The sequence below is a fragment of the Rhopalosiphum padi genome, chromosome 1 (assembly GCF_020882245.1).
Source record: "Rhopalosiphum padi isolate XX-2018 chromosome 1, ASM2088224v1, whole genome shotgun sequence".
NCBI classification, from domain to species: domain Eukaryota; kingdom Metazoa; phylum Arthropoda; class Insecta; order Hemiptera; family Aphididae; genus Rhopalosiphum; species Rhopalosiphum padi.
Window position 1 is genome coordinate 38,927,327 of NC_083597.1, and position 72,089 is coordinate 38,999,415.

At 29.8% G+C, this 72,089-nt stretch overlaps 4 protein-coding genes across 8 annotated transcripts; 2 read left to right on the top strand and 2 right to left on the bottom strand.

Annotated features, from left to right (window-relative positions):
- Positions 1-350: 350 nt before the first annotated feature.
- On the top strand, positions 351-44,028 carry LOC132919654 (FH1/FH2 domain-containing protein 3). Of its 5 annotated transcripts, XM_060981419.1 has the most exons (24): positions 351-622; positions 713-772; positions 841-1,447; positions 1,508-3,367; positions 3,442-3,527; positions 32,707-32,816; positions 36,422-36,480; positions 36,790-36,857; positions 37,138-37,243; positions 37,326-37,532; positions 37,652-37,832; positions 37,895-38,017; positions 38,109-38,275; positions 38,544-38,672; positions 38,776-38,973; positions 39,077-39,384; positions 39,451-39,588; positions 39,976-40,134; positions 40,251-40,688; positions 40,758-40,900; positions 41,837-42,216; positions 42,305-42,448; positions 42,531-42,609; positions 43,593-44,028. In XM_060981419.1, exons 1-23 carry the CDS (start codon positions 596-598, stop codon positions 42,602-42,604), a joined length of 5,772 nt encoding a protein of 1,923 aa, XP_060837402.1. In that variant the 5' UTR covers positions 351-595; the 3' UTR covers positions 42,605-42,609; positions 43,593-44,028. The 5 variants fall into 5 exon arrangements, with proteins under 5 accessions (XP_060837402.1, XP_060837410.1, XP_060837419.1 ...); XM_060981427.1 differs by lacking the exon at positions 42,531-42,609; XM_060981436.1 differs by lacking the exon at positions 38,544-38,672 and having other exon boundaries at positions 39,451-39,589; positions 39,974-40,134.
- Positions 44,029-50,322: 6,294 nt separating this feature from the next.
- Positions 50,323-52,128, bottom strand: LOC132931605 (myb-like protein P). Its single transcript, XM_060997483.1, has 2 exons — positions 51,950-52,128; positions 50,323-51,853 (listed from the first exon to the last, which is right to left on the bottom strand). Exons 1-2 carry the CDS (start codon positions 52,065-52,067, stop codon positions 50,442-50,444), a joined length of 1,530 nt encoding a protein of 509 aa, XP_060853466.1. The 5' UTR covers positions 52,068-52,128; the 3' UTR covers positions 50,323-50,441.
- A 5,804-nt stretch (positions 52,129-57,932) lies between these two features.
- Positions 57,933-65,875, top strand: LOC132916952 (cathepsin B-like cysteine proteinase 4). Its single transcript, XM_060977424.1, has 6 exons — positions 57,933-58,175; positions 59,584-59,808; positions 63,093-63,293; positions 63,823-63,964; positions 64,157-64,270; positions 65,362-65,875. The coding sequence occupies exons 1-6, from the start codon at positions 58,044-58,046 to the stop codon at positions 65,580-65,582; spliced, it is 1,035 nt and encodes a 344-aa protein (XP_060833407.1). The 5' UTR covers positions 57,933-58,043; the 3' UTR covers positions 65,583-65,875.
- Positions 65,876-67,126: 1,251 nt separating this feature from the next.
- On the bottom strand, positions 67,127-69,071 carry LOC132916951 (uncharacterized). The gene is made up of 2 exons (XM_060977423.1): positions 68,764-69,071; positions 67,127-68,641 (listed from the first exon to the last, which is right to left on the bottom strand). The coding sequence occupies exons 1-2, from the start codon at positions 68,864-68,866 to the stop codon at positions 67,308-67,310; spliced, it is 1,437 nt and encodes a 478-aa protein (XP_060833406.1). The 5' UTR covers positions 68,867-69,071; the 3' UTR covers positions 67,127-67,307.
- Positions 69,072-72,089: the final 3,018 nt, after the last annotated feature.

Consider the following 72,089-nt stretch of genomic DNA (forward strand, 5'->3'; position numbering starts at 1 on the left):
ACAAATGCAGCCTAAATGAACCATAATGTAATTTAATGTCTTACCAGACACACAGACTGTGTTCGCTTTTCCTAGTTCTCGGTTTATAGTCACTGAAGTCTGTAGTTATATAGGTATATCTAAACAGAACGTTTTGTTGTTTATCCTACTTCACGCTTAAAATTAATAATTTGCAAGTTCATTTTTATTTATTGAATTATTCTATAAAACAATAAATTATTTTTTTAATATTATTGATTTTTATTTTTTTACTAATAAAATATATATTATTAATATTTTATAAAGAACCATAAAATACTATTTTTACTTGAATTTAAATTAAAATTAAAATTTTATTTGTCTTTAGGTCTTAAAGCATTTCTTTCGCAATTACCCAATATTAGTCTATACATATGTCTCATTTTCGTGTTTTTAAATCGCATTTGGCTTCAAGTTCGCACTAGGCACTTTTAGTTGAATATAAAAATAACCATTACGGGATCAGTGGACGTGGAGTTGGCCCGCATTCAATACTCCGGTGCACATTGCGTTGTTGACATTTCATATCCAGCAGTCGTACTGTAGCTATACGTGTTGATAATATGCTAATGTAATCATGACTTCGTCGTATAGAAACTCACGGGTAAGTGATCTAATTAAATTATTATTGTATTTATATTATTTGCTATTGTTTTGTTGTAATCTAAAGCACGTTTTATTAATTTATTAATAGCCACCATGGAGATCTCCAAGTCAAAGTTACACATCGACTCCAGAACGTCCTACTACTTTAGTAATAATACAATATAAATTAAAATATTTCGAAATTTTAAAAAATATTTATTTTTTCATTAATTACAGGGAACAAGTTCAAACCGTTTTTTAAGTGGAAGTTCGTACAGAGCTTTAACTGGAAATTCGGCTCTGCCAACTCGTACGTACACCGATGCTAGCTCCGTGACTGCATTAAAAGACAAATTTTCTTCCATGGCGAGGGATAAAGCTGTATTAGCTGATAAAAGGATGAGAGTGGCGGCATCAGGATTTGGTAACAAACCTACTCTGAGAACTGGAAGTGCAAGTCGTTTCGGTGCTCCAATTGTTCGAAGTCCGATTAAGGAACAATCTGTAACAGTTTTTGGAGTATGCAATGTACCAGATATAGAAGCAGATACTCCAGTGGATATTATGGTATCAGTTGTCACTCGGAGTACATCACCAACACCTCCTGCTCACAGCACATTTCTTAGAAGTAAGCACGCTGGACAACAAGAATTTACTATGTTAATGGTACCACGAAAATATGAAAGAGGAGTGGATGTCAGCTTACAAACAGATGAAAAATTCCTTCGCCACATGCCTAGTTTAAAGGTAGTATCTTCAATTCCTATACCTAGGTATGTTGGCAGTAGGTCAGGCTATAATTATTCAAAATCTAAAGACTCTGGATCGACTAGTGATAATTCAGGTATATTATTATTTATTTATTTTCAAAAGACAAAAACATAATACTATCAATTTTTTTAAGGTCAAGAACAAGATTCGTATCTTTCTGACTCGTCTAGTCATAGTAAAAGTCGTTCAAATGGCGCAGAAACATCAAAATTACCTCAACCCAACTGGAATAGAAACAGAACTTCGGAAAAAAATCGAGAAGAATCTGGCATTAGTCGGTCTTCGTCATTTTCCAGTACTGCGGAAGAAAAACCACCAACGGGTCGTAAAATTGAAGAACCTAAATTAGTTACAATTAGAAGTATTGCACCAATCTCTGGCGTTGCAGTTATATCTGATGCACCTAAATTACAATATCCGTTAAGAAAAATGGATTCTTCCGATCAAGCCTGGTGGTTACAAGATTCGGAAAATAATAATGAAGAACTAAATGTATGTAAAAATACTGAAGATTTCGATCTAAATATGAATAATAAGTTGACAAAAATACCTTCATATAATATAAGAAAAATGGATTCTTCAGATAGAAATCGGTGGTTACAAGAAGCTTCGCAAGCTGATAATAATGATGGTCAATTATCAGGTACGGAAAGTATTTCCTATTCAGAATCGACAAAGAGTAATTCTACATCAAGTAAAGGTCATTCTTATGGAATCAGAAAAATGGATTCATCTGATAGAAATCTATGGTTAAAAGAATCAGTTCAAGAAGATTTAATAAATGAAAAACCGAAATCATGTGCTAATAGTATTTCAAATGACGATTTTATTAATAGTAATAGTCAATCAAGCGTAAGTCCTACGATCAATATTATAAGAACGGAATCAAATATTAACGGTCAATGTTTGAACGATATTGAAACTCAAGACCCTATATTATACATTGATAGTGTTTCAAATTCAGATACGCGTACCAGTGATTTTCTATCAACTAAAAGTCAAGCGTATAGTGTAAGAAAAATGGATTCATTTGATACGCCATGGTGGTTAACAGAAGAAAAAAATCCATGTACAAGTGATGAATCAAAATTAAGCTCAAATATAGTAGAACTTAGAAAAAGTGACCATTCTCAAACGAAAAGTCCAGAAATGACGGTATCATATGGAGTCAGAAAAATGGATTCATTTGATAGTCCATGGTGGCTATCTGGAGATGAGGCTAAACAAGTAAATTCATCAAGCGATACTTCAATTAAAAACCAAAGTATTGAAGACAATTCTAATGAATTATTTCCATTTAATTCTGAAAATGATGTAAATATTAATTCACGTGAAAATCAGTGGTGGTTGGAAAATGGTCTTGAATCTCAGTTAGAAACCGATTTGCCTAACTTAAATGACAATATAAGTGATAATCATTACTCTACGTCAATGAAGGAAACGGATTCAATTGATTGGTGGAAAGAAGATAAAAAAAATACAGATGAAAGAAGCACAAGTATTTCAACTGATTGGTCACGGGACGTTCCCGAACCATTTGATCAACATAAAAGTACTCTAACAGATGGTCCTATAAAAAACATAACTGGTGTTAGAAAAATGGATTCATTTGATAGTCCATCTTGGTTAGCAAGTGAAGAATCGGAATCTCAAAGTAATGAACCTAAACAAACAAGTAGTGGTGATGCAGCTAATTCAAGCTCAAAACAAATAGAGGAATTAGTTGATAGTAGCCCTGATTGGTGGGGAGAAAAAAATGAAAGTGACGATTTCGTTAGAACCAAGAGAACTTCTCTTCGAATAAAGAAAATTGAGAATGTTGTAAATGAAATTGCAGAAATACCTATAAATAAAATTAAAAAAGAACCAAATTTACAAGATGAGTTGGATCAGTTAATGTTATTTATTGGAGGTTGTCGAAATATTGATGAACTACTAGGAAATGAAGAACCTCCACCTGCTGCTCCAACAACACCACCAGATACTGATTCAGGTAATATTATTTCACTTTTCGTATACTCATAAATATGAACAAAAAATTATATTGATTTAATCATATTATTTTAGACGATTGTGTGGAAATCAGACCTGACCAAGTACATATTCACGATAGCACAGCTCAGATGTCGACAATACAAAAGAAACTTACGACGGTAAGTGCATATTTTTTGTACTTATTAATTATTTACACCAGCATATCTACACAACTATACATAATATGTAAACTACATTTATCTAGAGTAAATATGAAATAGGTCTGATGAGAAGTTTAGTCATTCGATTATTAATCGAGTTTCCAATAATTATTACTTAGATAAGGTATTATAATATTATTTTATAAAACGAAAATTATTAGGAATTATTATTATTAATATAATTATTTTTTTTAAGATAAAAATTGTAATTATTACCAAATTAATTTAAAATTCATAATCTTTTCTTTACACTACTTATTTTAGATCAATTATTATTGCATATTTTAGAACGATTTGATTAAAATATAAGATGTAATACGTATACATTAAAAAAAAAATAATGAGAAAAAGTAAAAGCTAAGAAAATATATTAACATTTAATTTTACTTTTTATAAATTATAGTATATTAATAAATAAACCATATAAATATTACCTACCTACAGTATGTTATAACTTATGAAGTATTATCGTAAAATGGGGCGAATAGGAATAGTTTTGCAGGTTTTTCTGCTATAAAACCTTCAGTTGTTAAATATTATTTTTTATGAAAGTTAGTACATTAAATTACTTTATTTAAGCTAGTAAATGTGTTTAAATTAAATAATAACTTTATTTTTTAAGTTTTATGTTATACATGTTTAACTATATTTAACACTAAGGTTATGTTATTTTGTTACTATTTAGTTTTTGGTATAAAATTTAAAACATTTACATTTTATATTACTTAAATATCTAAAAGAAATATATTTATGATAATATTTTTAGTTTTAAATCTTTAGATTTAAACTAAAAAACCTATATTAGTCTTATAATATTGATAATATTGATAGAACTCAAAAAATAAGTATATTTTAACGTTTTAAAGTTAATTATTTTAATCAATTTATTATCATTATATATTGCGAGATGCTTAAACAACAATTGATAAATATATTACAGATTTTAATTTCAATAAAATTATTTTAATTTTTATTTATTTGTTTGAAATATTTAATATATTTTTCATTTTAGATTAAATATTAAGAGTTTGAGCAAAAGGCTAATCGCAGCAAATTTTTTTTACGTTTTAATTATAATTTCTAAGTTTATTTTACAACATTTATTGTTTGGCGTTTAAATTATTATGAAATTAATCAGTTTTTCAATGATATTATTTATTTTGGCAACATTTATAGTTTCATGTATTAACTAAAATTTGAATTTAACGATACCCACACTTGATTAATTATTACTACTTACGAACGATATATATCTATTTAAATTTTAATCCAAAGAATTTTATTATGACTTCTGCAAGTACTTGTTATGTGAATTATGATAAGCAATTTAGTCAATGCCGAGTTCCGTCAGGGTCACTTTTCAATTGTGACATAATTTATTATACTTTTAAGATTTAAAATAATAATTTAAAGCTGTATAGTGGCTATGTATTATTATAAGTCTCAACTTGTAAAATTCGGTGATAGCCCTATAATATTAGTTTTAATATCTTATTCGTGGTTTGTTTAATTGTATTAAAAATTTTTATTGTTGCGTAGTAGAAATCGCTGCTCATTGAAGTTGTAAGCTTGTAATATAACGCAACAAAGTAAAAAAAAAAAAACATTTTTTATTAGTTAGTTAATTTTCTAATTAACTTGATAACTTAACTTGTTAAAGTATCCATTCACTATTGTAGCATCATGGCTTTTTGTAGATATTTTGAAAAAAATAACGCAGTTAGTTAAAATCATGTACCTATATAATGGTTTTAAATAAAAGTAAACAATAAATATTCTTTGACGTAAACGTGCTATATTGTCTATGTCTCACGGAATGTGACTATAGTTTGTAGTAAGAAGTGTATTTTTTATAAAATGATTGGTTATTATATTTAAAAAAAAGTTCATTATGTGTATGATTTAATTAGTAATTATAAAAATTAATTAACTCTTTTTCGCTGACTCAAGTTAATATTTTCTAATTATTATGTAAATTTATAATTTAATTTGATCTTGTTTAATAATTTTGATTATAATTATTTCTAATAACACACGAACAGTAGTTATAAAAGGTATTATAATATACTAAATAATAATGATAATTAATACTTTAGGAAATAATTAATTAGGAATTCTTAGTTTATCTAATATTTAATATGTATTGTGTAATTTTGTTGATCTCCTGCACAACCATAATTCTTCAATAACTGTTTTGAACATTATTAATTTAATTCTATAAATTTAATATATGAGTAATACAATTTTATTACTTCTAAATTAAATCTATTCAACACAGCACGGCATAGTATAGCGCGCGAAAACACGGCGTTTACAGTACAGACTGCGGTCACCTAGGCTGTGGTAAAATTCAGCAACCACTGTTTATAATAGTAATTATTAATTATTATAATATAAAAAAATCATTCTGTCACACTTGTCTTTATAAAAAGTATTGTTATGGGAACATTGAAGGTGAACGTTTAAGAAAGTTAGGTATATATTATGTATATATGCATGGTATCATTGATCTGGAGTTTAGTTTGGCGTATGTCATTTTTATCAGTGATATTATTAGTATATTATTATTTATTATTGTTATTTATCATTTATACCTACAGCTGCTGCATATTGTATACATGTATTAATTTTAATACTATAATACAATATATTATTACATTATTAATGCAATATTATATTTAACGAAAAACCATACAAGAATGATTGCGTAGATAATACAAGGTAATATGTATATCTTATCAATAACTTTTGAGTTGTTTTAAAATATTTGTGTTAGAAACACAAAGTTTAGTTAAGTCAATTAAAGTAAAAAGATTATTATTTATGTACTCAGTTTCAACACATAGGTCATAGTTTAATATGCCCGATAGTCATGATTAGGTCCTGCAGGGTCTATTCTAAGGATTTTTGTTATATATATTATAGTTATTATTTTGATTTTCAATTTTCAGTATAGGTACAATTTTTTAATATTGATAAATTGGTTGTTAAGTATCAGTAACAAATTAAAAAAAGTAAAGAGTCTCCTTATAGACGAAATTCAAACAAAATCTTAAAAATACAAAAATTTAGTTTTTTTTTTTTTTTAATATTTTAGCTTATTATTTTATGTATAATTTTAAACTTGTTCTGTGTTGATACATCTTAATATTGACTTTTTGTTTATAAGGTTTTCTTAAAAATATGTTTATTTACAATAAACATACAGAATATTCATAACTTCTGCCCTAAAGTCAACATATACAATAATAAATAATAATAAGGAAAACTATTTTATTATTAGTTAAAAAAAAACATTAGTCGTTGTGTAAACCAAGTAACTTTTACACGTAAAACATAGGCGGAAATGCACTCGTCAGCTGTATGGCGTCATATATTTACATGGCTTATTTAAAATAAGTTTTTCTTTGGGTATTAAATAATAAAAGTTGAGTAATATCTAAAATAATTTTTAAATAGAAGATTTTTTTTAGTAAATCAGGTCAGATAGTTTTTATATAAGAAATTGTCACCGTGTGCCCTCGCCTGGCTCGCCTATATGCAAAATAATAAATTAATAAAATAAATTATTACTTCGTTTTTAAGTACATAACCGATAACGCAAAAAAGTGTTTCCACCTGTGTACATTTCTGACGGCCCTTTATTACATTTTAGTAGCCTGTCCGATATTCTATCACATCGCGCGTAAATATAAAAACATATATTATTATTGACATACGAACGGGTATAATATACAATTGTAATTTTATCATAACGCGTGTGGCATTACGGTGAAAAAAAAGTAATTGCCTTGACATTAAAATCCTTGGATGTAATTGTCTCGAAAAAATAAAATAAAATAACCGTCCGACGTTAATAATAATTTAAATGCAATCGGCTCTGTGTGGTATGTTTACGCCACTCGCGTTCGAGACACAGTTGAATTTCCTAGCCGTGACGCGCGCGTATATACAATACTTTCACTTACTTATAATTCGTTTTCGAGATCTATATGTTATCGTCGCCGTGTTATAGTGTGTATGATATATCTATATTATGCATGACTTATATACATATTAATATCATTACCTATGCGCGTACAACGAAATATTGTTTTTCCCGTACGGTTTACCCGACAACACACTATTATAATATATTATACAATAATTATTGCGTGTGGCGTATCGTAGCCGACGACGTGAGCAATCAGCAAATATAGGTAGGTATCGTCGTCGTATCGTCCGCCTTTATCGGCGCATCGGAAATTAGGCATAACGTCGTGCGTATTCGTGTGGGTATCACGATTTCGGGTGAATATTCGTTTCGTCAACCCGATGACGCGTCGCGTTTATTGCGTGCAATATCGTGATGATGATATTATTAATACAATAATAATAATAACAACAACAACAACAACGGGAATACTGCCACGACATACACAGATTATTACACAAATGACTAAATGAGTTACGAAAAATAATGATAGTGTACGGTCTTCTTCTTTGTCTCCGCGGTCTTCTTCGACCGAAAACAGAAATGCCCAACGCTATATTATTACTGCTGTATATACACCTAGTCTTGGTCATTCGACACACAGCATTACACCGCCGGGGTATTATCAAATTAATTGAGCACTTTTTGAAGACGTTTATTATTATTTAATTTAATTTACTTGTCTTCTTCCATATTATACCTATACCTATAACATTATTAGTGGGCACCTATACTTAAAATATGTTTACGCGATATTTTAGAAAATTTAACCTTTGAATTACGACCGTTTTATTTCATACGCTTTGTACAGTTCTACGTGGTAAATTAATACAAACACAATATTATACTCATTAGTCATTTATCCACATTCGTGTTTTTTTTTTTTTATTCGTATTGAGCATAATTACAAGGTACCTATAACGGATATTTTTTTTTTTAGTGACACTTCACTATTGTGCATTGCGTATAAATCGTATAATGTATTTTTCGTTAAGTTACGATAAAACAAAAAAACTTTATCATAGAAAAATAAAAACTCGAGGGTAAAGTCACTGCCAAACGAATGGTTTGACGAAGGGTTTGACGAAGACCGCGTCCGCTCGCGCGCGCGCGCGCAGTGATCTCTTGCGGAGGGACGACCCTCGAGGGTAAGAATCGTCGTATGTATATATACGTAGTATAATAATACCATATAGCAAATAATACACAATTCTTTCTTTTCATATCGTTGTTAATATTGCGATAGGGTCGTTATTATCAGCTGATCAGCGCGGTAACGGGGTGGGGGGAGACTACTACTACACGGTCTTCCGCCTATCTGTCCGCACGGTGGCGGGGAGGTGGCGGTGGCGGCGGCGGCGTCCTCCGCGTACGCCAAACGCCAAACAGTCAGTCAGTCCGTGTCCGTCTCGTACGACCGATCTCGGTGTGTACGTTGTACCGTCTCGTCTGCTCCGCCGTATACGATCGCAATAAGAGCGATACATAAATCGCCGAGTATCGCACTCACTCGATCGGCAAAAATAATATCGTTTATCTCGTTACGCACGGCAGTTATATACCATGAAATAATGTCCGCGCGTCACTGTCCGAAAACTGTCGTGGACATTCACGTCGTCGCGCGGGTGTAGTCCGCTCAACAGCGATCGTCGGCCGTAGTCTATCGTTTCGATTCAGACGCCGTTTTTACGCTCGCCATGATGTCGCTCGCGTGTCGCGTACAGTACGTGGACGATACAGATCCGTTCGAGTACTCGGCCAACGTGCCAGAGCCGCAACGGTCGCCGCCGGTCCATTCGTTCAGCCTCACTTTACCCCTGATCAACCAGATCGCCGCCGTGTACCGGGTCCTCCGAGCTCCACACCGAGTAAGTCCTTTGCCATTGTCGTTATACGGTCCTGCGGCATCCTGGCGTACCGCGACGTACACATCGTGTGATGACAGGAATCGCGATGCGCGAATCTACGCTATGTGTTTTGAATAAAAATAGCTATTACTGTTTTTTAAAAAAACCGTTCACAAACATAATAATATATCCATATATCATACACAAGGATCTGTGCCGGCTAGGACGTAGGTAGTGAAAGGAGGGGGTGGTTGCATCCCTAAAAGCAACGGTTTTACTACAACTTGGAAAATGTATTATACAAACGAAGCATTCTTTTTATTCAATCTAGACCCTGTATAACTTCCAAATTGCACATGGCTCTTCGATGAAAGTTTTCGTTCTACAAGAAATTTGTAGATGGTGAGGCCTGTGAGGGGAAAGAATATAATGACGTCGGATGTCCTGTTCAATTGATTATAATAAATTTATACTGGTTTAAGAACCATATCATGTTTTATCAAAATTGAGTTTGTCGGTATAATATTACGTTGTATAACCTTAACAGTTTATGTAACTAGTAAAACTATAAAGCGATAAAAGCACAATAAAAATCGGGTAAAATTATTTCGTTCTCCTGCCATAAAAGATAGAAATAATGTGTCTCAATACTTATTACTATATCTGTGGTTCCTATATTATCTACTCGTTCGATTTTTGGGAAATGTGTATTTTTTTCATCCTATGGATGGAGGCGTGATTTTACTACTCGTATATTAGTACGGACGGTACGGCGTGATTTAGATGCAATAATCGCTCGTGTTTGCAGCAGTGCAGCATGTGAGTATTAGATGCCCATGAGATACAGTACGCGTGCATTAAATATATTTAGTATAATCCGTGTAGAGATGGTTTTTGAGCGAAACACGAGCTGAATACGAATTGGGGAGAAAAAAATCACAATGTTTGTATAGGACCACGACGAAACGATGACGAAATCCTGTGACAACGACGTAAATACGTTGAACCCGGTGGCGGTAGTCGATAAAGTCCTAGGTCCGGCGAGTGAAGTGTCGCCGAATAATAATATCTCCCGAACGCGTACAATAAAATATTATCATTAATATTATTACGTTATACGTACCTCTGTTGCGATAATATATACATATGTATAGCTTATAGAATACACCGTGTGCGTAATAATAATAATGATGATGATGACAATAACAATAATGGATGGCAGTGGCCGACCTTGAAAACGGATGCTCTCAAATTCGCGGTGTGCTATACTTATTATGTAACGCGGTTCGATCGCATTCATATAGCATTCGATCGGCCCGCTGTGTTTCATTGATCCGTACCCGAATCTGGCCCGATTATATCTGCTATAGGTATTATAAACGTATACTATTATGATATTATTATATATAGTTGGATAGGGAGAGAGAGAGAGAGAGAGAGAGGACATGTGCATAACATATTTTCGAAACGAGATCGAACGAATTTTGTATAATGTTCTGATAGAGTGATATTACATATTATTTCGGTATTTTTTTTTCTTTTTGTAACCCTGCGACGTGTAAATACTTTACAAATCACGGCAATTTTTTCGCATGAGTTTATATTAATGTACGCGGATCGACAGTCGTGCGGATAAATGACCCGGACTCACTTTCCTCGGTGGCCGCACGAAAACAACGCTATGCTATTATTATTATTATTATTATTATTATTATACCGTACTATTATATAGGCACATTCGTTTGTTTGATGGCGACCGGTATCTATAAAATATAAAACGTATACAAGATAGGCGCCTAAATATTGTCGCACCCGAATAGGTCGACTTATCGTGTTCACACCAAAAAAAGTAAAAATAAAAACCACTTTCTTAATACTATAAAATATGACGTCTCTTATATACCACATACATGAATTTTTTAACACTAAGAACATATAGGAGACCAAATGTATAGGTACCATCATTTTTTATTTTTTATTTTTACTGCGCGCGCGTGTGTGAAGAATTGTCAATTAGTTTCTGATATGTAATCGAATGACCACGACTATTATACGGATAAAAATGTAGAATTATCAATTTTTATTGCAATTTACTTTCATGGCCACACCTATCGTTAGATATAAATCTATTTGTTTCCTGAAATATTAATAGAAAACGATATTTTCGACAAAACTGACCATCATTCGAAGTTATTATATAATCCTTTTTTTTATGTAGATTGTAGTCGATAATAATATAGTGTTAAAATAGGCGGGCTTTAATTATTGTCATTATATATTTTTTCGTCTTATGTTTTCTTTATATTTTATTTCTGTTAGATATTCATTTTGATACAATAACTTTCATATTACACATCCGTTTTTCTATTATATTTTCTTTATTTTGACATTGTTTTTTTTTTAATCTAAATCATAAATCTTATTTTAGCGAAACGACTGTTATCATTTATTTATATCATTAAGAATCATTAATCAGTAGGTCTTAAATGTATATACTCATAATTTAAGAGGTTATTATAATATAATTTCAATAGGCACCCACTTTACTATTTACATTGTTATTAAAATTTCCATTATTATACAAGTTTTAATACAATTATAATGAAACGATAAGTATAAATACTTAATGTGGTATTTAAATTTTAAATGCAACTTCCTTAACATTGAAACGGTAATTTCTACATTCGTACAAAAACATATAATTTGTTATATAAATCATATTACTATACCTAAAAGGATATTATATTATGGTTAAAGTGTTACAAAAAAAAAAAAAAAAAACAAAAAATATTAATTAAAATATTGATATTAAAATGTATTACTTACTAGTTACTATTATAATTTTATTAAATAAAATATTTAATCGACAAAAAGAAGGAATGATATATAAAACACAAGTTTCTTTTATTCTAATTGCATGAGAATTTGTGGTAGTCCCTACATCATTAAATAACATTGCTGTTAAATATACATTTATTTAACTTTTTCTTTTAAATTGGATTGTTTTATCTCTTATATAATCGGTAATTGGATGTAGTTAATTACAAGTTCGAAGAAATCACATAAGTGTAAGTTAAGATTATCAGAAATTAACATTTAAAATGTGTAAATTCTATTTTAGTAATTTTAATTTATATTTTATGCACATAATTAGTATTCATAGTTCGTACATTCGATTGAGTAGATGTAATATTATACTCGTATGTTATGACAATTTTTACTTTATTCTACATAAATTACGTGTTTTGTTTTGCTGTACACATGGTAAAAGGGTGAAAGTTAAGTCGTAGATACGTTCCAATAGTTTGTTTGAAAACTTACAATACCATTATTCTAAATTTATCAAGTGTTAACCTATATATACATAATATACCCTAGAAAATGTTGGCTTTTAAACAATATTGTCAAATCATATGAAATTATTTGGTTTACGAAAATTTTTGGTTTGTGTAATTGCCAGAAAAAAAAAGCAAATAATAATAATATATGTAAGAATTATACGATACTGTGAAAGCAAAATTTGTTGTAAAAACTAACTGCGTGGATATGAATAATAATAAATAACGAATCTGTCACACACGTTTTCTTTTTAATTTCCATTAGTAAAATATAAATCCGATAAGCTACGATCAAAAGTCGCGTTGGATATGTTAATTATAATACAATATTATGTTTTCATCGCGGTGTGACTAATCGCGTTCGATTATAATAATATATTATTACCTATAGAACAATATTATAAATTATAGTATACCTACAGCTCGTTGGCCGTTGTTTTTTAAAAGAAAAACACGCGTGTAACGCGATTTATCTTTTTAATACTGTACTTCATTTTATTGTTATATTATTTTCAATAATTAATCTGCTCGGATCGAGTCATGTCGTTGTGTGAGATTTAACGACTATTGGTTGAAATTATCGAGGTTAAATATTTTCCGCAATAACATCCGATAATAAAATTTAAGCGACTGGCGTCTATGCAGGGTCTGTGATTATCGTTTTTTTTTCGCACATAGAAATCTATGCCACCGATGCATGGCCCAGGGAATTTTTCAACGCTATTATACTATACACGTGTTTAATGAAAAAGCCGTGTAGAATAAAACATTTCTATTATATTTCTATAAAATTATTGCATTATATGGGAATTATGTAGGTACTTACACTTATTTCATGTTTCAAATACGTATCAACTACCAATCGCCAACCGTTTGTACTCACAAAATGTATTTATTTTTTTTCTTAGTATTTTTAGGAAAAAGCGTCACCGTCATGTGTTATACGTAAATATGTCTTTTAAATCGCATACGAATCGCATCAATATGTTTACAACATCAGTTGTTTTCGTCTATAGTTTGTCTGTTTATCAAAAGTTTATTAGTTTATGCGTAAAATGCATAATAATAATGCGACGTTGGTCCAGTTATATTCTACGTATACTACAATTTATAACAAACATAATGTGACACGTTTAGCTTGGTCTTCAAAGTCTGAATGATGTAAGCATATTTATACTCGGTATACAATTAAATACTTATCTCTGACAACGATAAAAAAAACTGTTTTATTTACTTGTCTTATTGTCTTGTTTTTAATATATTTTTTTTAAATTTGTACATCAAAATAAATTATACGCATAATATCAATTACACATTATAATGTATTATTGTATTCGATTAAATGTTTTTTTAATTTTCAGTCATAAATGTATGACTACAAGATTGTTTGACTAAATTTAAGACACAGGTATGGCATGGGTTGTAGGTTAAAAACAATATATTACTCTTAATAATTATTTATAATCACATTTGACCTAATTATTTTAAATTAATATTAATAATTTTTCTTTGCGAAACCGTGACACACCTTGGAGGTAATAACAAATAATAGTAATAAAAATAATAACAATATCGGTTGCTTATCATGGTGTGGACATTTTCGTTTAATAATAAATTGTTAATTATACTTTCAAAACTTAAATAAAATATTTATTACTTAAAAAACGTGTAAATTTCTAACACTTAATTTCTTGTTCTCTGTTTACCGAATCGCAGAAAACTAGTATTTTGTAAAATAAAATATCGATAAAAAAATGTGTACAAGACCATTTACTTATACATTTATTCATGTATAGGTATACACGTGTAACATAAAAGAGATTTGTGGAGAATACCTTTTTATTTTGAGTTATAGCGGTACCTGCCGGCTGCACACGGTGGCACTCGATAGTCGATTTTACTATTTAATTGTAAATAATGTATAATACGTTGAATAAAATATACAAAGGTTAATTGTTAGAAATCGTTTTCGATAAATTTGTTGCTCTCGTTTATTCCACTACACATTAATTTTACAAACGCGTATATTTTATGACGTATCCAACAGAAATTCGGACTCGACTAATTTATACCTACTTTTCTTCGAGTGTAAATGAAATTTGTATTTATTTTTTTTTACACACACGCGCGGGATAATCGAATGATTAAAATGTTTATTGCACGTAGGTACCACAATGTTTGATAGATTAGGATAAACCCGTTCACAAGGTTATGACTTTCCCGTACCTATCTCTGTATTTTACGTATAGTCGTATTATATAGGAGGTAGGTAGACATTATTATTATTACATATGCGTATACGTATAACCGTATCGTTATTACTACTATTATTATCATTATTATTAAAACGTAATCTTCAATTAGGATGGGAGTATTTTTTTCAAGTTTTTTTTTTCCTAAAATAAACGCGTTTTAAATTCCTGCGATGGAATAGGTACCACCAAAAATTGAAAAACACGTCCAAAATTCAAATACGTAAACAATATTGTGGGAAGTCGCAGCAGCTACATAAATACACACGTATATAGTTCTGCTGCAATGTACCCATATTCACCGTACTCGAAAACTATTACACGTATGAACTAAAGCACAACAACAACAACAACAATAATAATAATATTATATAGGTACGCATTATTATTATAATACATTATCTAACCTAACCGACACAACTAGATCGTTGTCGACACCTGCGCGTGGATTTCGGACCGCTCATCGCCGTCATTGTTGTTGACGATTTACATAATGGTGGAATAACGCGCGTTTCCTTTCGGTTCACGACTTGCTGCGTTCGCCATCACAAGTCGTCAGTGTCGTTTCACTTGTAACAACAACGTACCAATTTCCGCTTTGGTCGTTGTTGTTATTGTTACAATAATAATCGTAATAATAATAATATAATATTATAATATTTTTACACCATAGTACCTATACGGGACACCGCTGCAACACTCCTAGATCCGCCGCCGTTTACACCGATGTGCGTACGTAAACACACGCATGTGAGTGTAAGTGCACAGCGTATGATGCGGTTTGTATACCAGGGGTGGCCAACTTGTGGTCTGCAGACACAATCCGCCGTGATTATAGGGAAATAAGGTGTTATACAACATAGTCGTTATAAATATTACAAAATATAAAAAATTATAAGACGAGTATAGGTATATTATATTAGTAAAAAAATTTAATTTTTTTTTCGTTTGGTTACCGTATCGGTATAAGGTGGCGGGTCGGATCTCCAAAAAGTTTCTGGTACCAATATATATACTTGCCCGCGCCACAGCAGTTGTGATCAATTTTCAAACGCAATCGCATTTTTATCCAAAATATATTTGCAAATGATCGCTTATAATTAAAATTCTAGGATGGCCATATTATGGCCGATCACACGATCACAACATCATTCGTTAACTGTCCTTCGATTTTTCGAGTACAAAATATTTTTACACCGACCCAATGCAAGATAAATTGATATCGGCGTCATATATTAGATGATGAGGCTCCTGTTACACGGGTAGTCTCATTTGAAAATAGTAACGTTTTACTATGTATTTTTTTTTTTTTAAACGAAACCGACGATGCATATCGTTGTACGCTATCGCGGTTGTCGTGGAAATATCGAAACTTAATCCCCCCCGGTACTATTATAATGTAATAACGATCGACAACTATCAACGAATACAGAGTGATACTTTTATATCGGACTTGAAAATTTAGTAGATTATATTAGGGTTTTTTTATAACTTTTATTGATTTTAAGAACATCCTAGCTATGTAAGTATTCATTTTTTTACAAGACTATTTTGGGCAAACCGATTTTAAAAAATAATATATTTCTCGTATTTCTTAAGATATTCACTGGTCGCGATAAACGACGGGGCCATTGTAATAGTCGTCACGACTAATATATTTTTTTGTTTTATTTTCTGTACCTATACGGTTCTCGCTCCCGTGGCGTTTTGCGGAAGGTCTCTCCGCTCGTTGGCCACCCCTGCATAATACATGTCGGTACACATAATAAGTCCGTGTACACACGACTTTACACGCACAATGGTATGTACTACAGTATATATATTACCGCAAACGGATTACGAATATATTTCTAGTGATTCGTATTTCGTTTTGCAGGAAGTACGGGGATGAGCAACGAGATCGTCCTCAGTATTCGTCTCGTATTGCATGGCCCCCCTCCTCTCACAATTGCCGCGACTTCGCTACTCTCCGGCATTGTGAGACGGTGGTGAACGAAAAGACAAAAATGTAAATAAATTATCATAAAATACGATCCCAGAATATGTTATTGGCTGTTTCTGCTTTTGCCGTGACCGGTGAGACATTTAACGACCCTGCCAGACTACGTGTCGGCATTCGTTAACTATACGTTTTAAGCAACAAAAAAAAAAAATGAAAAATTCATTTCGGCCTGCATCGTGTTATATTGTATCAATAGTATATATTTAAAAACTATTTTAGTTTTCAAATCTGTCGCGTTCGGTATCGTCGTCGATGATATTATTATTATCGTCATGACAATGACTGTTATATAGTCGGTGATTGAGCGATGTGCCGTGATAAAATACGGTGACATTTATATACCGTATTCAATCGTGCAGAAATTACTAATGAGACGATTTATTAATACGTCTCGTATAGAACGATTATTAATTTTTTTTTTTTTTAAACCATATATAATCTGAAAGCTATAAAGTATGTGTTGTATAATGTAATCTTTAGTTATAAAATATATGTAGGTAACTCGCGTTGTATTTCACCTTTGATTTACTTTTCAAGATAATACGAAACACAAAACACGTTATAGGTATTTTATGAACGTCGGGCAAGATGTTTTACATCAATTTTATATCATTCAAACTTGGTCGGAAACTCGGAAGAATGTTAATCAAATCGATTTTGCAATGAGGATTAGTTATCGGTTCGCATGTAAGACATGTATTAGTTTGGTCGATACTCGATAATTAGGTATACAGTAAATTAATCGCGAAATTAAATTTAAAAAAAGCAGTGATTTGTATATAATTTACATTTTATTTCATTTTTAATATTGGTACAAAATATAAAAATACTTAGTTTAAAATCAAAATACTATTAAGTATTAATATATGCTCGTAGTTGATAGTTTAAAATTAAATAAGTCTGTTAAAATAGTCACTAACCATAATAATATATGAAATATTTAACATGATGTAGCCGTAGTCAGAAATTGTTTAATATTAAAGTATTCAAATTAACAAAAAAAAAATGTACTCCATCTCATGACGAATTGGTTAGCGACGAATCTGACCGACCGCGATAATTGTTCGCGACGAATTGACCGGATACCGATAACTCACATTTTTTTTAATTTTTATTTTTTATACAATTTAATATTATATTAGGTATCGTATAGCATATTATTTGTAAAATAAGAAAAAAATAAAAATAAAGTAGTGTTTAGTTAATTTTTTCTAAAAATAAAAATAGTAATATGACGATAGAAAAAATTATTTTTTTAAAATAAGTAAAACACTAAAATATTTTAATATTTTTATATATTAATTATAATATATTTATATTTTTAAACATAAAATTATAAAACATTTACGTTTTATAATACATGTGACTATGCGAGTTAAGGTCTTTTATTATTCGAATGTACTTTAGTGTGCTTAATTCAGTGCTGCATATTATTGGACGACAGAGTTCCGTCGATGGTAATACGTAGGTTCAAAATATCATACTTGTATGTTCGATGTTTGTTGGTTTGCTCGTTTATGTTGACATGTTGACTATATAGTATAATATTATCTTGAAATTGGTAGGTGTATTAATGAATAAATTCGAAGAATATTTCTGCCTGCATGTCTCCAAAGTCCTAGCTGAGAGACTAGTTTTTTTTTGTTTTCTTCAAACATCGATGTTGGAATTCAAAATATACTTTCGTCGAAATTACACACTTACTACACCTATATGACAGTATAAAAGGTAGATCCACTTAACTCGATGTTACGTAGGGGGTTTAATTGTGTTGTTCCATAGGTACTCTCTATTACTTTATACATTTAATAATGTTATAAAGCAGAGAAGGTTTTGGTATTTATTCATTTTTATATTCATATAGTCTTAAATTTTGAGTTTTATAGTATTTTACACGTAAGTGTAATAATTGTGTTATATAATAAAATGAACTGTGTAGTGGTTTGCCATGTAAATATAATATAATAAAATGATATATATATAATTATATATTTAAAACTTTTGGTGCTTAATGTTTAGATTACATTTGCGTGGATCATTCTGAGTGCTCAACTATAGGCAGGTATCAATTATCATACTTGAATAAAAATAACTTTTGTGGTATAACGTACCTACGCGGAAAAAATTTAATTTAACTTTTTTTTATTCTTACCTACTTATCTTTGTAATTTATTTGGCAAAACCATAACTTCAATACGATTATGAATATGATATTAAAAATATATTACCTTCGTGTTATTAAAATAAGCGTCGATTTAATTTAGATGTTTAAATGTATTACTTATAGCTGTTATTGATGAATGATTATTATAGGGTATTTGAATAAAATCGATTTGTGTAATATTTAATAGTTAGTTTAAACCAGTTGTATTAAATATACGGCCAATCTTATTTATTTTTATAAATATTATATTATTATGTTATTTTTTCAGAATTTTTTTTTATTCTGTTATTTTTATTTAGTTATATTATTATTACATTTAATTTTATGTACAATGGTTAAAAAAAACACAAATAACTGGTATAAATACTAAATTATTATAATATTGGACGATATTTAAATTAAATTATAAATAAGTTTACTTAAATTGTCGATTATTATACAGATATAATAATATACAGGTAGCTTTTGGAGTAATAACTAATAAGATATAATTTTGCTTCACAAGAGTTAATGAAAGATGGTGTCGAATACGTGTTTGCCGTTTGGTCGTTTATGAGTAAATAAAAACAGGTTTCTATCTTTGCCATATTTTCAAATACATATTATACAAACTACAAAAGTGGAATAGTTTTGATCGATTGTTGAACTTATATAATATTCTCATCCATCAAACAACGGACGGGCGATAAATAGAGTTTCAATAAAAATAAATACGAAATTAAAACCGTGTAAAAAGTTTGGCTTGATAATGATTTTTTCCCGATAGAATTTTCCAGTCGATTAAGTTTTTTCATCACAGTGGCACGAATATGAGTATATGCGCGTGACAAAAATTGAGGTATTACTAATTTACCGGTGCATCTAATGTGATTATTTTTAGACGTAAGCGTACACCGTGTGTAGGCGGGCATCTTGTTTGATATTACTCATAGCTCTGAGGCTGACCCATTTTTACGCCAAAACTCTTTGATATAATTCAATTTAATATATTCCTGTTAGTATAACAATGTAAAAATATTTTCTATTTATTTTTGAATTATTGAAAACGCAATAAAAAATATTTTATTTTGATCAAGCATCAAGCATCAAACGATAAATTTATATTATTGGACTATTTAGTAGTTGAATAAAATTTTATAAAACTTTAAAATAAATAATACGTATACAACATACGCCAACACATCGGCTCGGAAAAAATTGTAATTCATCGCGTGATGACATAAATACATAATATGCTACTATAATGACCTATTAAATATATTGATTTATTTTTAAATAATATTATGAAGTATGAAATGTGATATTATAATGCTATAATTGACAAGTAATCCATTTACAGGACGTCAGCGCGTACCGCATTAACCATGTAAGTTTTTTTTTGAGTAAATGTTGGAAAGTGACTTATGTAAATTATAATACACGCATAAATAGTTTCACGGGCATAGATGTAATTGAAAACTTACCGCGAATGTTATTTTTATGGTGCATTCATAATGTGTTATTCGGGATAAATTTAAATTATACTAAGCACAGCGAAGCCTTATGACGAGAAACCTTTGAAGAGTTTTTAAGCATCATGTTCTATATTATTATACTGGTTGTCCGGCTGTACGATATTTTCGATGGCCGTAATTATTTTTTTTGACTATATAAGTATTATAAATCATAAAAACATCTATCGTTAAAGTGTTCAAATATTTACATATCACTTGATACGCACATAATCCGTACGGCTATAATATTATCGTAGAATTTAATTATATAGTCAATCGGTAAAAGTTTATGATTAAAAATAAAATGGTTTTAAACAACTATAATAGATTGTAATAACACTGCAAATATATTATAGTAACAGAATAATGGTAGTACGAGTTTTTAAATAATTGCATTTTTTTTTTCGAAAAGGAATATGTATAAGTATTTAATCAACAGTGTTTCAATTACGTCAAGTTCTGTATATCTTTGGTTTTAAATGCACGTATTGAAAGTTTAAGAGACTTTATTACATATAAATAGTCGTTCGTCGATGTATAAAACGCAACTCTATATAATACACTGGTTAAAACTGGTCTCCCGCAGGTCTACGGCCTTCTCCCTCTCCCCCGCTTAACCCTACACAAAATACTCGTTCGAAAAACACCTCTTGTGCTGCCTGTTCCTCCGTTGAACAACGGCGGCCTTAAACAGCACCACGAGATCGTCCAACAAAATCTATATATATAATATATATATATCATATATGTATATAATATATACTCGGTCGAATGCGAAAAAACATATAATAATGATGAATAAAAAACATCGGTTTTCTGCTTCCTATATATTATATACCGGTGGCGGCGGCGTCGTTGCCGTTGATTTTTTTTTTTGTATTATCGAACCGACGACGGTGGCGTAAAAGGAAGCGGAAAAAAACCGAACGATAACTGAAAATAATAATAACGAGCTGGTCGACCCGCGCGTGGTCATCTGCAGCAGTCAGTTTACAGGCAGTAGCCACCTCGCACTTACGTCGGGATTTCCGAGGGACCGAAAGAGAGAAATCGTCATTATTGTTCCGAGTTGGGAGAATATAATAATATAATATAATATAGTAAATATATAGTATAAGTAGGTGGTATAAGGTATAGGTTTTGTTTAGAGGAAATAATAATAATAATAATGCGACGATAAAAGTTGTGTAGTCCCGATTGTAGCGCACAACCGGTTTATACGTCTTCTTTTTTTCCGAGTCGACAATCCAGCTGGTCATCTGTAGCACGCTCACACATGCGAACGCGCGCACGCACACATTCAATACACACACACACACACACACACACACACACACACACATATACACACACACACGCACGCACGCACGTGTGGGTACTCAGAGTTTATACTCGACTTTTCAACTACCCGTTCGGTGTAACTTCCCCCACCCCGTCCGAGTACATATTTACATAATATTATTAATCCTATCGTTTCGCAATTATAGGTTTATCGAAAGGAGAAAAAAATCTTTAGTGTTATTATATACGACTATCGAGTACGTACCTATACAAACAAAAATTTAAATTTTCACGGGTGACTCGTTTTCCGAGTTGACTATTTAACTTCTACTTAGTATTAAAAATATTATATTACAAAATCTAGCAATAAATACGTTCACCACGCATAGGCAACACATGACACATGTGACATATGCCATATTATTGTACACTGTTGTGCATGTGTTTATCGTAGGTACCTGATATTTTTATTATGATATACAAATCACTAAAAAAAAATGTTACTTAAAATAATATAGGATTTTATTTTGACCATTAAATAAAAGCATAAGTCATGAGAATATTTGCTAAGACTTTTTTTTATGTTTTTTAATGAGTGACGTTTATTGAAAATTTACAATATATACATTATATACTATGTACAATATGTAAATATGGTAAAAGATTATAAATTGGCTGTGAATGACATAAAGTTTCCTTCATTCCTCGCAGTTGAGTCAACTTTTTACAATGATTTAACATGGATTAAACTAAAAATGTATATGATTTATTTAATTATTTGAAAAATAGATTATAATAATTGATTTTATAGAAGTATTAAAATATATGTATATTGGTATTTAATTATACCGATAAAAAGCTCAGGAAATCATTATATTTTTTTAATATTGAAAATTGTTCACCAATTGCTTGGTCTTTTTAAAGATTTTTCGTTACATTTATTTTAGTTAATAATAATGTGTTTGTATAATACTTTATATGTATAAAAAAAAGTAGTCAGATTATTATCAATGAATTCTATTTTTCTATATAGAAGGCACGAGCTTGTTTATGCTAATGTTGTTTATTTTTTAAAAGTATAGGTATCGGTTTCAATGAATTTTATAATTTTAGAAAGACATTATTCTATGCATAATATAGATATTATGTAAATATATTATATTATATTTCTCGAAATAATTCGAAAAATGATTGTTAAACCCGTCGCGAATCACTTCATTTGCTATTATAACTTATAAGTCATAACGTGAAATATAATTATCTATTATTTTCTTCTTTGTATATTAAAAAAAAAAAACGTTTTCCTGTAATTCAAACCAATTTTGTTGCTCTGACTGTGTGACCTTAACATTTTTTTCCCCAATATTTAATTTTTTTATATTAGTTGGGTACTTAGTTGTCATTAACGTTCGATAATTGTGTGCAAGTCGCATCGTTTAACTACGGCTATATAGCTATATAATATACATACGCGAAGAAAAAAAAATCTGTTTGACGGGCCGACGTGTATAAAAGAATCTCAACATTTTTTTTTGCATTGATATACTTGATGATTTCTGATTTTAATCTGTTTCGGTCGAAGTCTGCAGCAAACTATACATAATATACAATAATAATATACAATAATACGTCCACTCGAAATGTTATATCATTTGTTTGGTTTAATGTTTCGTCGCCACTGCTGCAAGTGCAGTATATTAATGTTGAGCAACGTTTCATAAATAATAATGAACGTGGGGTGATGAGTCTAGTGTTTTCTTGTAGTTGTAGTAGGTACTGTTGGAATAATACCAAAGAATATTACTTCAGAATATAACCAATGGTTTGGTTTTGTTTAAATAAGAGCCAATATAACAGTTGTAGTGCCGTAGGTATATATTTTTACGATTGCGAAAAGCGAATTAAACACAAGCTGTGTATACTTATTATTCTTGGCTACACGTTTTAAATTTAATTAGTACACTTTTTATGTCAGTTAAAAATGTTAGGTTGTTTTAAATTTAAATGCTGAACGTAGGTAAATTATATCTATAGTTATAATGTTGTCAACTGCATACGAAGAACCTGTGCCTTACTCGTTTTTCTTTACGCAACAACGCGAAAATATTTACGGATTTTTAACGTACCGTATAATTTGCAGTGGTCAATTATTTGTATTTTTATCGAGCCCGGTGTTGCCTAATTGTAATACTTTCGTTTGAAGTTGAAATACTGTATGTTTACATTTATGATTTATACTGCGGTATAACCATCGATTACCACGAGCCGTATTACGTTATTATCGAATTGACCGTAAATATTTGTATAGCCGTATCGTATATGCACTATACTGCTTATGAATTCGTGATAATACCTTTATCCTCGTCTATTGAGCTTGTTATAATAAGTTAAAGAATTATTGTTTTTATATTAAATCGAAAACGATTTGTGTCGTATTATTTTATTTTTGGGTGTTGTGGATTGAACGATTTTCAAATTGTTGAGATGTGATAAAAAAATATACAATGAATTCTACGTAACATGTTTCATATTTCGATCCCGCAGCAGATTAAGTGTACCGTTAAAACGAAGTTATATAGGGAATAGTTATTACTTATTATGTAGGTACCTATGAACAGCCGACGTGCTGTAATGCGTATAGTAAATATATCACTTTATTAGTGCCAATATAATGTGCATGATAATATTCGTCTTTGTAATTATTGTTGAGCTAGGTATCTTAGTTTGTAAACTAGTAGCTATTAAAAAAATAAAATAAAAAATAATAATAATAATAATAACGTTCGTTACACGTTTTTCGCTAACACTAGCCCGGTGGGCACCTGTTAAAGACAATCCAATATATTTTGGTCTCGACTCGTACATTTTAATATCATATACCCTATTACGTCTTGCGCGTTCATGTTATGGCCATAATATAATATTGGTTTGCAAACGTTTAGAAACGCTTATCCTATAATGTATATTTATGTATAACCATTATATTATAATAGTATCATAGACGTCCTACATAATATGTATATTATACGGCGTGTTAGATATTATATATACGTATGCGTATAATAATTTGAATGTGACATTTTGACGTTTACCATATACCATATACCGACGTGGGGGTACGGAACGGGTCCGTATTATATTGCAACCGATTAACGAAATACGTGAAACGCTATTGTTGGTGCAGCTGTACCAACTAACATATAATATTATCGCGATAACGTTCTCTCTCCCGGATTTCGTCCCTCCCGTTTTTACACACATACAATATAATATGTTAGTATATCGTGTGCATGTCGTAGGGGTCCGGGATAGTTTACGATACACGTCATTTGTCGGACGGAATCCTCCTCGTACCTTTTCGCCGGTCTCCACCATCGCCGCCGCCCAACATTATCGACGGTGCCCATCTGCCTAGGTTGATTTATAATATAATATTATGCAGACGGAATATGTATAATACGTATATATATATATATATACACCTGTACGGCTGTATCTATACAGAACCTGCCAGACTATGTAACCGGAACACATTATTAGAATCACGCCCCCTTTGGGCTGCCAACGCACGACCGTCGTTCTTGTGGACGTAAACGTCGTAACATCGTCGGTCTTTCTCGGCGGCCCGTAATGACCTTGTACGTATATACAATACCGTCAGATTAACTTACTTATTAGCGTACCTACGCCTGTATAATATGTGTGTATATATGTATATTATATATATAATTGTATATATTTTATATATATTTAGTTCGTACTTACAGTTTGAGTCTTAACCCGATTTAACGGATCGTTTTTCATGTGATCGAAAAGGATTTTTTTGCAATCCCGCAGCCACAGGATATGCTTCAAAATTATAGCTCATTGCTGGTGTATATGTCGCTGAGTCTTTTGGGTGCGGTTGTTTTTATTGAGTAGATAGATACGATTTAAAATAAAGTAGCTGTTATAATATTTAATCGGCAAAATTAAACTTTTATTTTGCATTCAATTTTGATTTATTTAACATAATATTGAAAAAGACTTTGTTTTATTTTTTATAGATTACGAATGTATAGAAAATTCATGATTTTGTTGGTTATACATCATAATTGTAGGTGTATTTTAAAAATAATTGTACGGTACTGTGGACTATAATTTAACATGGTATAAAACATGATAATGATATATAATCTAGAAGATCTATGCAAACATTTTGCGATTTTTTGTGTTACAGATACATATTATAATCAATTAAATTGCTATTAAAGAGTGGCTAACTAATATTTTCTTCATATTATTTTAATACTATGTATAATGCAGTCGTATTGAAATTTTAAAAATATGTTCTTATATAGTACAATTAATTGTCTATATTATTATTTATAACGTAATATATAATTTTTTATAAAAATAAAGTAAGTGCATTATAATTTTCTTTAATGACAAGTTTCAGTTTATTTCGGTATTCAAAGAGAACTTACAAATTATATAGTATACAAAACTCTTGAGTCATTCTGGCTAGTTGACCAAAATAAAATGAAAAGTATGAATATTGTAAAAATATTTTATAAGTCTTGCAAATTTTCTCTTAAGATTGTAGTTCATACATATATTATAATAAGATTTTAGGAATACCTCGAAAAAAAATAATACTTAGAAAATACTATAATTTAAACAAATATTTAAAAACATGACTTGTGAAATTTGTTTAATAAGTATACTATTTTAATGTAGATCGTTGACAAATAAAAATATATCATTCAATTTAATTTATACAATTTAAATATTTTATATGTAACTGGTTTGATGTACTTGTATAATAAATACACGGTTGTATGTACATTGTACAATTATTAATTCATAATTTTGATAAAATTACGTGTGCGATTATAATAATAACCGATCAACACGATAAGTGTTAATATGCTAAACTTTCTAAATTAACCTAATATTATAGTTATTATAGTTAAGTATATTTGAACTTTCTAGATATATTTAAAATTTTAGTGACCAGGTGTACGACCATGTTAATATATTATTATAGTACTGGTATAAACGCTTTCATGTGTGTGTGTATATATATATATAAATAAATTATTATTAGAAGGAAATCTTGGGCGGTCAGTTTAGTTTTAAGTCATCGTGGAAATCGCAAGTTTATGGGTCATAAAATCTAAGGTTCATCCTTAGTTATTTATATGCTAATTAAAAATCTTATTTTGCCACTTCTAATTAAATCAAGAAATGTAGGATGTTTTTTTTCAAGCAATTCTTGTCACTGCGTTTTATTTGTTTATAACTGCAGTATAGTATGGTTAATAGGCGTACCTATCGTAGGAATTTATATATTATATTATTATGTATATTTAATTTTCATCGACTCAGTGACAAATTCAATTCATAAGATTGTAATAAATTTTATGAAACTAGGAATTCACATTTAGTGACTAAATTATTGTTTTTGTTTTAAATAATAAACATATTTAGATGCATTATATATTATTATAAGAAGTTTAGTTGAAATTTATAATTATAATGCCCGTTCATTAAAGTCTCCTCGTCATCAATGATTTTATTCTCGTGTAGGTATAATATAATATTAACTATGCAAATAAATACCCATACTCGCGTACGATATTATGGATTCAGAACAATTACGCATGCATGTATTTTAAAGTATTATTATCATTTGGGCTGTGAATTGAGCAATAATGGAATTTTATTATTATTACCATGAGTTATAGAAAGTTGCACGTATAAGAGTGCTTGCGTATATAGTATATAATATACCTATATAATCTATATACATTATACAGTGTGATGCACTTAAATAGTAACACAAAATATCAAAGTATTTCGGTTGGTTGATCTTAGAATAAAACAGGAACAATTTTAACGAAAATAGAAAATACTAAAATACAGATTTTCACATTACAGATTTAAACTTTTACCCTTTCGATTAAGTAAACATATGATGTACAATAAAACTTATATTGTTTTAAATGGCAAAACATATTACCAAATTCAAATAACCCTATTTTTCCAAGCAACCTTAATGAATAACATTTTTTTTTGTTTTTCTGAATAGTTAACTTCAGAAATTTAAAGGGGGGGCTTATCTGTAATACAAAAAATCTGACTTTAGTTTCATTGTGGACGCATACGTTAAAATCCCTTTCAATATAACTTCCCAATAATTTTGAAAATTGACCCAGTATGTGTATTTTAGTATCTTACTTTAGCTTCATCAAGAGTTGCCGTTTCGGTCGTACAGTCATCTGGCTGAAATTATTATCGTGTTGCCATTTAAGTGAAACACATTGTATATAATACGTCGTGCATCTATTTGAAGTTGCAATTATTGAAAACCGTATCGAGATCGTGTATAATATATAATATGCGCGGGCGTCACAATTCACGTTGACAATATAATAGTAATTAAACTTTTGTTCTTTAGTCAGTTGACCTCAAGACTTGAGTGTTCAAGCATAATATAAATATGTTGCTACGCGTCCATCATACAACGTATATTAAACGGTCTGTCTAATTGGTTTTACTTATATATATAATCATTTGTTTTGATATCGTTTCGAATAGGTTATACGCGTAGAATATTATATTATTTACGAATAGCCGTGTCTGTCTTTTATACGCGGACGTGTGTTACATTCATATTATCGTGTTCACTGATCGAGTTCGGATTCATTGACAATAATAATACGCCGAGATTTGCACAGTCCCGATAGTATTATATTTTATATAGGCGTATACGTACAGCGTGTGTGCGTGTCTATATAGATATATAGTTGAACATGCGGATCAGCTATTGAAGTGTATTTGTTAATAACTGAACGTTATTGCGTGCGGTCTATACGCGAATAGACTTCAGACGGTATAATAGATATTTGGAAAGGACACGTGGCAGTGTACACCTATTAAATAGATCTTTTGAAAATCGCTCTTTAAAGATTTTGATCCGCAGTCACCCTTTCGCGGTTAATAGTATATATTATATATTTTTTACGTTTATGAGGTACCTACCTATAGACAACCTTCGTCTTATATAGTTAAATATATATTCATATATATATATATATATACATATACGAATACATACTTTACGCGCGGCGCTTGACTTTGGCGAACATTTTCTTGATTATTATCGTCTCTGTGTTTTTTTTTACCCGCGTTCATTTTGTACGCCGCGTGGTTAAATGCATTAAAGTACAAATTGTTTTTTAATGACATACGCATGTATTAATGTATATAATGACCATAATACATGTGTCATTTTTAGAGATTTATATTACACTTTAAAAGGTATATATTTGGGCGACGGTCGGGCTCGGAAAAAAAAACTGTTTATACCTTCAAATTGCTATATTCTTGCAGCTATAACGCAATAACGGTGAACGCAAATTATACCGTGTGGCGCGTACAACAGACGTTACATTACGCGTATATTACATGCGCTAATACATCGAACGTCTTGAAAATTTGAAATTCCCCTATACGGAACATTAAAATATACCGCGCAATCTCAATAAGTAGGTATTTATTTAATATATTATAATATACTTTTCGGTGTATTGAAACGATGTAACTTTGAGATTGTATTATATTATATTATATTTTACTCTCCGCGCGTGCGTTCGCGCGCGTCCATCAATCATTAATCATTATAATGTACTATGTAAACGCACGTGCGCCTATATATTTATGTATTATACTTCAATAATGTCAAAGTCGAGATAACTCTCAGCTATTGAATTATAATGAAATATATTTCACGCATCCATCAATCAATGTTTTTCCACAACGTTATAATTATTGTTATCGTATTTTTTTTTATAGAGTTGAAAACGTCGCTACCCGCTGCACATTATGCGTCTGGAATTTGTCTATGTATTATACTCATAAATATTTTAAATCGGAGATTCATCACAACTAATATTATATTGTGATTCGCTTATGGTAAAAAACTAGCATTATTCGCACACATAATACAGCAATACCGTATTATACACACGCGAAACTAGCGAGAAATACGGGACTTTTGTATATTTTAAAAAAAATTGGTAGGTATATTGTGCGCGTACGCTCGAGTACAGTATAATATTATGTTTATAGGTACACATCTAACCAACCGATGATCCTTAAGGTAGGCGGCGTTGATCATTTAAATAGCGCGGCGGCTGTCCGGTCGTCGTGTTTAATAAAATATAATACTCCGATTCTTTAAACGCGCTTTATCGGTGATCGCGATCGGCGATTGCATTCGAATAATACGGACTATATATATATTATTATTATTATATAAACGGGCACGCGCGTGCGATGGCAAACACCGATTGTCCAGTTCGTCCTTAAACATCTATCTTATTCGCGCGCTGCACAGACGTCCGTCTTTTATGGTGTATATATTATGACGTGATCTTCACGTCGTTCACACGATTATCCTATTCAAATTATGACAGCAGTAAATAACGTCGCAATAACTACGTATTTATGATATATAAGTATATTAATATAATACCATAGATACATCGAAATCATTGTAGCTAGGGGGAGTCGATTTTAAACCGATTTTAAAATTCTATAAGACAAAAACTCACATAAAATCTTATGCACATATTTTATTGTATACGCGTAGTATGATGTTGATTTTATCGTATGTATTTTTTCCCCAGTTATTATTGTTATAGGTTTTCATACTCAGACATTTGTGGCCATCCGTGATTTTGTATTTAGTTCTAATGCTGCGTATTGATACTATACTACTTACTATATGAAAAGAAAAAAACATTTAAAAATAATTAATTAATTGAATTAATAATATAACAATATAATTTAGTACAATTCTTGAGGTATAAACGATGAACAACATTGGTTCGACGGCGTCTTGCAAAAGTACAAAAGTGGTTGATGATTTTTTTGGTGCTGTAATTATAATAATAACTAAGATAGTTACACAAATATGTTAGTCTAGAATTGGACCAGGTGATCCATCGTTAATTTTTTCCGGTGTAAGATCACTATTACATTTATGTAAATGTAATATGTATATTATATTGTAAAGAAGTGTGGAAACTATAGGAAGGTTTTAATTTAAATCACGACTATTTTTACACTATAAACTAAATATATTAGGTTTAGTTTGTTTTTGGATCTTTTCGAATTTAAGTTTATTTCATGTGATAATAAATTTAAGACAATATTTAAAATGATTAAAAATTTTAAAACCATTTCTATTTAAAAACTCCGCACTAAAGAATAATTAACTGCAATAGTCCACTATATAGGTCACTGATATAACTTTATGTGTGATCTAACGTTCATCTATTGCTATTAAAAACATTCCCTAAGACTTTTAATAGCTATACAAGGAACGCATGAAGGGATTAGCAATTATTCAAATCATCCTGCAGATAAAACTGGTATCTGCACCTAATGTGTGACACATTTGCAAGTCACTCTTACCGTCTCAACGGAATCCCGAGTTGTCGAAATCAATCCACCCCTTACTCGTCGCTCTGAAGTATGTCATCGGTATGCGCTAAAATGTATACTCGAGGAAGTCGCGAACCCGCAGGTGACGTTTCCGGTACGCGATTTTTACCCGCGATGATAATTACCGTTTCAGGCGATCACCGCGACGTCTTTTCGTCGCCTTCACCAACGTCTCTTTCTTCCGTTTCGCAGTCGTTCCGCGTTGTTTCCAAAACAGTCACTATATATGCATATAATAATAATAATAATAATAATATACGTCTTGACATAATAATACTTGCGGGTTCTAAACAATAACGATTTATAACGCGACGACAATGACCATCATCGTCGTTATAATATATACGACAAAACAATGTAATAATATTATATATATATAGAGTCGTTTCACGGTCGGGCGGTTAGCGAGGCACTGTCAGGTCGCGCGGGGGTGTGCCGGTGGAAACGGTGGAAATGTAATATTGTTAAAAAAACTATAAAACCTTTCTTACCCCTTTCCCCCTCCCGATGGGCTGCTACAGATCCGGCGCAGAGAGCCCGTGGTTGTATACCTACTACTACATCACCCGCGCAGCCGAAATCGCGCGGCGTTGTGATGACAAAACTGCGGCAGATCGTAAATAACATAATGTGTACGATCCAGATCCGTCGGCGTCGTAGTCGGTCGGTTTAGGTTCACGGACCTTTGGCCCGTTAATAATTACCGTCGCGAATCGTGGTCGGTTCCCGACCTCATTAACCGCGCACAGAATCCTCGCCCGCCCCGCGCGCCGTCACACACGCCGATCGACCGTGACCGGCGGCTGCCCCCCCGCCCGCTCGGCGGTTGTCACCCGCCCGCGCACGCCGGTGCTCGTCGTGTGTGCCGCGGTGATGCCGGTGACTTTTTTTTTTTAATACGGGCCAGGTAGGTATATACCTATACCATATTATCATTACCATGTATAATGTCGTCACCGCGTTCCGTGTCACATCCCGTCGGAAGCACACCGCCTCCTATATACATATATTATATTATGCATAATATATCGTAATGTCATTATAATACGCTTCGAGTATAATATACCACTACCGCTGGTGCGGTACACACACCCGCTCATCCGAACCGCACCGCCACCGCCGCCGCCGCCGACGTCGTCGTCGCGCGACCGTTTTGCCCGCGCGCGGACTCGTCGCCGTTACGCGTCCCGGTGCGGTGGTGCTCGGTTCGTCGTATTTACTAACTATACGTACTATCTCTCGGACGACCGTCATATTTCATGTTGCACCGTTTTTTTTCTTTTTGTTCTCAGTTGGACGACGCCGCCCTGCAGCTGTACAAGGACGGCGATTTCGGATCTTACCTAGACATGGAGGCGTCCATTTCCGAACAACCGGAGGAATTCGAAGGATTTCAAAACGAGTGAGTACATATTATATAATATATTATTATATTTTTATTATACACGCGCGTCTGATAACACACGCCGTAAATCATCGGTTTTATCGTAAACCCAGTAACGTTGTAGCCATAAATATATATATCCGCAATCGATACCGGTTCGACACAATCCGCAGTATGAAGTTTGTTGTCGGTGAAATGATCCATATCGTCGTTGTTGGGGATGGTACCGATTATAATACATATATACGAGTACAATTATCATAGTTACTAATAACGGTGGATGTTTTCTGGATCGTGACAGTCATATCCGAATGCGTTCGGATAAGCGATATTATTATTTAAACGTTATTATTAAGTATATATTATACCTCATTAGGAATTAGGATAAAGTCATAAATAGATTGGCATTTCACCTAAACGTGTTTTCTTTTTCGGTTTAATAGTCCCGCTCAGAAAATTTACTCAATTATTCGTGATGCGAATAATCCTGTATAATAGGTTAACCGTATATTATTAAACATGGTCGTTTTAGTACAGTTGTAATCATATAGAATTTTGAGTATTTATCGTAATTGAATAATTCAGTAATAGGGGGGAAAACGAAGGGTTTTGGTTGAATGCACTAAATGTTAATACCTACTATGTATGAGGAGATAAAGAAAAATAAGCATTTTTCACAAAAAATCTCATATAAGTTTCTGTAAATACGTAAAATACATAAGTATATGTGAAAGTGAAATTCAAATTTTAATTCAAAATTTTCTCAATTGATATTATATCTATTCGTAGTCAACTAACAAAATATTAAACAATGTTGTTTATATGAGTCAAGCGATGAATTTTTTTTAAGGTATTTTAAACTGATCGACAGTGTTGGGACGTAACTATATATTTTCCCACGCTTGTATTTCATTAGATAATATGATAAGTACATAATAATTCTTACTAGCTAGACCACACTATAAATATAATATATATATATATATATATATATGCTTACAGGATTCTATTATACTTAGATAGTTTTATTTTTAATTGGCCAACAACACGTTTTTTCATGTCATAAAGATTATTCTAGATAATCGTTTAGTCTCTTCGCCAAAAATCGCATATTCAATTTTCAATAAAATTTTATTCTTGAGTGACATAATAGGAGAGTAGGTTTAAGGTATAATTAGGTATATCTTTTTTGTTAGAAAGATTGGCAAAAAAAAAGATACAGTTATTCTATTTCTGTTTGTTCAATTGATATGTAATTTAATGAATTTCGTAAATTATATTTTTAATCGGATAAATTAAATTATTTATATACTTATAATCTTAAATTGTAACTACACACTTCATTTTTTTTGTATCAAGAATATTTTATAGGTAATTACTCAAAGTCAAATCATGCATTTACCTATGAAACATTATGTATAATAGTTCATATAATTCAGGTTGATTCTTTTATCATTAAACACTCATTATTTCGTCGAGTATTGACTTTTTTAAAATATTTTTTTTCACTCTTATATTTAATAATGAAATTATGAAACCACTATCAGTTTTTGATTTTCAAATGAAAACCTATATTTAAAATGTAATAAATTAATAGGGCTATTTTTTTGTGAATTTTAACGTTCAAATTATTATTTTTCGTTAATTTTTTAACGAGATATAGTTTTTAAAAGTTGAGCGGTTTTCGGTTTTTATAATACTTCTCATTTCATATAATCATATATTCATATTTAATAAACTTGTTATCGACTATCGACGCAGTGATGAACTTTGTACCTGTAGTTACCAACGCCTCACAGTCGTAATAACCAGTAGGACGAACACCTTAAAACTTTAAACCGCCCAACTTTGAGCAGTTATAACTCACTAAAGGTTTATGAAAAATAATAGTTTTAATGTTAAAATTCATAAAAAAATAGCCCTATTATTTATGACATTTTAAATAAAGGTTGCCATTTGAAAATAAAAAGTTGATAGTGATTTCACTTTTAAATATAAGGGTGAAAAAATAAAAATGTTATATAAAGTTTTAGAAAAGCGTCAAACTAAAAATTTTGAAAAAAAGAAATTGAAAAAATTCTACATTTTTTGATATAATGAGTGTTTAATGATAAAATAATCACTCTGCATATAGTACATATTGGTCAGAGATATTTTATACCAATTGTATACAGATAAAATTTTATTTTATTTATTTAATTTGAATATGCTGTACTAGGAAATTATAAATAATAATAGGTATAGGTAGGCACTGCCTTTTACTATTTGATCATATTTTGATATGTAAAGCTTCTATAAATTTTAGTGAAAAAAATACATTAATATCAATAAACGTTATAAATATTTGTTGATCTTTAGTCTATATTATCATACAACTATATTAATCAATGTTTCCTTAGTCTCAACATTTTTGTGAAATTTACGTATTTTGTAAGAATATTTCAATGGAATTCTTTATTTTTAATTTAATAAAAGTATATTTATATGTTGGTCCTTACATATTATAATATTATATTATATACATCACGTGGTTACCTATATAAATAAGACAGTTAAATAATACTATGAGAATTTTTTTGGAACATCGAGGATAAAGAATGTGTAATATTCGTAGCATTATGGGAATCGGTTGTCATAACATAATAATTATTATTGGAGAGTAAATTGATTTCGTTAGTTGGTGAAAAAACTGTACAATAAGCTCGCGTGATAACATGCAGCAGTTAAATAAAAATATATAATCAGTAAAATAACACGTCATATTTTGTTCTCGGTTACTAATACTAATGTAGATTCTTCAATATTTATTTTAGATTTTTGAAAACGTACATAAATATTTAGTTTAGATTAAAAGTTATTTATTGTTTAAGACGGTTTAACAAAACTTCGACCAATAATAACTCGAAGAGTACCTGTTTCATTATTAATTTCATCAAACAATTATTGGTTTGTAGTATTTAACTAAATATTTACTTAATAAACTGTGAACTCATTTTACTGTTATTATTTAGTCACCGTGTCACCGTGTCCCATCAAATACGACAAATACAACGACACTAAAAAAAATCTGTCATAGTTTTAACAGAGAATTCTAATCATGACAGAGAAATAAAACGCCGTTATGTGGGGACAGATTAAGATCGATATGGATACTTGGTTGAAAAAAGAAAACTAAATAAATGAGAGCTATTATTGCGTTACCGCCTTCGACACGGGTTGCAGTTACCCAAGAAAAAAATTCAACGAACGTTTAGATCTAAAAGTCGGATCGGGTTTTTATTTGAGTCACGATTTCGGGCTGTTCAAAAAACATAATATTTTGTATCCCACGGTAATTGTTTGATATGATGGCCTCTTTCACCTCATGCCGTAAAACTCAGTTACAGTTTTAATTTTTATACTTTAGAAGAAGTATAGGTACCTTCCTTTTGCGGAAATACCGCGATAGGATATAATATGACACGTGCCTACCTATACATTAAAAATAATGGTCCAATTAAAATGATAAAATATGTTTTGTTTTTGCATGAAATAATAACACAGTTTGTTATCACTTTTCAACCATAATATATTATAACTACTGTTAATATTGTTATAAATAATAATATTTATTTTTATTCCAGTAAAAGAAACTCGATTGTTTTGCGCACGCAGTTGTCAGTCAAAGTACACACTATAATCGGTAAGTATCCCATAAATATTGTAAATAGGCGAAATTCGTTATGTACGGTCGAGTGGTTATTATATTGTCTGAAACTGACGTTATTTAAAGCGAGTTAATAGCGCAAGTCGTACCTTATATACTCGCATTCATATGAATAGAACACGTTTGGGGTACAATAAAAATATGTAACAAATAATGACGAACACGCGGTGATAATTGCTCCTGTACCCACGGATAGTCCACGAAAAATCGTGACCTTTTATTTTTTGTTCTTCTTTTTCTTCATCTCTTCTTATTATTAATATTATTATCGTTATTATTTTGCAGACAAACTGATGAACTCCGAAGGCAAAGAGCTCCGGAGGTGTTTGTTCGCGCTCAAGCACATATTTCAGGTGAGAGACCACGACTCGGAGAACACACCGTAACAATGATAATTCTTTTGTGCGCGTGTTCGCCAGGGGCACAAGCGTTTCAAGGTTTAGAGAAACTGTTCGCCTGTGTGTTTATATATCATATATATTATATTGTAATATGTTATAGTGATTAGCAATGTAAACAGCCCGGGCCATTGTTCGAGCGCCCCGTGCGCCGACGCCGCCGCCGCGTACACGCTGCAACAGCTGAAATGTTATTGTAATATTATACTAAATATATATAATATATGTGTTGTAGGAGGATAAGGATTTGGTTCACGAGTTCATACAGAACGATGGGCTGCGGTGTCTCATCAAGCTGGGATCGGACGTCGATCAGAATTATCAAAACTACATATTAAGAGGTACCTCTATTCCGTAAAAAAATTATACCCGGCAACTTCCGCGAACAAAAAAATATAACGTCCGACCGTTTTGTATTCTCAGCTCTCGGGCAAGTGATGTTGTACGTCGACGGCATGAACGGCGTCATCGAGGATAACCCGACCATTCAGTGGCTGTACTCGTTGCTGACGTCCAGATTCCGATTGGTCGTCAAGACCGCGCTAAAGCTGTTGCTGGTCTTCATCGAGTACGTCGAATCCAACTGTTTGATTTTCATACAAGCCGTACTCGCGGTGCACCAATCCAATGGTAATAATCGTAAAAATATGTATTATGTATATATATATATATATATATATTGTATATTATCTCGGTCCGCCGATCGTTTGTATTGTGCGTGTCCGTTTTATTATTTATTTTTCCCGTAGGCACTCCATTGTGGAGTAATGTTATGAAACTGCTCACCGAACCCGATATGGTCGACACTGAACTGTTGGTGTACGCGATGACGTTAATCAACAAGACATTGAACGGTATACCGGATCAAGATACGTATTACGATCAAGTTGATTCTATCGAGGAACAAGGAATGGAACAAGTTATACAGAAGTGAGACGAAAAACATATTGTTATCATCATGGCACATGCTATAAACATTGTTTTATTTCCAGGTACATGTCGAAGCCGGGAACTGAACTTGATCTTCTCAGACAACTTCAGATTTATGAAGTTGTTCTGCAACACGAAGATGGAGATAACAAATCTACTCCGATCAGAGTAGACCATTCAATCAGGTAAGCGGTACAAACATTTTAATAGGTAGATATTTTGAAAAAAAAATATATGTACCATATAATATGTCAGTACATTACGTTTATATTTCAGAAAAACACTAAGAAATAGAAAATCACTGAATTCGTCATTAGATTCTGTAGATAGGCGGAAATCTAGAAGACACTCAGCTGGTAACACGTGTGTTCAAATGCCTTTACTTATGGAAAGACTCGATATAAATCCACCTTTACCAAAACCAAACAAATTACCTCATCCAGGTATGCGTGGTTAAATATTTATGAATTTGTTTTATTATTGTTTCGACTTGTCTAACCTATTTAATAATCATATTTAATTTTTCGTTTTTGAGTATGTTTTTGAATTATTTTAAAACAAAAATATTATTATTATACCTTTATGGCTATATATTAAAACTATTTCCACTTAGACTATAATTAATTATTTTGCTTACTACAGCTTAGCTTTAAGCGTTAATATTTGTCACCGTCGTTGTGTAGCGTTTTTGTTTGTTTCGCTTTGCATCAGGTGAGGACGCTGGAGTGACCCCTGGCTTAAAACGAAGAAGGGAACGTGCTCAAAGACAACGGAGCTTGCTCCGGGAACAGTATAAGAACAATATTGCTCGACCAGATTGGTCCAGTACTGACGATCAAGGTATGTACCTATAACCAGTATGTTATATATTTACCAACGCAGAATAAGTACGGTAAGGTTAATAAAATAAATGTATTTTATATTAATTATTATAATTTATTAGGTGAAAGTTCTGAAGGTCAAAATGGATTACATCCGATTAACCTGTCTTTCTGTAATGGAGACTCGCAAGTTCAAAGAGAGAGCTCGGTAAAAGACTTAACACAAAAGTTGACAAACTTAAGAAGTCCAGATGAGTCGCCTACCAAACTAGCTCCACCTCTAGATGATATGAGAGGAATAATTTCAAAAGCAATGGAAGGTATGTAAGGCTTTTTAAGTTTTTAATTTTTTAATTTTATATATTTTTTTAATTTTATAATAATCATTGTATATTTTAAAATATGTATGGTTTTGTTTTATAGGACTTGCCAAATCTCAGTCAAAAAATGAAGTAGTGAAGAGTCCGACCTCGGAGTCGGCTATAGATATATTGTCGAGAAAAACTGAGACTGATTTACAATGGGAGAGATTAGTAAGCGAATGCGATCGATCTCTTCAATTATGTGACTTAGATTTCTCTACTCTACACTCTGATGACGATTCTGATGTGTTGGCGTCTTCTTCATTACTCGGAGGTATTCCTCCTCCCCCACCTCCTTGTCCTATGCTACCACCTATGCAACAGCATGTTGCAAAGAAAACCAAAAAGACTGTTAAACTATTTTGGAAGGTATATAATATTATTTATGGTTTTTAATATAAAAATAAAAATTGTTTAATTTATGAATAATTACAGGAAGTTAGAGATGACCCTGTCGCTAGAGTGAAATTAAACTCTGAACGTTTGTTATGGGAAGAATTAAGTCCCGTTGACGTTGATACTCATAAACTTGAACATTTATTTGAATCTCGAGCGAAAGATTTTATTACCAAGGTAAAGAACACAAAAATATAATTTTTTATTTACCCAATAATTAATTAATAATAATAATAATAATAATAATATTACTCGATTATGAAATATTAAAATATGCTGTATATTTGGCCTCACAAATGGTTTCGGGTAATGCAAAAGTAACACACCTGGGATTTTGGTTTATGATTATAATGGTTCTCTTAAAATTATAATATGCATTTATGCTTGGTAATACTTTGTGAAGCTTTTTAATGATATTTTGTTTGTTTTTAATGCGACCAAATTGAAAAAAACGCGGATTGTACAAATTTTTCCAGGAGGTAAGGCTTTTTTATGCTTGTAACTAAATGGGGGTGGCGGGTGTTTGTAAAAATGTTCTATTCTTATTGTAATTTAAATGTTTAGAAACAACAAGAGATTAATAAAACAAAAGAAGTAATCGTGTTGGATCCGAAACGATCAAATGCAATTAATATAGGTATGACAAAACTACCTCCACCGCGGTCCATTAAAGCAGCCATATTGAAAATGGATCCGACAGTCATAAATCGAGAGGGAATAGAGGTAATAAATTGAAGAAAATTTATAAAAAAGCACATGGCTTAATATTTTTTTTTAACAGATCATTATAATTTTTATTTAATTATGATAACATTAATAATTTTTTTTTTTTTTTATAGAAACTTATGACTATGCTTCCTAGTGATGAAGAACGAAACAAAATTCAAGAGGCTCAGTCTGCGTGTCCGGATTTGCCTCTGGGCAGCGCTGAACAGTTCCTATTAACACTAGCATCAATATCTGAACTTCCAGCTAGGTTAAAACTGTGGTCTTTTAAATTAGACTATGAGAACGTAGAAAAAGAAATCGCCGAACCACTTATGGATTTAATGCAGGGAATTGAAATATTGAAAACGAACCGTACGTTTAAAGCGATATTGGGCACGTTGCTTTCAGTAGGCATATTTTTGAACGGAGCTGAAGTCAAAGGATTTCAAATTGAATACCTGGCTAAAGTACCAGAAGTTAAAGACACCGTACATAAACATTCTCTTCTCCACCATTTGTGTCATATTGTTATGGATAAGTTTCCCGATTCCACGGATTTATATTCTGAGGTAGTTATTTAATTTTTATTATAGTCAATATATATTATTATAATATAAAATCGTACTATTTTTAACTAGATTGGTGCTATTACACGTGCTTCAAGAGTAGATTTCGGGGAAATAGCTGCGACATTATCTAAAGTAGAACAAGAATGCAGGGCGTCTTTCGACCATTTAAAGACGATCAGTAAACACGACGGGGCGACTGCTATAAAATCTAAGTACGCCATTACTAATCAACATGACAGACTGCAGTCGCGCATAATAGATAATAATAATAATAATTATTATATATATTTATTCCAACAATAAATGACACACAATTTTATAATAAATAATAAGTGGCTCATCTCTAAAGTCATTAGACTGTGACAGAGATGAGTTTTATTTGTCAACACAAATTTAAGTTATTAAATGACAAACATAATATTATTGCCTAAATAGTTTAAATAAAATAAAATATAATAATTAGTATTTTAACAGTGCATATTAAATATACAAGATAATAAATAAATTAGATTTATTGAAAATTGTTGGGGTAATTTACATACAGTTTTACTTTTACAAACAAATGTTTTAAACTTATCTGTCAAAACGTTTTTCAATACGTATAGCAATATTGTAATAATGATTATTAGGGATAACACTTTTTGCATTGCAAGTTTTTAGTACATATAATTAGATATTTGAATGGTTTTATGATTTTGTAATTTTTATTGCTTATTTGATGGTTTATATAATTTTTAATTTATAATATGATTAAATAAAAAGTTCATATAAAATAAAAATAAAAACTATGATTTTTGATAATATGATCGTGTGATAGATTGATGATCAACAATATTTATATATCTTAGTCTATATTGTTTTTATTTTACAATACCTTATTAAAAGTATAAATTAGATAACTAGAATATTTTAATCTAAAAATAAATTACTATAATTGGTAATGTAAAAACATACAAATCTATGAATAAAAAAGAATCTATATTTTTTTTTTAATATATATAATTTTGCTATTTTAAGTGTATAATATAGTATGTGTATATTATGTATATTTTCAGAATTTTAAATTTTGACCTTAATTAATAATAGTAGAAGTAATAGAAATAACAATAATTTAAGTACATTTACTAATAACGAGTATTATGTCTTAGAATGTCAGAGTTTTTGGCGGACTGTGCTGAACGCATTGTGGTGCTGGGTAAAGTCCACCGTCGCGTTATGAACCGTTTCAATAAATTTTGTCTTTGGCTTGGAATTCCTCTGCATAAAGTCCAACTCACCAAGCCAAACGAGTTGTGCCGTATCGTATCTGAGTTTTCGCTGGAGTACCGTACCACCAGAGAGCGTGTCATTCAACAACTGCACAAGAAGGCTAGTCATCGGGAGCGGAATAAGACACGGGGCAAGATGATAACGGAAGTCGGAAAAATCGATAAACAAGACGCTGACACTGAACTCAGACAATTATTGGATAAAGACCCTTCAAACAACAGGGTGTTCTCGTGGAGGAATCAGTGTAGACATTCCTTGGGTTAGTACTGCAATAAATATGGAAGGGTTGCTAATTTGGTATATTAATAAACGATTGAAATAAAAATTGACCGTTGTCCTGTGAGCAGGAAATACGAACGGTGTTCATTTAAGCAACGACGACGATGAACTGATCGAGAGCCTGGTGAAAACAGTCACTGCCACGTCTGGGGCGAACACGAGAACCACGCAGAGGGAACGTAAGAGAACTAAAGACGCTCATAGAAAGTCACGTAAGTACGAGGCATATACTTCGGTAATATGGCACGTTACAAAAACAACACTTTATCTGAATATGTTTAATGACTTACGCAGTGATCAAACGGTCTCGAACTAGGGATAATATACCAAGGCAAAGTAGCAGTCACTCTCGTAATTCGATGTCGTAGTTTTGGTAAATTTATAACTATTGTGTTCGTTTTTGTGTTTTGTGTTGTGTGTTTTCGTAAAAATACCTTCCTGCCAAATTTTATTAAATTACATTTAAATCATTGTTGATATCTGATAGAGTTTTTACTTTCGTGTCGTTTTTATTTTTTTTTTAATTTAAAATATAATTTGTAGTAAAGACATTGACCAATAGTTACATTATTATAATATAGCAGGTTTAACTTCTCTTCATCCTAAACGACGACGTTCGTCTAATTGACAAGACGTTAATAATTTATTAGTACCCTATCGTGGTTAGGCGTAATATTACTAGGTAGTGTATTTAAGTCGAGTTAAATTGTTGTCATAAGTAAATACTAATATTATTTTACCATAATTAACCATCAAGTACTTGTCCTTATATTTGTTGATTCGTAGACGTGTATAATAGAGGTATTACAAACCATACAATGTCGATTGTCGGTATAATAATAACATGCTGTTTAAGAAATTTCCCCGTTTTTCAGTAATTTGAAAGTTCGTAAAATTAAATACAGTGGCGTGGTGAAGTGTTTGGTTATTTCGGGTAAAATAATTTTAGAAATATCCGAAACTCACCCGTCACTTATACGCGCCAATCAGTATTATATTCATTATTTGCGTTTAATTAAAAATAATAATAATAGTGTTAAAATAATACTGGTATATGATAAAATTATTAATTAAGTTGAATTATAAAGCTATACATATTTGATATAACGTAATTAAATAAGTAACCGTTGGACTTTACACAGTCAAACTCACCAAACTTCTACCCATTTTATAAAAAACAACAAATCGTGCGACCTCCCTTAAAAATCTTACCACTGTTTATAAGTCGTAAGCGTAATGTTGTTTACCCAATATTGTTATCTGTAATACATAGGCATAGTTGTGATAAACTAACCTTTGTCCACCTATAAGAAATCTCTTATACATTATATTGATGCAATTTATGCGTATTTACAGTGAGGCGTACGTTGCGGAACGGTCTGAGCGACGAAGACAAAAAACATTTGGCATCATTCATAAAGGGCTACTGAACTGTGATATCCATGACGTCAAATATCATACGACTGATAATAATATTTTAGACGTTTCTTGATATAATTTTCCTAATTCATTTTATTTTTACTTATATATATATATTTAAAACTCAACAATTATTATCAAACTATTCTTATATTTCCTATGTTTTTTTGTTTTTGTTTTTTTTTTTTTTTGGTCCTTCCTTTTATGTATATTATTATTTATAATATAATCATACTTCAAACGGAATGTGACATAATCCAACTGAAATGACAGCATTTATCAAATTGAAAAAAATAATGTTAGTTGTACATGCATTTATTGAAAAGTTTTGTAATGTGTTACAAAATGCGAATAAACGTTGTTAAAAAATCAATTTCGTATTTTATGAAATTTTTTAATTTATTATTTTTTATTCACTGTTAGTGGTATTGAAAAAAAAAATAAGAACATTGCTAAATACTACAGGGTTATTTCAAATGCTTATATGCTTTTAATTTTAGGTTTGATTAACATAATATGATACATTAAATAAAAGAATAATATTTCCTGGCTTCCTTTGGTCACGTATGGATAACATCTAATCGAAGATCAAGCTAATTTATTCCATACATATGCGTTGTAATTGACTGCGCTAATTTTTAGGTTGATAATAGTGGTAAATAAACAGTATTTAAAAATACTGTATTTTTGACATATTCCCAAATAAATTATCTATAGTCAAATGGCGTAAGATGAAATGACCTAGGAAGCCAAGTGCAAAGCATCGGATGATACATTTTGAATAACCCAGTACATTAAACGATGCTATTGTAGAACTGCAGTTCTGTCGATAATATATTAATTAATTATGTCGACACGCAGTCGTTGTCTTATTATTTTGCCGTAATGTATTTGTTATATATATATATATATTGAATATTTCCATGTAATATGCTATTATTGATAATATTATACAGCAACAGACACGGACAGTGAATGAGTGAAATAAAAATATACAATTCATCGGGCCATCTTCTTGAAGCGTCCATATATTTATATATTTTATGTACGCGTACTGCAGCCGTCACCGCGTGGGTACACCTATATAATGTATTAAGACGCCAACACGTTTTGTCCATCATTATGCAATACCTATACTTAAATTCGGATTTATTATAGATTTCCACGGCACCGTCTAAAAACCCTACGCGCGGCGTGCACAGCGTAAAAATATGAGAAAAATAAAAACGTTAACGACGTTTAAAACATATATATATATATATATACGTGTAATGTGTGATACCGCGTCTCGACGTTCTAGGGGAATAATAATAAAAAAAAAAAACCATAGTTGACGATTTTTATAGTCGACAGATGCGCGCGTAGGTATACCGCATAAAAAAGTAAAAAATAATAATAAAAGTCGTACACGATAATTATTATTATGCTGTCGTCTTGGCACTTTAATGGGCTGATGCACATGCGTCCCGATGACCATCGTATAATAATAATATCATCAGAAATCAAAAAACAGAAAAAAATCGACGCGGCTTAAACGTCGGCGTGCGATCGTATAGTACATACAATAATAATATCAGGTCCATATTATTATATAGTGTGATAATATATATTATTATAATGTGCGTGTAGTTTATTCCGAAGGTTGTCTTCGGTGGGAATTGGACTGGAGTCGTAAAATTGTCACGGTTCGAATAGATCACGTACGACACACGCGGGCGGACGAGCGAGATGTACACGCCGGCCGGTCGCGATCGGCGTACACGATTATAATACGCGCGTAATACCCCGCCGTATACGTACAACAGCCATCGTTTAAACGGTAGAATTCGACGCGCATAACCGACTCGGTCGGGGGGGTTTACCTGACTGTGTTGTCCGCCGCCGCCGCTCAAATTTCCCGAGAGGGACGCGTGACGTACTGCGATAATAATTATACGGTACAGTCGCATCGTACACACACACACACACACACACACACACATATATGTATATATAGAGAGAGAGTTACCTGCTTGTAATAATAAAACCCTATTATAGCCACAGGGTCTTACGGGTGCTCGATTTCGGTGGTCAAATAGTACAATATGTATGTAGTGGGAAAACGCACGTATTACAGTTACGATATTACGGGCATACGTCGTAATAATATTATAATACGTAATAACGGACGGCCCGAGTACGACGATAATATTGTTATAATAATATACAGACAGTAGACACTGCTGTAATATTGTTTTATTGTTTCGGCCAAAATGTGACGATGCGCAGGTACAGAGGAAGTATAATATTCGATATACTAATAATTGTGGTTTAGATTAGAACGGTTTTAAACTGTTGTATTAATTGGCCGACACGAGAAATGTCATTTAATCAATACAAATAATAATGTCGATATCGGCGTAGGTACAGCTAGCTAGTATCAAGTCACTATTGAATTCAAAATTACATTTAAGAAATCAAAAATGAAAAGTAAAAACGTCCAGAAAAGTGTCACACGATTAGTGCTGAGGTCGCAACAGTTATTACTTTGACCAATAATAACAATGAGTGTGTATAGAAAAGTGCAATACTCGTAAGTGTAAAATAGAAATTATTTGTGTTTTTAGAATATTTATACAATATCTTTAAATGTGAATAAATAACCACATATTTTTAAAGTTTGTAAAATTAACGTCCATACATATGCGTATATATTATACAGTGCATACTTCAAAAATATTTTATTATTAAGTATTGAATAATCAATAAATAATTAAATTAAACAATCCGTTATCACTGTATTATTATAGTACTATGTCAGGGACATCGGCAAGTAAACTTAAATAATGTGGTAGTAGAAGACGTAGTTTATCTGTTTTCCAGCCTGATAAATTAATAACTAGATGTCTAGGTATTAAATTAATTAATAAATGATTATTCAGAGGTCACTCGGAAATTGCTGGCAAAAGTATAAAAAATAAAATAATTTGAGTATAATTTATATGAAAAAAACAAAATTTGGCAATATGAACGTGAGTGTCTGCAGTCAAATGTATTTTAAAAAACAAAACAAAATTAAATCAACTATAAAAACATTTTATAATGCAATCGGATAAGTATTGCAATCGATACGGATTTGTAATTCCAAAAAACTAATAGTAGTTTGGTTTAAAAGTTGAATAATTATTCAGATGTAAAAAATAAATAAATTTGAATAAAGTGTATGAAAAAATATCAATATAGGGGTACCCCTACACTACGGGCAAGTAAAAAAAAGAATTCGATTAAATGTAAAATTATGTTCTAGTAGAAACCAAAGACTTGCCAATCTATTCGGTTTTTTAAATTCAATAAATAAATTAATAATTGTTTCTCATCAATTAATGATCATTCGGATGTCATTTAGTATACAAAAATTATAAAGAATGAATAAAATATAATTATACATTTACATATTTTTTTTTAAGCACACCTTCTCAAATATTATTTATTGCGAAGTGCAGCTAGTGTGGGTAGTGTTCTTCGAGTGTATTAAAAAGTAAAAACCAGTTATATATACGTTTATTGTATAACCATTGTTTGAAAGATACCAGAAATTAATATCATAATGTTTCAGATGTTGTTTACATTGCAATATCGTGTGAAGACGTTTAAAAATAAACTCTGAGGTGCACAATTAAGACTTAATCTTATGTATACATCATGTAATACTTCATTGTTTGAACATACTATTAAATATTATATTGTTATCTATTCGTATTACAACGATAATGGAAACTTATACCCAACTCTTGTCAAAAAGAATTAAAAAAATTACTCAAAACTTTTGTTATCACTCACGTACCAACAATTATGACGGTTACAATTAAAAAGTTGAGTTATAAAATATAATAATAGGTGTGGTATCTATTCAATTGTTATTGTTTAATCAAACTGGTTTAATCGGAAAAAAAAAAATTAGAAAAAAAACAATTTTTAATCATTTATAAATTGTAGTTACGTATCCTTTGCAAACATATATCATATTATTTAAAGGTATATTATGTACATATGACCATAATACTATAGTCATTTATGAAATTTCAAAATAATAGAATGGATGATACGCTAAAATTAATAGCTGGATGATCGAATCGATAGATGTAAGATTAACTTTGTAAAGTTATTGTGTGACGCAACCATGCAACTAACGTTTTGAGTTAAGACTTTTAACTAAATGTTTTATTTTAGTCAATAAGATTATTAAATTTTAAGCGGAGCGATGAATGTGTAGTTTTTACAATGATGTATTTATTTTTTCCATCAACACCTTTTGCAGTACTAAAATTAGTAAAAGTACTTTGATTTTCACTTTTGGGGGTGGTTTCTGATAGAAAATTGTATTTTGTAAGTATTTTTTTAAGGGGGAGAAGGTTAAAAATAAATTTCCTGTACAATACAAAACAATCGGAAAAACTAAATGTTTCCGCAAATTTGGTTTATGAAAAAATTGATTTTCTTATTTTGTTGTAATTCAAAAAGGTAATTAATGAAGTCCAGAAATAGATGCCACCAAAAAATTAAATTGTCTTATAGTTTATTAAATGGAAAATGTATTGCATGCGGACTGAGCATGAGATTCACTTTTAAATATAAATATTTGATACATTTTTGTTGTACTTTTTATCATAAATAGTATTTATTATTATATAAAAAACAGTTAATACTTTACAAACAGCATATAGTAATAAGGCATAAAGTCAGTAGTCACTAGTGACATCTCCCCTTATCATAGTATTAATCGTGTAAGTCATTGTATGTTTTTACTTGAATTTAATGATAAATCGTTGTATACAATAAAAGACGATTTTGACAATTTATTTTTTTGGTTATAAAACTATTTAAATAATATTAAACTTTTTAACAAATGTTTATTTTTTTTTTTAATTTGCGATTATTTTAAAAAGTTTAATTATTTTAAATTTTTTTCTCCTAAAAGTACCAACTAAATTCAAATTTTGATGTAGAAACCTCCTTACAAATGTCTAATTGGAGCGTTTTTCTACTAGAGTCTTCATGTATAAAAAAAAAATAAATAAAAAAAAAACATTCTTCGCTCCACCCAAAATCTAAATCACGATCTATTTCAAATGATTATTAAAATCACGAGGATAAAATATATTTGACAATTTTTTTTTATATTTATTTGTCAGTCAGTCATAAAACAATATGACGATAATAATATATTGATATTTTTATACATATTCAAATTATTTAACTACTGATTTATTTGTTTTAAAGTTGTAATCACCAAAAAAACCACACCATTTGCACTTATATAAATCAGAAAAAATGGCGTTCAATGTGTGTTTTAATAATACAGCTTGGAGTGCATTTTTAAAAAACTACCCATGTAACATTTATGGCTTAGGCAATAAAAGATAGGTGAGTTTATTTTAATTAGACGTGCGATAACATAATCTTTACCTAAATCAAAACTAATTGTTTTTAGGTACCTACTCTAAAGTTTTGTAGTGTTCATTATCAAGAACATTACTTTTTTTTTTTGGAGTGTATAGAATCACTGAATAAATGATAAACTTAAATATCGAAACAATCACAATAGTAAAACATACAAACACAAACAAAACACTCAACAGTTTCTACTAGCCAACTTAATTGATAAGATTTAACCCAAGTCCACTAAATAAATATTATATTTTCATATTAAATTTTCACTCTAAAATAATAAAATGTAATTTAAAAGTAAAATTAATAGCAAATATTTTGTTTAAACTAAAGATAAAGCTAAACTAAAGAAAACATAATACGTCTACAACATTCGTGTTATTTAAAATATTATGTCAATATTAATTGTAGGTACCTACATTTACAAAAAAATAATGATATATTGAATAATAATATATCTAATACGTAAATTGTTTAGAGGACGACTGTATGCGCCATTATGAGACAAGGATGTAGATCAGCTTTAAATTTGCTTTAATTTTGTTTTTAAATTTATGTATATCGCTTAAGAGCATACTTAAATCATACGTATGTTAAATTAGGCGAAAATGCTATATTATGTTTTGGTAACCTTTAAGGGTTTAACCTTATTTTGTTTGTTTATTACAAACACCACTACATTTCTTATAAAAATATGTGTATCCCAGAACTACTGAACTACCTACTAACTGTTTTATAGTTGCACTCGAAAAATTTCCCTAGAGTTATGATAATTGTTTGTAAATTTGCAGATATATGAATATAAATCAGGCTAATCAAATGTGTTACTTATAAAATGCACTTTATATTGTAGTTATATTATATTATAATTTGTATGTTACATAACCTGGTACATAATATCTGGTATATTATATCACGCTTACCTATTTAAACAAAACAATTTATTTTACTAGTTTATTATAAAAATATAATATTATTAAAATAATATATTTATATATTGTTTCTATAATAAAATGATCAAAGTCAATAGTGATATTGAGCCATACGAATAAATAAATAATTTATGAAGATGTCCTTTAATTGTTTTAGTTGTTTATAAATTACCTGGAATCACAAAACAACTATATCAGCATTTTTTTTAAAATTGTTGATTATATTGTTTGAAAACGTGTAAGTCACTATGTTGAATCAAGTTCTCAGTTTATTAAAATATATTTATAAATAATATACATAATTTATAAATATAATATAGTATTACTTGTATAATGCTAATAATTTAATATGTTTACTATTCAATATTCTACTCTATAATAATATGTATACAAAATTAACATTTACAAAATCTGTAAATAAATAAATTTAGTATTTGTAATAATTATTGTTGCAAACAATTTGTTTCAAAGATGTTTGGATGTAGGATCCCAATGAGTGTTGGATGAAACGTTCGAGGTTGTTTTCGATTGCGGACACGACTTCGGGGCGGATATTGTTGTCCAGATTGAAGTTCAGACCATGTACATAGGCGTTAGTGAAGATCTTGTCACACGATTGTTGTTGTTCGAAAGACGATTTGTCAAAGAAGACTTGGATGTTGATTTTCTCAACGTTGAATTTTGTGGGAGGGATGGTTGTCCTCTTGCCGGCTGTCATGACGGTCAGAGCGGAAATCCATTCCAGATTGTCGAGAGCGAAGTCGTAACGCATTGTGTAAGAGTCTGGGGATTTCCTTTGGAAGGTCATCGATTTGAATAACTGTTCAGTGGCGGAGGCCAATTTCGAGTCCTGGAATCCAATGTTGGGCATTTCCATGGCGACGTTGTTTTCTTGCCAGATCAAGTCGAACAATTTGTTATTTTCTGTGTTCTGGAAAGCGATTGGTTTGCGGATTTCGTTTTTGATTTGGACGAACGCAGCATTTCTGGCGGACATCTTCACTTCGTTGGACACGGCTTTGGCTAACACTCCCAAAAATCTTTGTAGAGCTGTGTTGAACACCTGTGTTTCGGAACCGTCTTGGGTCTTGAGGTTAGCATCGGCATTTTGGAATTTAGCTGATCTGACCACGGAGTGTTTGTCATCATAGAATCCGGTTGTCAAGTTACTGTACACGTTGTTCATGACAATTGTGTAGTAGCCCGTACGAGCGTCGCGGACGTCAGATTTGAATGATCCGACGGTTTCGATTTGGTTGAAATGGTATTGTGCGAACATGGTATCCTTTTCGGGGTTCAAGTACATGTATTTCAAATTACCGTTGTCGAGGTTCTTCATGGTTGTGTTGTAGAATGACACGAAATTGTTTGCGGACAGTCTTACGGAGTCTCTGGCGACTTCAAATGCTCCGTTCAAGTAATTGACGTTATCGGCGATGTTGTGGTTGACGGCGATTTGCTGGATAGCGGCGACTTTGTCGGCGATTTTCTTGGCAAGTCCACTGAACTGACCACTTGTAGCTTGGTTTTGGCTTCCATACTGTTGTTGTTGATGTTGTTGTTGATGTTGTTGTTGTTGTTGTTGTTGTTGATATTGTTGCTGTTGATATTTCTGTTGTTGGTTTTCGTTAAAACCGAAATGGGTCTCGTCGTATTGGCTGTTTTGGTATTGACGGTTGGCAAAAGTCGATTCGGAGTTGTCGTCGTTGATGCGTTTGTTGAATTGGTCATTGTTGTAATTTAATTTAGAATCAACTGATTTCTGATCAAAATAGGTCGTGTCTGGATTAAACGATTCAGCACTATAATCTGATTGTTGGAAACGGGACCACTGGCTGCCTAAAATTAATAATTATCGGTAAATCATTTTTTTTATTATACATTTATAATACCTAATTTGCGGATAATGATTATTTTTTAAAAGCGTATACTTACGATTTTCATCCTGGTTGTCGTAGTTGTTGTTGTTGTTGTTGTTGTTGATTCTGTAGGCATTGACTCCCAGAGCCACGCCGGCTAAAAGAACGGATGCAATAACCAAAGAAGACTTCATGTTGGTTGTTCGACTGACACTGGTACCTCATCGTTATGGCTGGCCGGTATTTATATGCTGGTCGAGTATTAGAAACTTAGCTGTCAGCAATATGCATTGCGGCTATAAGCATATAACCGAAGAAAATATAAACTAAAAACATAGATTACCATAGTATAGTACATATATGCTCTGACCTATTTTATGATTAGCGATGAAATAAGCTAGTTTTGTTCGGTATACATTTTAAGATTACCTAAACATTAATTGTCAGTCAGAGTTTATTTTCAGTTAATTCAAAGGTATATTACTCGTATTATTAAAATACATTGAAATTAATCACAAAATACATGAATTTACAATATTTAATTCAATTTCATTAATACTATTTTTTAATAAATGAGTGTTATTCATTTGCTAAATTGAAAGTCGTGAACTATATGTTATTATATATTTCTAAAATTTCGGAAAATGGATACTTACTCGTATATGCATAATATAAAGTGTATTACAAAAATAAAATAATTTTTTGAAAGTTTAATTTTTTTTTAATAATTTTAAAATACGATTAACAATTTAATAAATAATATAAGTCTATAGTTATTATAAAAAGTTGTATTATGTATTATTATATCGGAGTATGTACAATCAATTTTTAAATATACATATTTACAACTTTACAAGTAGCAATTGACCTATACAAAATAAATAATCAAATTTTTCTTATTTAAAAATATATATTATTCTGAAAAAAAAACTAAGGTAAACCTACTCATTATACTAACCTATTAACTATTATACATATATACTACCATGTATGTTTAAGATAAAATAAAATACAATTTTTTATTTCTATTAATATTCATCTATAGTCTATTTTTATTATTTAATATTTTAATAAACTAATAATTTCAGCTTTCAAAATTATATTTTTAACTCCATAACGCAATATTCATTCATCCTTTACCTATTTAGAATTATTTATTATTCATTTAATATTGGGTTCACGAATAATTCTAATTAGAATTACTTGTGAACCCAATATTAATTTAAAACTTTAGTGTGTATTTATTTCAAATTTTTCTATTGATTAATTACTTTTAAGTGGTAAAATGTTTGTTTAATTCCATAGATTTTACTTATTTTCATTTTTATTTTTGGATTATTTTGTTTAAAAAAATGTATGTTCCGAATGATTTTAATGTAATATATTAAATATTAATTAGGTAGTACAAATTATTATAACATTTAAAAAAAAAATTATCCATGAAAATAATATTAACTTAATGTTAATTTATATCTTATACAATGCAATAAAAATCAATTTAAGAATTTTGAGAAAATTAAAATAAATTATAATTTCATAGTATAGGTTATTTATAAAATAACGTCTATAAAATACTTATTTTATAAGTATAGGTACTCCTTTTTTAATCAAAAGTATTAATACTATAAATGATTTCAATGAAATTGGAATTAAACTTAAAACTATCAATACCATAGCTAATTTTAAATATAATCATACAATAAGTACTTATACATTTTTTTTATTTACAGCTTCACCCATTATGGTAATAAGCATAGGTACAAAATAATAATTATTTTTGCTACAGAAGTTTAATTACAGTACATATTATGTTCATTATATGTTGTAAAATAAATAATGGTTCGTAATAATTGTACATGTTAAACTTATATTTTAATTATCTATGATTAGGTCAGGTTAACACAAAAACATCTTCGTAAAAATAACTTCTGTAAAATGTCATCGTAAATTTTTTTTAAATAATGGTTGACTGACACAGAAAATTTTAGATATGGGTGATAGTGATTGTATTTTATAGTTCCATCTATTGAATTACAGTCAATAATAGTGTATAATCATTAGCGTGCCTAAGTTAAATTTAAAATATTGAATAAAATAAGTAATAATAAAAAATAAATATATTTACAGATGAGGTTAGAAAAAATATTTTCAGGGTAGCCTATAGTGGCTATAGTCTAATATATACGAGGATATAAGATAATAATATAATATAATATATATATATATATAAGAATCATGACAGAATGTTGCACATGGTGAAAAAATTCGATTAAACACTAGCGACTAGCCTATTATTACTTAAAAGCTGCAAACATACACAACCTTACAGTTTACACATTTTAAAAGTGAATGGAACTGAAATAATATTTTTTTTATTTGTTTTATTTAATTTAATTTTAGTATTTATCGAATTTATTGTAATTAACAAACCAGAATTTCTCTGGTTGGGTATATTTTTGATATTTTTATTAGAGATATATATTTTGTACTGGAAATATTTCTACGTATAATCACCACCACACTCTATGGGAACGTAAAACGAATTACGATAGAGTTTAAAATAAATGTGTTGCACTAATTGTATAATTATGCATATTACTTTTAATGATTATATAGACATGTTAAAATATTTTAAGCTACTTTAAATTCAATTATTATGTATATTTTATTTACAGAGAATATCTTACAGGTCTGTATACATATTTTACTATTTTTATTTAGGTAGAATCCTATAATTTAACATTATTCTGTTAGCGTTTAGCCTCTTTTTTGAAAATTTGAAAATTAAATAAATTTATTAATATTAAATATTTGGAATAAATTTCTTTTACTAGAGCTAAATAAACATAAACATATCTCTATAATCTCCATAATAAGACATAACGTCTTACTTTCATAGAATTGAATGGTACTATTGGAGATCATTGTTTTGAGTTAATTTATTTTATAATCTTAATTCAATCGATCGTATTTTACTGTACATTCTTAACTGACAATTAGACGAAATTATACAACTAACTTTTCTCGGTCACATTGCAAAAAACAATAATTAAATAATTCGAAATTGTCAAATTGCCATAAACACTGATTTTAAAATACGATGACTAATAATGTCACCATAAAAAGTAATATTTTTTAAATAATTATAAGCCGATTATATCCAATCTGAGTGAAAATGGTTAATTTTAATAATATAATTAAAATTAAAATAACACAACTATTGTTATATCAAAACTATAGAATAGATTAAGTTAAAAATAGAAATTATTTATCTGCAATTGATTTTTATATAATATTAAAAAAAATATTAGAATATTATGCATATATAGGTATTTAATAGTAATAAATAATAATGGATAAATCAAATGTATTATATAATTTTTTAAGAATTTGCATAAAATAATAATATACAGATTTTATGTATTAGATTTTATATATTAAGCAGAACGACGAGTGTGTTGATATTACAAATTCCAATGATAGGTTTTATATATTACGCCACATTAAGGAGCAGTAAAAAAAAACTTTTTCAACTTTAAAATTGATTTCTGTCAGCAAATTATTTCAAATTAAAACAAAATTAAATTGTTGATGAATTTGTTTTTATTTAAAAAAAATTTGTCTCTCTTTATTGAATTTTTCTACAGCCAATTTAAAAATTATTGAATTGTTACATATTTATATAGTATACAATAGTCAATTAGACATAATATGAGAGTATACACATGATCGAGCGCAATAATATCTCATTGAATTTTATTACCTTAATTAGTACCTTAGAATCTAAGGCTTAGATCATTCATATCGATTTTGTGTGTAATAAATGATCTAGGTATCAATAATAAAATAATTTGTCACCAGGTTGTCGTCATTTCGTAAATCTAAAATTAGTTTTTTAAATAAAAATAATATTATTCCTTTTTAACAAAATTTCTATTTAACGAATTTTTGTAAAAACCCCTTAAAGTTCATCAAATAGATGTTCTACAGTATTTTAATATATAAGCCAATTTATAATAGTGTACGGTACGTTTGTATACCAAATTATAAGATTATAAGTTAATAATAATAATATTTATAATTAATAATTATAATTTATTTTTAGTTTATAACTTAATATACTTGATGTTTATGGAAAAAATAAGTTTGACCTATCGTAATATTAGTAAACAATTAATTACTGATAGCAATATGAATAAATTATGAAATATTCTAAAAAATTAGAATGATTTTTAGAAAAATAATCGTTTATCATTCTTTAAATATGTATTTAAAAATAAAATAATATTTAATCAATGAATTTAATATTATTTTAATTTTATTATGATTAAAAACAAAATCTTAAAAGAACCAATTAAATACCGCCTAAATTGTTTTACGTAGACTACATTTTATACACGACACTTGATGTTTATAATAAACAATAATGTATTCAGTTTTTTTATACATCTTATTTTTCTAATACATGCATAGTTTTAAATTGTAATATTATAATTATTTCTTTTAAAATAATTATGTTATGAAGACATTTGGGAAAATATTTATACATTTAAGCCATAACAAGTGTAATTTTATGTTATTATGTCTTTAATTCGTGGTGCTACAGGTTATCAAGGTGATCATAGAATCTGTTTTAAAATAGATTTACAATAAGCATATTATCATATTCGTACTATTACGTTAATACAATGTTATAACTTAAATACTCTTAAAACGCCTATTGAAATCTCGATGCATCGATAAACAATATACAGGATGATTCTCCAAACATGCCATCACTCTTGTATCCTTTATTTTTTCAATTTTTAGGGGTTTTGGAATTTTTAAACATTGAAAGATTATATTTTCAAATACTTAAAATGTTGGTAAATTATATTTAAAGATTATATCGTTTTCAGATATTTCCAGATATTTTATACTATTGAAAATCTTTTTTTTTACTCGAAAACTGCCGTTTTCTTCTGTAAATTGTTAATCAGATAATTGTTTTTGAAAAATAAGTTGATGCATTTAAAATCAATATTTATACGAGTATTTTCTGAGTTACTTATTTGTATATAATATAAATAATGGTCTTTACTCCTGAGTAATGGTATTACAAAAAATATAAATAAATACTTACTATATTTCAACAATTTATACAAATTATATAATTTTTTATTAATTGTATTTAATATAATTTAAAACCATTGCGGAATATCTGCCTTATAAATTATAATATATTCTATATAAATTATTATGAATTATATTATTATCATAAGTATCTAAAGGTTATATCAATTTTGAAAATACTTTTTCAAATTTCGATTTTATAGGATCAATATTTTCAAAAAGCGAAATTCAATAGAAAAAGGTAAATATGATTTGAAAAAAAGAAGTTAGTACCACCTTAAACTGCAAGAAAATTCTAAGTATTTAAAAATATTGTTTTTCTTTCTTACATATACTTAAAAAAAAAAAAAAAAAACAAGAATTAGAAAAATGTATATTGAAGAAGAAAACATTACCATAACAATAAAATGGATTTGCGACTTTTATATTTTTTTTATCCTCCTAAGTGTACCATTTACTTATTTATGTTATTACAAAAATACGGAAAACGAGGATCGATTTGTCATTGTATAAAAAATGAAAACTATTTTTTGAACATTTTATATATTTGTTATATATTCTTATACTTATTATTCGTAGTGCCGAATTGACTTCATCTACTAAATATCATCCACTTAGACATATGCAGCTTATTGTTAATCTAACGCACATAGCACATGCATAAATGTAAAACATTTTTGAACTTTCGTTATCAACTTAATAAGTATAATATCTTCTGACAAGTATTGTTCTGCTTTGTTCATCGTCAATTAATTTCAAATCCTAAGGATATTATTATGTCTTAGACTCGTATGTGACGAATAATATGGTGTTAAACGTTAAGAGATAATATGATCGTTTAGATCCAAACTTTTATCTTCTCCGCAACGACGCGTCCGACAAGTGTCCGCGATAACGATTGATAAAACAATATTATTCAATTGGAAGAGGCAATTGAGACGTAAGACAAAAAACATTGAATAGTGTTCACCGCCGATATACTCGAGTAGACGCTTTCAAATACGGTCTACAGTCGTAGGACCGCGTACAGACGTATCTCAATTCGACTTAGAAGAAAAATGTCCAAAAGTATTTTGATTATTCTGGCGGCGGCGGTGGTGGCAGTCGCCGTCCGCGAATCTTCGGCGGTGACGAACGAAGCGACGTTTATTATCGACTCGGTGAATGCGGATCCCGGCAACACATGGAGGGTATGTATTAGAATAGGTGCCACAGCCACCGACCTTAAATAAATAATATCATCGTCGTGAAAGGTATACCCGTGATAATATTATACACAGGTATATTATAATATATTTGTCAACCAACTGCAAATCACAATAATAATATGCTTAAAATCGCGATATTATTATTGTATGCGATACTTCGGCATAATTTCTGTGAGAAGAAGTATTAAATGTATTTTTAATTGTTTACGTTATAAATCCAATGGAATTTATAAAACGAAAAATAGAGATTGGCAAACGCATAAAGTAATTTTATGATATTATAGTTGTAGTTGTATGAATTTAGTTATTTATCACTGCAACAATACATTTGGGTTTGCGTGACGTTTATAAATAAAAAAAACTGTTTTTATTTTTGCACGTTTAACAATAGATTTATATATATATATATGCTGTAACTAATAAACGGTCGTTGCGAGAAAATTCTTTAAATTATCCTTGACAGGACCCCGTAGCTTCTCGTGCAGCTATTGAACGCAGGCAATGTTTCTCACGTAGGTACACGAAATATACTCCAACTTTGTATGGTCGGTGGCATTATTTTACAACAAATTTGCAACCCCGAGTTATGTTTTTTTTTCCATAGTTTTTAAAAAATGTGTTGCAACTTTTTTTTTATCGACGTTACAAATTGTTGTGAGTCACTTGTAATAAAAATGATACCGATTTGAAACCTATTGGACGAAGTTTTCAACGTTTGCCTCTCGATACGCAAACGACACACCTTAAAAGGTTCTAATAATGTTGTATTTATAAAATATTTGGACTACCTATCGGTCTAGTTATTTATACACAGTCGGATTACAGTTATTATTAGTTATGTCTGAGCGACATATAATATTTGCTAAACTATTAGTTGATCTCATTACCTTACATAATATATGCCTATAAGCATTATAATATATTTCATTAATACATTTATTGACACTAGCACGTGTTTATTTTAACTCCTAAAAAAAAAAATCATGCGTTTTTTCCATATTTTATAGATAATTTCTTTGTATAGTGTTTGAATGGTCTTTGTTGTATTATAAGTTGTTAATATTTATCAAATACTACCTGCCTTCAGAAACCACAATAATGGTAAAGGTACCTATAATTGAAAAATAAATATGCAACGATACATCATTTCGATTTCAATATATACCTAAATATTATAAAAATAATGTGTGTACATAAAATAGGTAAATATATTGCGCAGAAATAGTTTCTTTGAATGTACAATTTAATCTCAAGTCTCAACATATTCATTATCTATAAGTATGTACCTAAAATTGACTTTCCGATTTTGACTTAAAAGACGATGAAAATAAGTTTAAGAAATAGCGGTTTTCATTATCGTGTCGACCGATTTTTTACGGTCGTGTTCTAGGCCACCGACACAAACGTTATTCCAGGAGACGGAAAGAACTTTGAACAGTTGATGGGTGTGTTACCCAGGAACGGAAACGCGTACAGATTCGCTCCAATAAAGACAAGCGCCGAGGGAGACTCCAACGAAGCCTTACCCGAGAATTTCGACGCCAGAAAACGATGGCCCGAGTGCTCGTCCCTTTTGAGCTCGATCAAGGATCAATCTAACTGTGGATCATGTTGGGCAAGTTTAATATATTATGATAATAATAGTATATAGACTACATAATATATTATAGTAATTTTAAATTCCGATCAAATTATCATTACATTTATTTATTAATTTTACAATGATGTGTTTGGTTTTGTGTAAATATGTACACGATTAATTCAACATTGGAGCAAGTTTATAGTAAAAATTGGATCTAGTCGTTACTTTTAAAAGGTTAAAATTAAAAATTCTGAATATTTTTCAAAATAAACAGACAGCTTTGCGAAAAACCAATATTGGACAAAATCAATTTTGAATTTTTTTACTAAATATAAAAATTAAAATTTTCTGTAAATTATACAATTTTGAATTTATTTGATAAGTTTTAAGCTATTTATAGGCATATGGTATTTTCAATTTTTTCCCCCGTTTTGTCAATAAAAAAATCTTTTGCTTGGTCAAAAATTTTGAAAATTGAATACAAAGTTTCTTGTAAGTTAATATATAGTTATTAAAAAAAATATTTTGTTTTATAAGTATTTAGAGTTAAAATATTCACAAAATTCGACTTAATCATAAAAATTTGTAAATTATTTTGTTGTTAAATATTTATAAAATATTCAATTTTTATGGATGAAGATTGAAAATTTAATCCAATGTTTCTCTTAAGTAGGGCCCGGATTTGAATGCACTTAAAACCATACAAATATGCTCTAAAAATAGCCAAAAATGCCTTTAAAAAATGCATTTTACCATAAAAATGACCTTAAAAATGAAAAAATTACCTTAAAATGCCGCATATTTTTTTATTCAATTTGTAACTTATAAATAAGCTATAATCATTATTTATTATTTTATTAAAAAAAAAAAAACTGAAAATTTGAAATGATGACTTGATGCTGACACGCTTACGTTTTGGCTGGTTTAGTGAAATATTATTCATTCTAAACATACCAAAATATACTAATATGTATGTAAAATTAAAATTCTAAGAGCTTATTGTACTTACTAAATTTTGAGCATTGCATTGAACAATAATTTATTGTTTAATATTAATATGTTCAAACTCAAAAGATCTTCTATTTATCGTATATTGAACAAATATGCATTAAAACCTAATAATGCTAAAAATGAAAAATACAATTTGTAGTTTTAAAACCCTCGTTACATGAAACGAATTATGTATTTAGAAAGCATTGTATAAGATCAACCAAAATATAATGCACTTTGCATTAAAATCCGGGCCCTACTCATAAGTAATTCAAACTGTAACTAAAAAATATATAAATAAAGTTTTTATTATAGATATTTTAAATCTATGGACAAAATTATAATATAATATTTAAACGAAGAAAAACGGTTTTAACTGTTCTGTTGTAATTTAAAAATATTATTCGTGGGTACTTTAAACTCTTAACCTGTGTTGTTAAATGTTATATACACAATGTAATTTTAAGTACAGTGTTTTTGGTAAAATTAATTCAACCTATACGACTATTATAGTTGTAAAATAAATTACTTTGATAACAATATAAAAATATATATCTACACTGGCGGCCGTCTTCGCTCAAAATCGTTTTTCGTATGTAATGATTTATCATTGCATTCAAATTCAACACATCCATTATTATAGTGACCTACTCAATGACGAAATACACTTGAAATCTACTGTACAGAGAAACGGTTACCTACTTCCCCCCTTTTTATTTACAATGATTTAAAGCTTAGATAATATGATTAAAATAACAAGTAGACATATAATACACCGTCAAAATCTGAAGTGTAGCATTCCACTATCGGTTTATATTGTTCAACCTATATGAGCGTTCTATGTTAAAAGACTTCCTCTGTACATATTGATATAATGTGCGTTTTACCAATCAGTGCTAGGATAATAACCATTATGGGTTATAAGCAGAGATGGAACGTGAAATATAAGGTCCAGTAGTCTACAATAATGAACAACTCAGACCTATTTTTTGACCATTTTTGTTTATTGATTTTACAAGGATTTTTTTATGGATACTTACTGTTTTGGTTAGTACTTACCTATATCAAAAAAAAAAACAATACATATAATATATTGGTTCATGTGTAGAACCTTTGAAAATATACTAAGTATAAAATACCTTATTGCGCACATAGCGTACACAGTGATTAAATCATGTCCTTAGAATTATTTAAGTTATTGATTTGAATCAGACAATTTAATACTATAGGTTTACAAACAAAATAAACTTATATGACCAATAACTAACCTTTATATTAGAAATTATTAGTTATAAAATGGTGAATACTATAGCATAATATATAGTCATTACCAATATTATACCTACTTGAATAAATAACTTGTAAACTATGAGAAATAAGCATACTTTAAGCTTTTATACTTTAAGTTAATGACAAATTGTTTAACTTTTAAATTCACACTGGTCACTAGCACATATTTTTATTGAACATTTTATCTCAAACTATCTATATTAATATTTATCTCGAATTAGCTAAAATATTGACATTAGATGTATACTTATACCCATTGATTAATTTAAAATGCATAACTACATATTTTACAAACATAAGTATTTCAATACTTAAAATTATAAATGAATACCTAATAATTTTATTTTTTTTTAAAACTAAAAAAAAGCTTACATTACATAAGTCTCTTTACATTATATTATATAATATTTTTAAATCATTAATATAAGTTTACTGTTTCATTTTCATTTTCTTTGGGTTGCATATTGTGGTATCTACCTAACATTGTATACTATCTACATTGTTTACTTCCATATAAAATAGATAATACTATTGAGTACTAACTATTAAAAACTGTCTAATGATATTATATGATGTGTTCTTATGAGTGGGTACATAATATTTTAATATAGACGCAAGTACTCTAATTTGCAAGCCATTTAATCACTAACCTCGAATCCCATACTTCGAATGATATTTTGAACGACAAGATTAGTTATTATTTTAATAGTTTCAAGTGTTTTATTTGTAGCATCTATAGTTATATACATATGCATATATTATGATGGTCTGTGAAGTAAATTAATTTTTTTGTTAATTAGTTATAATGAAAATCTTTATTAAACAACCCTCATCTTTTATTTTGAAGCTTATGCTTGTGTCCAATTGAAACGTACAAGATAAACAACGTGGATTTAAATCTTATAAATAAATATTGAAATACCAAATAACTGAAAATAGAACGGTCTGATTGATCAAAAAAAAAAAAAAATGATTAAAATATTTATTACTCATTATAGAATTATTATTATTCGCAATAACAATATAATAAATTGCAGGCCGTGTCTGCGGCTTCCGTGTTCAGCGATCGCCTTTGCATAGCCACTGGGGGTGCGGTGGCCAGAAACCTGTCTGCCGAACAGTTGAACACTTGTTGCTATCGATGTGGTCACGGATGCGATGGTGGGTCGCCAGAGGCAGCGTGGTATTTCTTCCGGCGGCACGGTATCGTCACGGGCGGAGAATACCAATCCGGAGAAGTGAGTCCAAAAATATTTATTATATTATATACACACCGTACTCGAATTGGGGGAGGGGGGATAACCACGATGGGATGGAGTCCATCCTAATTTTTTTTAAAAATATTTTAGCCTATCTTCTTAAATATTTCATACTTAGAAAAAACGTTTAAATATTCAGGTACGCATATTTCCCAATTCGAGCACTGTAACACGTACGAACGGTATGTTATGCTTATGACATAGATGTAGATCATCGGAGAGGGACATGTGGTATATCAATAAACCTACCCTCCCCGTTATAAACGCGACTATGTACAATTCTACAAGGACTTTAAGTACTCGTCATTGAATACTAGTTTACGACTTAATAATTATGTCTTAATATAATATTTATATTGCTTGCAATGTTGCACATAATCTCATATCTAATTTATTTCAAGTAATCACCATCGGTTGTAATTGATTACAAGTGCCTACCGTTTGTTATAATACAAGTCTATAATAATAATAATGTAATGTAACGTTTTGTGATATTTCTCACCCTAAGGGTTGTCAACCGTACAGCATTTATCCGTGCGGAAAAGGAAGGAATACTTGTATTGACAGTGATCCCGATACTCCCGAATGTACGATAAAAACTTGTACCAATTCGAACTACACGAAAGACTACAGAGCTGATTTGCATTATGGTAAGCAATTTATTAGATATATTATTACACTTAATTGTCTTCGTCGGACATGGTATAAACACTATAAACCATAATATGCAGATACGTCCATTGACCGCATTGTACCTTATTGCATTATTATCATCATAAAGTAATAATCCTATACAGTTGTTGTACTATGTACATTAATTCATTTATAAAACGCGTTTTTAGTTGACACCGTATACTCGCTGAAATCCGAAGAGGACATCATGGCCGATATATACAAATATGGTCCCGTCCAAGCGGCTTTCTATGTATACACAGATTTCATGTACTACAAAACCGGTAAGTTATCGAATATAAATCGTAATGTACTAATTTTCGCAACGTATTAGACTATCAATCCGAGGGTGGTAATATATTATTATACATCATACACACAACACACTTTATTATTGATTTATTGTCATAGAACCATATCTTTATTTTTGAATGAAAACGATAGGTATTTTATAGTTATGATTAATACACCTATTATGTTTTATTTATTTGATTTAAAATCGTCTATAATGTCACTAATATTTATCATTTATTATAGTTATATTGTTGTTTAAAATTTAATACGTTAGTAACGAAGAACGTCGAATCGGTATAAAAAATTTTTATTTGAAATATATAGCATGCTACAGCCTATGTTAGTGATGTTTAGGCGATGCGAGAAATGCCGGTAATTGTGATAAATACTATATTTTCCATATTATATTTCCGTAATTGGCTGTTAAGTTTATTTCTAAGCCGTTTATAGATTTATTGGTCATATGAACTAATTTCGTGAACATCATGCAAATAAATGCTAAATATTCGTACAAGAAAAAATTTAAAATTCTAAGTATTTCGTATTATTGAGAGATGGTAGACATAATATGGGCGTGGCGTGTCCTATAGTCGCCAAAATTCAATTTTTGATTTCCCGCTTAAAATCTTTTTCTTTTAAAATCTCAAAAGTCAGCGAGTGTTTAAAGTTCTCAGTATTTGTATAAATAAATAAAATAATACGTCTTAAAAATATTAGTATTTATGCATAATAGTAAAATGTAAAATAACAAAATAATCGATATTATTGACTATTTAAGCGATATAATAAATAATATAGCTATAAATTAATTAATATCGTCCACTTTGACTATATCTGAAACGTTAATAATCGCGTGCGTTGTATTGCTGCAATTTCACCATTGTCTATATCCGAATTAAACATTGCGTCGATAATGACTATAGTCATTACTGAACATATCCGATTATCGACATTTGGCGGTAACTATATAATAATATCATAAGTAGTAATAATTATAAACTCATCATTATAACACTGCGATCATATTCGTTTTGTTTTGATTCGTGTGTCATATGGTTGTTTTTTTTATTTTGTTTTAAAGGAGTGTACAGTTACACAAGAGGTCAGATAGAAGGCGGTCACGCGATCAAGATTTTGGGCTGGGGCGTAGACAACGGTACCAAGTATTGGTTGTGCGCCAACTCGTGGAGCCGGTCGTGGGGAGAGAACGGACTGTTCAGGATACTCAGGGGCAACGACGAGTGTCACATCGAAGACCGTGTGTTAGCCGGAATGCCACACGTACCGAGACGAAATAATTAACCGTCGAAAGAAAATACACGTACAATAATCGCCACTGTATTGTAACAATATAATATAATATTATAATTTATAACATTTATAACGATGTGTAGATGCGACAACATTAGCATTTTTATTGACTCCGGTCATCCGTTTATATTTGTATTTATAATTATTTACATAAATATTTTATTTATACTTCATTAGAACCGATTTTATTTTACTTTTTTTAATCAGCTGTGTATTCATATAATATGCGAAACCGAATACAAAATATATTATTTGATGGTCCTAAATCACGGACAATAACATGATATCAACAAATGTATACTTTTTCATTTACCTTATTGTACTACAAGTGCGATAATAATGTGCTAAATCAGAGATCACTACATAGCGGTTCTATTGCTGCATATTTGTACCACGGACAAATATTATGTGGCCCGCCAAAAAGCCATTTATTTCTTTAGTTATGATTTTTAAAGAAGTTTACTATAGTAACATAAATATGTTTTGATTTTGCCTATATTCCCTTATTTGGTAAACATATATGTACATTAAATGTTGTTTGATCCTGAAATCTTCCTGAAGTCCTAAAATGGACCACCAAAAATACTATAATTGGTGGTCCTTGTATCTATAATACTAGTACGCAGACAAATATTAATTGGCAATTATTATTATTTTTCATTTAATATCGTTATATGCTATATAATAATATAATACTGTATAATATTTATAATATTTATATAGTTCTTATATCTTGCACAATCGAATTAATTTTTTTTTGTCGATTAGATACCGTATTGTCATCAATGTATGTATAAGAAAACGTCAATATTAGTAGGTACCTATGTAATGTATTATAATAGTGTGTATAATATGCCACGAATAATAATACTATCAACTTGTATATCTTAATTCGTAATTTATGCACATATAATTTTAGACAGCATCTTATTAATTACTATAATTGATAATTTTGAGTTAATACTATTTATTAACATCATCACTTATATGTATATTATTATTTAATACAAATAATATAGTTAATAACTAAAAACTAATTATATAAGTGTATATAAAATACACATATACCGTGATTATAAATACATATTTTTAAATTTATTATATCATATGATAAGTTATTAATAACACACTTTTTGTTATCTATAAAAATTATGCTGTAAGTGTAAGTAAAATCTATTTTCCTAAGTCCCTACTCACTAAAATGTTGTCATTTTCATATTCCTTTTTATGTGTAATATAAGCCTAGTCTTATCTATATAGTTGAAATTGTTAGGTTAAGTACTTAAGTAATACATATAAGAGCAATAGTTGAGTATGGACAATATTAAGCAATCACATAAATACAAACAATTAATTAAAAACAAGGTATAGGTATATACTTGTGTTATATATCTTCGTCAAAATAATATGATATTTCTGTGCTTTAGTATACATCATATACCATTCCAACATTACCAATTTAAAGCAATGCATTTGGAATTGAAATAGCTGTTTTCACCAATTGGACATAGGTACAATAAATAATAATGTTATTTCTAAAACAAGTTAATTTTTTGTATTATTAGATATTAAATGTATTTTGTATATATAATAAAATTATAAAACTATTGTAAAATTAAAAATTAAAGAAAATAATATGTTGGACGTTTATACTATTGCTTACTCTATAATAATTTATTTAAAAAAAAACATAGGTTTAAAAATAAATAAGTCAACTTAATATTGACGGTTGGAGTTGATTAGTTCTTGGACCAATGAATCTTGAATGTAAGATCCAAAAGAAAGTTCCATAAAACGTTGGAGGTTGTTTTCAAGGCTGGACACAAGTTCAGACTGGACGTGCTTCAAGTTGTAATGAAGACCTCGTACTTCTACTTTGGTGTAAGCCTTGCCATACGATTGTTGTTGTTGTTGGTTGTGCACGGACTTGTCGACGTAAACTTTGATGTTCAATTTTTCGATGGTGAATTTTATTGGATCTGTGGTCATCCTCTTACCAGCCGTCATGACGTTCAGAGCCGAAGTCCATTCCAGGTTGTTAATGGCGAAGTCGTAACGCATCCTGTAGGTGTCTTGGGATTTCCTTTGGAAAGTGACAGAGTTCAATAAATGTTCGGTTGTCTGTTTCAGTTCTTCGGAGTTCTTGAAACCGATGTTAGTCATCTCCATGGTGACTTGATCCTCCTGCCATCTCAAGTCGAAAAGCTTGTTGGTGAACTTTCTAGCGACGTTAATTTCGATTGGTCTACGGATTTCGTTTTTAATATGGACAAGTGCACCTTTGTTGGCGGATTTCATAACTTCGTTGGACACGGCGTTGGCCAATACTCCCAAATATTTTTGCTCCAGAGCCGGGCTGAACACTTGTGTTTCGGAACCGTCGTGGGTCTTGATGTTGGCGTCAGCGTAATGGAATTTGGCTGCCTTGATCACGGCGTGTTTGTCGTCGTAGAATCCGGTCGACAAGTTGCTGAGTACATTGTTCATGACGATCGTGTAGTAACCCGAATGAGCGTGGGCGATGTTGGACTTGAATGATCCGACGGTTTTGATCTCGTTGAACTGGTACTGGGCGAACACAGCATCTTTTTCGGGGTTCAGGTACATGTATTCCAAGTCACCGTTGTCAAGGTTCTTCATGGTTGAGTTGAAGAACGACACGTAATTGTGTTTTGGGAATTTGACGGAGTTTTGGTTGACGGTGAGCGCGGCATCCAAGAAATCGGCACTGTCGGCGATATTCTGTTCGACGGCAATTTTCTGAATAGCGGCGATTTTCTCGACCATTACCTTGGTGAGTCCTTCGGGCTGACCGACAGCCGCGAATTGGTTTTGACTTGTACGTTGCTGTTGTTGACTCGATTCTTGGTTGAAACCGAAGTAGGTCTCGTCGTTTTCGTTGTTTTGCCGTGAACGGTCGGCAAAAGTAGATTCTGATTCATAGTTGCTATGGACGTTGCTGAATTTGTTGTTGTTTTGAAATTCATTGAAGGTTGGTTCTGCAGATTCTTCGCTGGAGTCTCCTTGTTGGAAACGTGCCCACTGGTCGTCTAAAAATAACGATAGTATTTAAAATCGAAATAATTTAATTTCGAGTGTATGAGTATAATATGCGTGTATAGGCTATTTAAAGTGTTTAGAGAATAATATTTAAAAAAATGTGTATACTTACTGTTTTCACGCTGGTTTTGGTTGTCGTAATAGACGTTCCGGGCTGTGACTTCGAAAGCCACGCCGGCCAAAAGAACGGATGCGATAACCAAAGCAGACTTCATGTTTGATAGCTTTGATGATCGACTGACACAACTGGTACCTCATTGGTATGATCGGCTGGTATTTATATGCCGCGGTCGTTCGAATATCAAGCATCAGCAAATTTTGCATCGTAAACGAAACATTGGGGTAGTGGAAAACTATACGATTATTATTGTTATTATTATTATAGTCTTGCGTGTTTGTTACGAGTTAACAACCTAAATAATTGTAATTAGCATCAGTCAAATGTAGTTAATTTTCAATTTTTTTATTTTAACCTTTTTGATTACGTCATGTACAATAAAATATTGGTGGTAATTTTTGTATTTCTAATTAAATATTTAATTCAAATATCGTGCATTAAAATAATTTAAGAAATTAAGAAATTAGACATATCCGTGTCTATACGTGAATGTTTTATATTTTTGTCAAACGTGTATAAATAAATGTACATATAATAATAGAAATTTACTAATTTTAAAAATAAATTGTATTATACACTTGAAAGTGCTTAATACTATTAAAAAAAGATAGAAAATTGTAGGTAACCATCAACAACTAGTGTGCTTCGAAGTAATTTTCGATATTAGTTCCTCGTCATTCAATAACAATTATTTTTTTATATGAATATACCTTAAATATTAATTTTATGTATAGATTATAAGAGTAGGTATAATTAAAAAATAAAATATAAACAAATTTATAAGGTATCCCTTAACCCTTCAATGCGCGGTGTTGCACATTTGTAACAATCTTTTGGCATAGTTTATATATATATATTTATTGTATATTCGATGTATGCTGACATCTTATTGTCATATTTAAGACATGTGTAATATTATATACATACTGTTACCGTTGATTATAAATACTATATAGTATATATAATATTAATAATCAATGATAGTACACACTAAAAATGTATGATACAAGTTAAAATTTCGAAAAAAATAAGTTATAAAACATTAAAACATTTGTTAGGTAAAAATAAAATAGTTCGATTGTTATAACTTATACTGTATACTATTGTAAATGGATATATTATAAGTACCATGTGCATTTATATTCATATATTACTAAATTATACAAAGAAAATTATTCTAATCTATAAAATATGATAAATAGGTAGTCATTATATTTTAGAATAAATGTTTGATATAATAATTGGATAGGAAAAATTTTAACTTTTTTATTGAGAACTTTATTTATGTACAAATACTATAATACTATTACAAGAACGTATTTGTACTTATAATGTATATTATGTAAACTTTTCTGAATTATTTGAGAAACATAAAATCGTATTACAAACACGACACACAATTTGGACTTAAATTTTTAGATTATCTGTTGAGTGAAAACTCTAATAAATCAATAAAATTAAAAAAAAATCCTGCTAAAAACACATATTTTACTTCTTATAAGTCTTAGATTCACCTTAGATTCCTTTTCAAATATTTTACTTATTGAAAGTATTTTAAACATAATTTATTATTTCATATACCTAACATCATTATACACTTATTTCGTTTTATTTCGTTTTTTTTATAATTTGTTTTATTTTCTATATTTTTACAATAGTTTAGATTATTGTGTAATTGGGGTTATAATAGTTTCTATTTATATTCATATATTTAAAAATATTTTAATAAAATTATGAATTTTCTCATAATATTCGACTTAATTTATCATACTTTATTGTCAATTTTGTAAATTTTAATTAATGTCATCATGGTAATTTATGTGGTACTATATTATATAATATTTGCAATATATATATTTTTTTATTGAATATAAAGGCTTCAACAACAATGGTAATTAAATTAATGGTCTTTATTAAATTAATTAATTTAATGGTAAATTAAATGGTCTTAAATTAAACATTATTATATTTATTTTATATTATAAATTATTCTAAAGTTTAGAATCTAAACTATATCAGTAAAGTATATCATAACATAATATACATTTTTTGAAAGATGCATACTATAAATTCTGAAAGCAATCTTCAAACACTTTAACTTCTTTGCAATATCCACAAAATCGATTAAATGTAAATTAAAATACAAATAGCTACAAATCGTGTAGCTCGTATTAAATGTTGGATAAATAAAATTAAACGATAGTTTAATCTGTTTAGAACCGGAAATTGTACACATAGGAAAAAAAAGACTGATCTATCATTATTATTATTTATTTTTTCGCTATTTTTTTTGCTTCTTATACTTGTAAACCGGATATTATCGCTCTCGGAAAAAAAATGTTGCAAACAAAAAAAAAAAAAAATACCAACGCATTAAAAAACTTTGTAAACATTTTTTTCTCACATACAATCATTTATCGTGTGTAATTTATTATATTTTGGTTATTACAATACACATAGAACTAATTTTAACGAACCAATACTATGATATGAATGTATGTTTTGATGTTACAATATTTTTCACCAATTGCATATTATAATTTTTTTCTTATCACCTACTTTAAAATATCACTTTTGACAAAAAATACATTATTTTAAGCTCATTACTATTTCCGAGTAATTTTATGTTAGTACGTAGTTAATGATTATAATTTTAAAATAATGCAGAGGTCAAAGACAATATTTTTTTGAGCACTCATCTGGATTTAATAACCAATGCTTGATGCAATCAATAATAATAATTTTAAATCATAAGTCGTTGCATTCTGAGAAAGACCATAATAATATTCGAGTGTTTAACTATAGCACTTTACCTAGTAATTTTTTTTACAGCACGTGTATGACTAGAAAAAAAAACTTTGATAAATGATTTCGAATGATAACCATATCAATGATCAAATAAAATGTTATTCTATTATATTTCAATAATCAACCTACACAATTAATTAAAATAATATCGCTGTTCTATTAAATAAATATATAATTATATTATATTGCAATAAGATCAATAACTTTTCTAGTTCATAAAAAATCATTGTACAACCTATGTAATATAATATTCATTAAATAGACTATAGTATAGAGTTATGTGATTTTTAGGATATGAGTTAAATTAAAAACGAAATATTTTTCATCAAAATATGCTTGTTTTAAGGTTTTTAAAAAACAAAAGCAATAAAAATGTAATTTTTCCATGGGTAAAATCGTTGCAGTAAAATATCTGAAAAATCGACATACGCATCAACAAAACACGCTGAGAAATAAAAGCAATAATATAATATATATATATATATGTTTATTAAGTATACATAATATAAAAT

Bases quoted from the DNA above. Each gene is read 5' to 3' on its own strand.
- LOC132916952 (XM_060977424.1), top strand. From the start codon at position 58,044: ATGTCCAAAAGTATTTTGATTATTCTGGCGGCGGCGGTGGTGGCAGTC. The intron at 58,176-59,583 runs GTATGTATTAGA...GTCGTGTTCTAG, and splicing joins ATCCCGGCAACACATGGAGG to GCCACCGACACAAACGTTAT. The intron at 63,294-63,822 runs GTGAGTCCAAAA...TCTCACCCTAAG, and splicing joins GAGAATACCAATCCGGAGAA to GGTTGTCAACCGTACAGCAT.
- LOC132916951 (XM_060977423.1), bottom strand. From the start codon at position 68,866: ATGAAGTCTGCTTTGGTTATCGCATCCGTTCTTTTGGCCGGCGTGGCT. The intron at 68,642-68,763 runs GTAAGTATACAC...CGTTATTTTTAG, and splicing joins CCAAAACCAGCGTGAAAACA to ACGACCAGTGGGCACGTTTC.
- LOC132919654 (XM_060981419.1), top strand. From the start codon at position 596: ATGACTTCGTCGTATAGAAACTCACGG. The intron at 773-840 runs GTAATAATACAA...CATTAATTACAG, and splicing joins CAGAACGTCCTACTACTTTA to GGAACAAGTTCAAACCGTTT. The intron at 42,449-42,530 runs GTAAGTACGAGG...TGACTTACGCAG, and splicing joins AGACGCTCATAGAAAGTCAC to TGATCAAACGGTCTCGAACT.
- LOC132931605 (XM_060997483.1), bottom strand. From the start codon at position 52,067: ATGAAGTCTTCTTTGGTTATTGCATCCGTTCTTTTAGCCGGCGTGGCT. The intron at 51,854-51,949 runs GTAAGTATACGC...TATTAATTTTAG, and splicing joins CGACAACCAGGATGAAAATC to GCAGCCAGTGGTCCCGTTTC.